At 38.3% G+C, this 72089-nt stretch overlaps 1 pseudogene; it reads left to right on the top strand.

The window, feature by feature from the left end:
- Window positions 1–32198: 32198 nt before the first annotated feature.
- Window positions 32199–33097, top strand: LOC127214861 (serine/arginine-rich splicing factor 3-like; annotated as a pseudogene).
- Window positions 33098–72089: the final 38992 nt, after the last annotated feature.

Raw genomic sequence — 72089 nt, forward strand, 5'->3', positions numbered from 1 at the left:
TTAGAGTTTTCTCTTGTCCTGCCAGGTCCCACAGCCACTTCTCAGACCCAAATAGACACACAGACACTATACTAATTATTAAACTGTTGGCTGATGGATAGGGCTTCCCATTGGCTAGCTCTGTCTTAATTATTAACCCATTTCTATTAATCTATGTATTTCCACATGGTTTTACCTTATCAGAGAAAGCCTGGCGCATCCATTCTTCATGGTCCCCACATGGTGACTATTTTGGCAGGCTCCCTCTGCCTATCTTTCCCGGAATTCTCCCCATCTCCTAGTCCCACATATCTACCTGCCTCATTGGCCAAACAGTATTTTATTCATCAAACAATATGTACCAAAGGACATCCCCCATCACTTCATAAGCAGCTTGACACAGCTAAGTTACTTCCTCAGAATTCATCTGCATCCAAACATATCAGACTTTATAAAACTAGGATTAGAAAAATCAGTTTCCAGATAGTTTAAAGCCCAACTTTAAAATGATTCAAATTTGAATCCTATTCAGAATTACTCCAAGCAGAGAAGTTATTTTCTGGATGGTAAAAATGAGGTTTTGGGTGGGACAAGTAAATGGGGATAGTCATTTTTAAAGGAAGTTTATTAATGTTCCACTTTCTTTGGCTAAAAAGAGAAACCTGAAGTGTGTATGACACCTAAGATTTCAGGGTGCTGTCTTACCACCTCTATCTTTCCCCAGGCAGAAGCCCGTTGGATAATACTGTTAGCTCAATTACTTATTGTTTTAGAGATCAGAAAATATAGACACAAAGTCTGGACTAACTTCCCAAAACTACATTCCCACACTGAGTTAAGACATCCTGAGACTTGAAATCCATCCCAGCCTGACTCCAAATCTCAGGCTTTGTCTTAATACAAGATACTTTCTGGAAACTGGAATTTAAAAACAGAAAAAAATATCAGAGATAGACTCCAGGGACCAGAGCAGAGCCATGATCAAAGGCCAGAAATACTATTCTTGAATATGAGAAACATCTGAATGCCATCCAGCAATTTTATCAGTAAGGATATACTGTTGTTGGTACCAGTAGCACAACAGCACTGTTTTACATTATATGTCTTTATGCCCAATTGTGCATCCTTCCTATGAATGTGAGACATTTGTTTTGTGTTCTTTTATGTGCATGTGGAGGGGCATTCTTAGAAAATTGCTTGAAAATCAGAATAAAACAAGGGTTTTATGTACAAGAATTCAGGATTAACCCCTTTGTAGCAGGTGTATTCTATCCATTTCTTGTCCCCATTCCACTTTCTTTATTTTTTCTTTGCTTCTGGATTGTCAGTTTTTCTATAGATTCCCCACAACACACATACACACAGGCTGAAAACAGTCAGCCTGGAACTAAAACTCATTAGAGAATTAGAGTGAGGACCCTGGAGGTGCTCTGAATTACTGTTCCTCATTACACCTCAGGCACAGTAAGAAATCATATCCAAAACCATAGACAGAACTGATCTTAGGGACTTCTCTACAGGGAACAGAGCTTTTGCACATATGACTTCACTGCCGCACTTCACAGCTGGATTTGCAGCCCTGATTTAATTCTCCCTAGAATGAGTTGTAACGACAACTTGCTGCTTTGTATGTCTAGTTCCCACTTCAGGTGCTTCTAATTAAACCCTTTCTTTATGCAACATCTTAGCTTCAAGGCTCTGAGAGGCCAGGTATCTGACGCATACAACGGGAAAAAAATAATAAATACCCACTGCTTTGTCAATGCCCACATTACAGCATAGTTCCCTAAACTAAATGCATCATTCTGTATGGGTTATGAGCAGTTCAGCAAGCAATACAGACATCCACCTTCATATGCCTAGAATACAGAATTACACTAAAGCATGTGCCAAGATTCTATAAGCATTCCTCATATGCACATCAAAAGGTTGATTCATGTTTTAGCTTGTAGTTAACCTTCAAATGCGACCACCTTTTAATTCTGTCAAACCATATGTTTTCCCTGCTGTATTTGTATATTCATGGTTCAATTTTTCTAACCCAAACACAGAACTTTATATCCATCTCTGTTACATTTCATCTTGTTACTTTTGGCCCATTTTTCAAAACTTTTTGTAATCTTCTTGAGTACCATTTCTGTCATCCAATATGGTAACTTTTCACTCCATGAATCTGTGTCAGACACAAATAGGATAAACATGCCTGTGTTTCTATTCAAATTTCTGATAAAAAAAATGTTGAAAAGAATGGTGAAGAATATAAACCATTTGTGGAATATCACAACATATTTTCATGGAGGGTGGCAGTAACCATTAATTATTATGCTAAACAGTATTCACTGAGCACATTTATCTAGACTTATATGAAACACTTGTCCACAGATTTCATTTTGCCTTGTAGTGATAATGATGATAAAAAGGAATAGGTTAAAAGTAGCTAAAAGCAAACCGTTCTTTACAGTATGAGCATAATATAATCAGGAAATGAGGTTTGAATAATAATCAAAGATAACAGATTTTCCAATGTGGAGACAACATGCTTTAAAAAAAAACAGAATAAAATACTGATTATTATCAATGGCACAGTCAAGCTAAGTCTTAACGTCATATGACTGTAATTTTAGATTTTGTTAGACTAGAAGCCTGTCAGCATTTTCCATGAAAGACCAATTAGTAAATATTTTAGATTGGGCTGGCCATATGATCTTTGTTTCAATTACTCAAGTGCTCTTGTAGAGAAAAATAAGCCATAGACAATGCACTAGTGAGTTGAAGGAATGTGTTGCAACAAAACCTTACTTGGTAAGATTTGGCTCTCCTTTGTCCAACTATTTGAAATAAACTGTTTTCCAAGAACAGCAAATTGGGTGTGTGGACTTAAATATAGATGACAGCATTGTACTGTTCTCAATAATAAGGCAAATCTAATATCCTAGAGATTTATTGTGCCAGCTTTCTAAGAGTGAGAAATACCTTCTCCCACTTTGAACTTCAGTACCCAACAATGGCTCGCATTTGTAGAAGTTGCTCCATCTCTATATTAAGAACAAAGACCTAGGATAAAGAGATGGCACAGCTGCTCAGAGTGCTTTTTCAGAAGACTCAGTTTCACTTCCCAGCACTCACAAGGAGACTCACAACCATCCTTAATTATAGTTCTAGGGAGCTCGTGACCTCTTCTGGCATCTGCTGGTACTGTGTGCATATTGTGCACAGCCATACATGGCACATGGTGACCTTGACCACACATATGAACACAAAGTTTAAAAGTAAAGAACAGAAACTGTTAAGGACCTTTTCAATCTCGGAGTCATTATTCTGATGACCAAATGATCAGTATTCACCCAGATCTGAGCATGCTATTTTGGAACAATTGCATATTCTTGGATGTAGAGTCTAATGCTTTGAGTGCTGCTGGTGGTCAACATGTGCATTCTGTAACCACAACCTGCAGTGGTGTATTGATAACTTTTAAAGGGTGAATGTCTTTGCTCAAAAATCCAGTCGTTGCCATGTTGTTAATGTTAAGGGAGACTTAGGTGATCCTTAGCCTCTTCTCAGTGTGAAAGAAAATTTGATCCTGATAAAAGTAGAGAATTTGTTCCCCTGCCTCCTGACCATGAAGGCTCAGTGCTCTCAGCTCCTGAGGAGAGAAATAAGATGCCATTGAAAGCAAGCAGTTCTCCCCAAATAGAAACCAGAAAGGTTTTATCTTTGATTTCCAAGCCTCTAGAACTACAAGTAAGAAAATGAATTTCTACTTTTTCAATATTATCATAACAACATCCAATGGACTAAAGAAATTATTTCATCCAATGCATAATACAGGTCATGCAAATGATATCCATGAAGACAGGTAACTGATTCTGCACATTGACTAGCTGTGCAATTATTTCTGTGTGTACATGGACTCCTTTTGTTTTCTCAGAGCAACAAAGCTTACCAATTGTAGTTGTTTACATTTCTAAAGAGTTTCACAACCACCTACTTGCTCATGTTGCTCTAAGACCTTACGCACCAACCAAGAAAATACTTAAATGCCACCAGAAAGGATGACAAATAAATATTCAATGAGCTTCTGCTTTAGGAAGGAATTTTGAGTAATGCTGGGGAGTAGACGAGTAAATATATGATCACACCCCTGTTCTGTCTAAGTTTAGAACTCGGTCACAGAGATGCACACAAAGGACCCGTGCTTCACAGCAAATAGGATGTACTTAAGGAACCACGAGGGAAAATCAGTACATGAAAGATAATTCTGGCCAGAAATGGCTGAAAATCCATGTGTTGAAGATGGACAAAAACAAAGCACACAATATGAAAAGTAATTAACTATATTTAGCACATTCTGTACTAAGGGGCAGGGAGACCCGGGTGTCATTCACCACACAGATTCAGCAGCAGAGGCAGAGGAAAGTGGCTTACCTTCCTTAATGGAGGGCACCTGTTCAGAGGAGGCCTGAGATGCTAATCCAGCTCATTGATTCCAGATACTGTGCTAGTTTCTACATTACAAGTAAAGTGTCAGACAGACCTAAAATAAAAGAAGCAAATATACACTATTTAACTGGATGCCTGAAGAGCTTGATCTGCACTGTAGAAAAGTTAACATCTGCCGAAGAAATTTTATAAACAGACTCCCAAGTCATTAGAATGTACTTCATGATAAAGCACTGTGTATATTTGGGTTAACTGTGAAGATTATATAACTTGTTTATACATATGCTTAAGTAACAACATTTGCATTTTGGAATCAAAATAGCCTCATGTTACAATACTCTTTAAGGAAAATAAAATAGTTCCCAACAATTAACATTTTGTAAGCTATAAGTGGTTTTGAGTTCTTAAAGAAACCTTCCTAAGTATTGATGCTATATTCAAACAAAAGTTTAAATGACAATGAAAAGGTATGAGGAGAGGAGACTGTAGACTCGATAAGTAAGGCTCTGGAAAAAGCCATTTAATACCTTGATAATAAATAAGACCCAAAGACAAATAGACAGTAGTATAATGAAGGCTGATTTCAAGGAAGTACACAGTCATAGACAGGTTACAAAACACTCAACAGTCTATGCACTCTTTCATACCTAACATATACAAGGCAGTTGAAGGACAGCGATTTGCTGATGCTTTCCTTCAGAGAGGACTGAGTTTTGCACACTGCTTTCTGTAGGTATACATGAATAGATGGCCTCCTCTTCAAGTAAAATCAAATATGACAAAATTTTGTGGAACCCCTCACAGAGATTCAAATTTCAAATTAGGTGCATTATAAATGTGATGGCAGCCAGGAGAGAAGGCAGAGGAAGCTGGCAAGTTTCTGGACAGTGGTGTGAGGGCTGTGCTTGCTGTGTTGTGGCTTGGCCATACTTTCACTTCCTGTAGACATAAAATACAGAGTGCTTCCACAGAACCAGATGTGGTACAGATTCATCAGCCATCATAGTGTGATAGGGCCATGTAGGGGGAATATGTTGTGGAAGCAGGAGTTTGGAGGGACCTTGGATCATAGGAAGTACAGTGGCAGAGAATCCTGCAGGTACAGGAGTCACTGTAGCAACTGTGGACATGCCTCATGAAAGAGGAGATGTATTTTAAATCTCTCATTCCACTCCTAATCCCATCCCAGAAGGAAATCCAAAGCAGTAGGCAGAAGGAGGTGGAGGGATAAACAAAGAAAGACAATTACACTTTATTCCACACATCTGTGTATCTATCTCTTCTTCTACTGCATATAATATCTCGAAACTGACCATGTCTGTTTGGATGACAATGACTGAATTAACATAGTATTTTAATATTCCCAGTGCTGATTGGATGGGGGTTTGGTTGTTTGCTTTGTTTTGATTTGATGTTTTGAGATGGAGGTCTCGCTATGCAGCCTGGCTAGCCTCAAACTTAAGACTCTTACTTCAAGCTTTTTGAGTGGCTTGATTACAAACATGTGCCTGGATGCCAGACCAGACACTATTGAACTTTTAATGTATACGTGTTAAAAATTGTTCAGACTGTAGGATCTACCTACAAGCTTTTTTCTTCAACAATTGTATATGTTTATGGTGGAGTTTTGGGAATTTAAATCACTATTAGCTCTCCGCTCTCCCATAAATTCTTCTTCCCAACAATTCTTCCCACTTCGATATCATTTTTAACCCAGAGAGCCTAGGTGCTGAGTGTGACCTCATGTTGAAATGTAATGAGAACAGTTTTGTTCAGGTCCAGTTCAGGTAATCACACAACCAGGAGTTCATAAGAACAATGGCTGTGACTTGTTCAGAAGATAATGGTTTATAGCACTTCCCCCAACCTATGAATCTTACTCTTTTTACCACCACTTCTGAAGTGTTCCCTGAGCATTGGGGAGGTGACACAGATACTCCATTCAGGGCCAACCATTTCAGAATCACTTGCCCATGAAATGTGACCTGTCAAGTCTCTGTATTAAGCACTGTCAAAAGAAGCCCTCTATTGAAGACTGAACTGAGCACAGCACTAATTTAAGGGTATAAAGGTAAGTAATAGATGGCATTCTGATGCCATGTGTATTAAACAAACATGTAAGGACCACGTTGGGCGCCATTTGTAAAGAGTATGGTTTTTCCTCCCACCACTTGGTCTTGTCCCACCGCTGCGCCAGCCCCAATTAACACACCAAGACTCTGTATTTGATATAATTCTGTTGGCCCATTACTAATTTCTTATCGGCTAGCTCTGTCTTAAATATTAACCCAGTTCTATGTATTTCCACATGGTCTTACTGAGAGCGGAGGAATGGCAGTTCTGTTCTCTCCAGACTCTCAATCTTGACCCCTCCTTACACTTCCTATTTCCTCCTTGTCTCCTAGTCCCTCCTATCTTCCTTTCCTATTGGCCAACAGTGCTTTATTCATTAACCAGTATGAGAAACATATACAGAATGACATCTCCCATCACAAACAAACAGAAGTAGGTGTTCCACTAGGGCCTATGGCCTCCCTAGTCATGGGATCTTGACCAGGTTCCCTCCTGTGAAGGATTCAATCTAGTAATAAAGCAGTTGATTACCCACAGTGTGCCAATGGACATATCTTTCCCAAAAGGCCATTGTTGTAGCTCATGGAGATACACAGCGGGGTAGAACCATTGTTTATTTTCTCCCTCAGAAGGTTTTATAATACCTTTTGGAACTATGAAAAGCAGGCAGCAAGGAGAAAGCCCCCAGTTCTGATCAAGTTTGGCTTTTGTAAATCTTACAAGTGTGGTATCTTCAGCAATAGGAATTGAGAATATGGTCTAGTTCTGATGGACAGCCAAGAGCAATGGGAACTGCCTGTATTGATTGTTTGGGGGTTTGGAGCCTCCCTTGCCAACAACTTCTATTTAGGTTTCAAACTAGATGATCTCCGTGCAATAACAATAATGCCAGTGAAGTAGAAAGGATTATTTTTGAGTATATCTCATTAGTTGTTTTAAAATTTTTATTACTGTCTCTGTATAGCTTTGTATGAAGATTTGAGCACACTACAGTGTAAATGTGTAGACCATAGGAAAACTTTTACTAATCAGCTCTATACCTCTATTTTTATTTACCTTCCAAGGGCATCAGGTTGCATGGCAAGCTCTTTTATCTGCTGAGTCACCCCTCCCTTGTGTTCCTGATTAGTGTGTGTCAGTGTCTATCATCTATGCTAGAATGTTAACTGGCTTGATACAGTACAGGACTTGTTCAGGCAACTACAGGTTCTGTGTGTTCGTGAAAGCATCCATCATGTCACATCTAGAAGATATTGATTCACCCCAGTCCTCCATGACCTTCAGCTGTTAGAATAGTTTCACCCCTCTTCCACAATGGTCCTTAAGACACACCAAATGGTGTCTGAACACTGCATAGATACACAGTTAAAGTGTAGACTTCAATTTATTTTGAGTTTTTTTTCTATTTGTTTATTTTAATATTTTTTTAAACTCTAATTAATTTTATAAATTTTTTACATGTCGATCCCAGCTCCCTCTCCCTCCCTCCCTCCCTCCTTCCCTCACTTTTACCCTCTCTTCCCTCTCACATGCACCCAGACCACCCTCCCCCCTTCCCTCCACCCTAATTCCATTTTTAGGGCAATGCCATCCAGGTGTGGTCATATAGATCTGACAGGTCAATTGAAGTACGGACTAGGGCTTCTCTCCTGTATCTAGGTTAAGGCAGTTATCCCTCCATTGGGGCTGTGTTCTCAAGGTTCTTTTGTGCATCAGGGATAGATACATTCTGGTTCCACTGTCTGAGGTCCTTTAGACTGCTCAGTCCTTCTGGCTGAGACCCATATTCGGGGGGGGGGGGCTGAGTCAGTCCCATGCTGGATTCCCAGCTATCAGTCTGGGGGCCATTAGCTCCTCCTTGTTCAGGCCAGCTGTCTCTATGTGTTTCTGCAACCTGGTCTTGTCCTCTCCATCTGCATCTGGGTTCTAGTTCGACTCAGTGTTTAGGCATGGGTGTTTGCTTCTGTTTCCAACAGGTATTACTATCCGGGAAGGGCATTTATGATAGCCTTTCTACAGATGGTCTTGTAGGTCTCTAGACCTTTCTTTGGGTTCAATTTTCTCTTCAAACCAATATTGGCTCCCTCTTTTATGTTCTCTCTCTCTCTCTCTCTCTCTCTCTCTCTCTCTCTCTCTCTCTCTCTCTCTCTCTCTCCCTCCTGTATTCTATTTCTACCCAGACTCAATCTTCCTAATCGCACATGTTTTCCTCTCCTTCCCCTCTCTTTCTCCTACTTCTCTCTCCATTCACTGCCCCCCCACTTCCCCTGTGCTCCGGGAGACTTGTCCCTTCCCGCTTCTGTGAGGGACTTTATATGAATCTCTTAGACTACACCTTGTATAGTATAGTTCCTCTGGTGTGAATTATAGGCTGGTGATCCTTTGCTCTAGGTCTAAAATCCATATATGAGTGAGTACATACTATGTTCCCCTTTTTGTGACTGGATTACCTCATTCAGGATGGTTTCTTCAAGTGCCATCCACTTGCCTGAGAGTTTCAAGACACCATTATTTTTTTTCTGCAGAGTAGTATTCCATTGTGTAGATGTGCCACATCTTCTTTATCCATTCTTCAATTGAGGGGCATCTAGGTTGCTTCCAGGTTCTTGATTTTACAAATAGTGCTGCTATGAACATAGTTGAGCAGATGTCTTTGCTGCATGGATGTGGATCATTTGCATATATGCCTAAGAGGGGGATTTCTGGGTCCTGTGGTAGCCCACAGACTGGGAAAAGATTTTCACCAATCCTATATCCGACAAAGGGCTGATCTCCAAAATAGTCAACAGAACACCAAACAACCCTATTAAAAAATGGTACAGAACTGAAGAAAGAATTCTCAATAGAGGAAATCAAAAAGGCTGAAAGACACTTAAGAAAGTGCTCACCATCTTTAGCTATCAGGGAAATGCAAATCAAAACAATTTTGAGATACCATCTTACTCCTGCCAGAATGGCTAAAATTAGAAACACCAATGACAACTCATGCTGGAGAGGATGTGGAGAAAGGGGAACACTCCTCCACTGCTGGTGGGAGTGAAACTCATACAGCCATTTTGGAGATCAGTATGGCGGTTACTCAGGAAAATGGGATTTTGAGTTTCTGAGTCAAATGCCTTCCACAATACAAAGTTGTGTTCTGAATATCAAAACTAATATGTAATCATTTGTGTTGTAAGTAATAATTGTACCAAGCTACCCTGATACAATACAGGAGAGTACTAGAGACAGCTATGATCCCTGGGAGTCAGAGATTGATGGGAGTCATCTACATGACACAAATCAAAGTAATGTCTGCCTGAAAGGTTACCAATAGCAGGATGAAGATATTAGAGATAACTGTGGTACATCAATAGTCTGCATGTACGTATATACAAATTATGGTTATGCAGCTATTTTCATACATGTACATAAGACCCCTGTAATTTTCTAATGTATGCTGTAGCTCACAGAAAATAATATTAAAAGTATATTGAAGTAGCCTTAAACTTCTCATGGTTTTAACCACCTCAAAATTACAATGCTCACATGTACACATGTGCACACGTGTGAATACACACACACACACAGAGAGACACAGAGAGAAAGAGAGAGAGAGGGAGAGAGGGAGGGAGAGAGAGACAGAGAGAGAGAGCTTGTGCTTTCTGCTACTTATATCTTTTTATTGTTTGTTCTCATCTGTTCTTCCTTGCATGTTAACATAAACTTCATAATGACCACAGGAAGAATCCTCCAACGGGGTGTTATTGTCATTCCAACATAGATTGTTCTTCATTTGGGGCTTTTCTGGCCCTGAGGAATAGATCCTTGGCCTGATTTAGAGGCTGGTCAGCAGGTAGTCAGGCAAGAAGTGGTTCTAAGGGTTAATCTAAAGGGGAGGCTGCAAAAAGTCCTGGGAAGGAGTGAATAACATTTGTGTACCATGTGATGTGTGTCATGACTTCTTAACTTTCCTTTTGGAAGTACGGAGGTAGTCATGAACAATATGTAAATAAATATATATGACTGTGTTCTAATAACACTTTGCTCAGAAAAAAGTAGGCAAACAAGTCAGTTATATTTGCTCATAAATCACAGCATGCCGACATTATTGTCCACATATTTCTTCATCCAGTGTTACAAACCTTTGAGGTCTTTTAAAATCTTTGGGTTTGGGGTTAGACCAGCAGTATTTCCATGCATTCTTTATTTCATTATTTGATTCTAAATTTCAATCAGTCTGTTTTACTGATGTCTGAAGACATAATCTGTGTAACCAAATAAGCATAAGAGAAAATAATTTTTAAAAGAAACATAGCATCACATAAAATAAAAACAGCATTTCCAACTCTTTGCAAATGTTATCTACAATATTTAAAAAACCCACAGTGTACATTTTGGCTTTTATAGCCTTTATGTTAATAAACATCAGCCTTGGGGTTCCCAGCTCCTCTATGGTATGCATATGGATCATGTACAGAATTACCTAGCGAAATTCAAATAAAAGAGAAGACTTTGAGTCATGCAATAATGCATCTCTTTGCCTCAAGAGAAGGCAAGCATTGAGTTTGCATTCTGTCTGGCCAGATGAGAATTCATTACAGCTTTTCTGTTTCTGTGATCATTTGGCACAAGGTTTTAACAATGTAGTGACTTTATCCAAGGTGTTGAAAAATATAAGTCCCTAGAGTTAATTATAAGCAGATTTGTCCTTGGTAAAAAAAAAATGTGTTTTATTTCAATTACAAATACAAAAAGACTGAATAATGTAATAAAGGTCTCTGGACCAGCGAGTGATGGTCTGGTGTTTTATCCTGTAACCCCAACTGAAAGTATGGCTACTGGAGTACAGGCCTGTGGGCAGGTAACCAAGCTGTGTCCCACAACTTCCCATTACTGTGAACGACTTTACCCATTCTCCTTCTATGCCAGAGGTGTTGCAAGACTAGTGTATTTCACTCTGAGATTTAAAGAGGCAACATTTATTGGGAATTTTATGTTTATTATTATTATTTTTAATTATGTGTAATTGTGTCTGCAAGTGGACATGTGCATGCCAATGCAGATGTCATAGGAGGTCAGAAGTGTTGGATCCCCAGGAACTGAAGTTACAGGCAATTGTGTGCACAGTGGCATGTGTTCTGGAACCTGAGCTCAGGTGCTCTGGAAGATCAACAACCAAGAAGGACCTATTTTTGTTTTCCAAAAAAAAAAGTTTGTGATAGTCTTTCCAAAACACATCTTTAAAATATACTAATGTAATTGTCACTTTTCTTAAGGTTTTAAAGAGGGCATATAGTTTTTATTCTATTGAATGCTTACTCAGTGACACAAAGAGGAAAAACTGGACAACACAATGACAGTTTGATTGAAAAATGAATATATTTTCCTTTAGGTACAAATAATTTTTTTCATGACTTCATGCTTTCTGGAAAATTTTAGATCCTTTTTCTTGAACTGTTTATTATTTATTTGGTCTTGATGCATGCATATATGAAATGTTAGTCTTCTTTATTTGGTCATACTTTGACTATGCACCAGGCTTCTATCTGTTCTTCAGGTATCTGAGCAATTAGAAACAACTTTGTGCCTACACCAAACACTACCATTCTAAACGTATCTCTTCTAATTGAATCACAGCTTTAAGAGTTATCTCTGTAAAAGGGAAATTCTTAATGCACATTCAAATCATATGCCATAGCTGATGGTTCCCTAAAATTGATCCAAGCTGCTCTAGTTGATATGTTCATAGATAACAACATTTACACATTTATTTTCCACCTGTCTTGACTTTGTGGATCTCACTTTAAACTTGAGACAAGTACCTGGAAATTAGGTCAGAAAACATAAGTGCCCCAGCATTCTGAGGAAAGGAGCTATGTCAATGTAAAGCACTGATTTTATTATGAAACCATTTCTTTATTAACTTCCACTTCTGTGCCAACAAATACTCTCCAAATGTTTGATTTTATCTCCAACTGTTTGGCATGTAGCCCACAGCAGTCATCTAATACCTTTGGTAATACACATCAAGCTTGCAAATATTGCATTACTAACTAAAACTTTCACTAAATAATCAAGGGAATCTTAAACATAAAAATAAACCAACAATCTCAACTATGGAAACAATTGAAGCAAAATTGAGAAATCTGAAACCAGGCTTCACAAATAAGAGTTTTCTACTTCTATCTCATAATAATATTCCATTTATTAGGAAGAAGCAGCATAATTTACATCAGATATTATTATTGGTCTAAAACATGTTACATCCCAAGTCTTATCTACAACACACGATCCACCCTACTCATGGGAAAGACATCAGAGGACAGGTAAAGTTTTTTTTCATATAATATATTTATTCTTTTAAATTTTATTTTACATTCCAACTACAGTTCTCCCTCCTACCCATCCTCCAGTGCCCCCCCCCATTTACCTCTCCCCCCCATCCCATCACACACTTCCTCATTTGTAAAGGCTCCCATGAGAAGTCAACATGTGTTGCTTGGGTACCAAGGTGATTGTTGCCTCGTAAAAAGAGTTTGGTAATGAACCTTCTGTTTCTATTGTGTGGAACAATTTGAGGAGTATTGGAATTAGCTCTTCCTTGAATTTCTGGTAGAATCCTGCACTCAAGCCATTTGGCCCTGGGCTTTTTTTTTTTTTTTTTTTTTTTTTTTTTTTTTTTTTGGTTGGTTATAGGTCTATTTAAGTTGTTTATCTGATCTGGATTTAATTTTGGTAAGTGATAGTTATCCAAAAATTTGTCCATTTCCTTTGAATTTTCAAATTTTGTGGAGTACAGGTTTTCAATGTATGACCTGAAAATTGTCTGGATTTCCATAGTGTCCATTGTTATGTCCCCCTTTTCGTTTCTGATTTTGTTAATTGTTTTTTGGTTAGCTTGGATAAAGGTTTGTCTACCTTGTTGGTTTTCTCAAAAAACCAACTCTTTGTTGCACTGATTTTTTTGTATTATTTTCACTTTCAGTGTTTCTAGTATTGGTGTTACATTTAGGAAATGGTCTCCAGTGCCAATGTTCTCAAGGCTATTTCCCACTTTCTCTTCTATAAGGTCCAATGTAGGTGGATTTATGTTGAGATCCTTGATCTACTTTGATTTGAGTTTTGTGCATCTGATAGACATGGATCTATTTGAAGTCTTCTATATGTTGACATCCAGTTTTTGCCAGCATGATTGGTTAAAGATGATTTCTTTTTTCCATTGTACCATTTTGGCTTTTTTTTTTTTCAAAAATCATATGTTCAAATGTGTGTGGATTAATGGCAGGGTCTTTGATTTAATTCCATTGATCAACCAGTCTGGTTTTATTCCAATACCAAGCTGTTTTTATTGCTATAGCTCCAGAGTAGAGTTTGAAGTTAGGGATGGTGATGCCTCCAGAAGTCCCTTTATTGTATAGGATTATTTGAGCTATCCTGGGTTTTCTGTTTTTCTATATGAAGCTGACTATTATTCTTTCCAGGTCTATTAAGAATTGTAATGTTGATTTATACATTGGGTAAAAGTAGTGGATGATCAAATCCTATCACAGGAAAAAAAAACTTGATTATCACATTATGAGAATCCTTCTGGGGGATTTATTCTCTAGCCTGTTATGTTTTCATCTTAGTGGAGGCAGCTGTACTTGTTATCGCATCCTGCCACATCATCTGTCATCTAACTACTGCAGAGAATTCCCTCTGCAGCCCAGGACATTCATGAGTTTATATTACTGCCATAAATTGTGAAACTGTAAGTTCTATACAAATAATTCCATGTCTCTTGTATATATTGCACCAATTGGTTAATCATATAATCTCTACCATGGGATTTCTGGAATGGTTCTATCTTTTAAAACAATGTTTTAGAAGACATTTTTTTTTGACAAAAGTTTTTTAAAGTGAAGTTGACCAATCTGAGGAAAGCTATATGATTAGAATGTATGGTTTTCTTTAATGTCACAATTCAACATAGTGAGTCATTTCTTCAATAGAGTGATTCAAAAGTAAATTCTTACAGCATGGATATAGTAATATTTGTCATATACAAGTTTTTTTAAGGGATCAGTCTATCAAATGAGAGTAGTTGGTTCCTGGACATAAAACTAACTTCCCAGTTCTTCTGCTTCTTTTGGAGGGTTAAATAATATCTATAAGCAAACCCCAAATTCCAAAAGATCCAGCCATTAAGGAGGTGAGTGAGTTTTTTGCAATTGGTACAATTCTCCCACAGGAAAAGTGAAGTATACACATGCTGCTTCACCAACTAAACTTTTTAATTAGTATGATCTACTTTTACCACATTAAGATGAAATGTTCCCGGTGAAATGTCTTACTAGCATGAGAAAGCCTTAGCTCAGAATACAATATTTATGAAACTTTCACCTGATAAAGGACAATTTTTCAAAGCATACACACACACACACACACACACACACACACACACACACACACACACACACACACTAGCAATTAATAGTACTTAACAGGTAGTTAACAAAATGCCCAGTACAAAATTCATCTAAAAGTCAGAGCAAATTAGATGAACTGTGAACCATTTTCTGAAACCTCACTAAAGAAGAGAGGTAGATAACAGGTAGATAAAGGAAAGAGGAGATAAAGGAAAACATTTAATTTGGGTGGCTTGCAGTTTCAGAGGTTAGTCCAGTATCATGGTGGAACATGTAGGCATCTAGGCAGGCATGGTGCTGTTGAAAGAGATGAGAGTTGTATATCTTAATCCACAGGCAACAAGAAGTGAAGTGTGACATTGGGCATAGCACAAGCCTGAAATCACACCCCCACAGACACACTTCCTCCAACAGGTAACACCTTCTAATAGAGACACTCCCTTTAGTGGTCATTTTCTTTCAAACCACCATTGCAGGTATGCATTTAAAATGATGCTTAACCTCACGTAACATTAACCAATCGATATCATTAAAACTAAAACAGGAGAACCACTACATGCCTATTAGTATAAAATCTGGATTAGCAATAACACCAAGTGCTGGAGGCAATGTGGAGGAATAGGAATGCTTATCTATATAGAGCTTGAGAAAATGCAAACTAATGTAATAAAATGGGTAAGCAAATTGCATGACTCTACAAGCTCTTACAAAGCTAAATATAAGCACTCTTTTTGAGTCAGGTGTTACAGTCCTTGGTATTTGCCCATAAGAAATACCAAGGAAAACCTTTGTCCATATAAAAGTGATATGTATTGGAATTTATGGAAAATCTATTCCTAACTACCAAAAAACTGAAGATGTCTTTCAGGGAAATGGACACTAAAATTGTAGTACATTCAGACTATAGTTTATGACTCAGTGCATTTAAAATGAGCTATAATAAACCAAAAGAAATGGAAAGTGCAGAAGTGGTGTGTGTGTGTGTGTGTGTGTGTGTGTGAGCACGTGTGTGCATAAGATGCCCCTCTGAAACCATACTTCCTATGTGAAAAGAAGGGAAGGAAAAAGTCCACAGAGGGCAGAGTTGGAGACAGTGGGGAAGTAAGGAAAAGTAGAAAGAGAACATAGGATTTTTCAGGCAGTAAAAACAACCTTTATTGATCATCATCTACATCATGTACAAAAGTTACTTTACTGTAAACTGAGTACTTTGGGTGATTATGATGTGTCATTTTTAATAAATGTGCCATTTTGATAATGTAGTTGGAGATGCTGTACATGTGTAAGGAAAGGGGGATGTGTGAAATTTTTGTACTTTGCTTTTAATTTCTCTGTGAAACTGTCATCATTAATTAATAGCAACATGTTTTATTTAAAAATAAATGCTATATTTGACATGAATTAATTACTTTAAGATTTCTTTAAGAAAACCAACACCATGTTTGTAAGTCCATTTTGCAAGAAGAGAACAAAAGTCCCCAAAAATTGTGCTCTGATCTTCACACATGAGCCACTCTCACACATGTACACAAAAACAATGAATGATATAAAACTATGCAAAACCTATACAATTGTTCATAAATCTCTATATTCAGGGGAACTAACAGGCCATGTGTCAACAGATAGTTCAATGAACTACTTTGGTGATGTCAAACAAGATAACCCACCATGTAACATAATCTGGCTATGAATAACTGGAGATTTACTATGCATTAAAGAAATTCAATTTTGAATTTATACTGTCTGTAATTTATTTCATACTCATTTATTCATAATTATAAGCAAGACGTTTGCCTGATGCCAAAGCCAACTCAATAATGAAGGGTTTTGGCAACTGGTCCACTTGAATATAGAAGATCCCATTAATACGCATGTATGAGGCAAATGACAGACAAGAAGTTAGGCTGTACCTTTTCATCATGGCTGCAATTGTTGCATGTCTGTAATACCAAGTTTCCTTAAATAATGGTATGTGTTATTAGTGTTCCCTAAATTAATGCTATGTACTCATTTTTTGATTTATGCTTTTTAGTTTGTTTTATATTTTTCTTAATTTATATATCAATCACAGTTCCCTCTCCGTCAGACATTCACATGCCTACAGACCCCCATCACAAACCATTCCCCACCCACACTACACAGGGAGGGTGAGAACTTCCAGGTGAGATCATTAAAATCTGTCAAATCATTTTGGGTAGGGCCTAAGCCCTCCCTTGTATCGCTAGGCTAAGGGAGTATCCCTCCATGGGAGATGTGCTCCCAAATTCTTTTCATGCACCAGGGACACATCCTGGTTCTACTGTCAGAGGTCCCATTGACTGTTCAGGCCTTTTTGTTTTTCTTTTTTTTTTTTTAATTTACTTTTTTATTTTACATGTTGATCCCAGTTCCCTCTCCCACCCACCCTTCCTCCCTCTTACCCTCTCCCCCACCCCCCACATGCATGCGAACACCCTCCTCTCCCACCTCCCCACCCACACTCCACATTTAGGGCTATGCCATCCAGGTGGGGTCATGTAAATCTGACAAGTCATTTGAAGTAGGGACTAGGATTTATCTCCTGTCTCTAGGTTAAGGGAGTATCCCTCCATGGAGGATGTGTCCCCTAGGTCCTTTTGTGCACCATGGGTACATCCCACTGTCTGAGGTCCCCTAGACTGCTCAGTCCTTCTGGCTGAGACCCATGTTCAGGGGGTCTGAGTCAGTCTCATGCTGGATTCCCAGCTATCAATCTGGGGGTCCGTTAGTTCCTCCTTCTTTAGGTCAGCTGTCTCTATGTGTTTCTGCAGTGTGGTCTTGTCCTCTCTCTCTGTATCTGGATTCTAGTTCAACTCAGTGTTTAGTTATGGGTGTTTGCTCCTGTTTCCCAGAGGTACTATATGAGGCTCCATGATGGTGGATAAGTTAGTTGTTGATCTCAATATCAAGAAAGGGCATTTATGGTAGCCTTTCCACTGTTGCTCAAATTGTTAGTTGGTGGCACTCTTGTAGGCCTCTAGAAATTTCTCTAGGTTCAGTTTTCTCTTCAAACCAATAATGGCTCCCTCATTTATGTTCTATCTATCTATCTATCTATCTATCTATCTATCTATCTATCTATCACCTGTCTTCTATTTCTCCCCCTGACTCAATCTTCCTAGTCCCACGTGCTTTCCTCTTTTTCCCTTCTCTTTCTCCTAGTTCCTTCTCCATTCACTGCCCCCCACACAATTCCCATATGCTCTGGGGGACTTGTGCCTCCCCCCTTCTCTGAGGACCTTATATGAATCTCTCAGAATCCTCCTTGTATCTTGATTCCTCTGGCGGTGTGAATTATAGGCTGGTGATCCTTTGCTCTATGTCTACAATACATGTATGAGGGAGTATATACCATGTTCCTCTTATTGTGACTGGGTTACCTAATTCAGGATGGTTTCTTCAAGATCCATCCACTTACTTGCGAATTTCTAGATTCCATTATGTTTTTCATTGTGTAGATGTGCCACATCTTCTTTATGCATTCTTCAGTTGAGGAGCATATAGGTTGCTTCCGGGTTCTTGCTATTACAAACAATGCCACTACAAACATACTTGAACACATGTCTTTGTTGCATGGATGTGGGTCATTTGGGTATATGCTTAAGAGGGGGATTGTCGAGTCCTGTGGTAAACTAATTCCCATTTTCCTGAGGAACCGCCATACTGATCTCTAAAATGGCTGTACCAGTTTGTACTCCCACCACCAGTGGAGGAGTGTTCCCCTTTGTCCACATCCTCTCCAGCTTAAATTTTCATTGGTATTTCTAATTTTGGCCATTCTGGCAGGAGTAAGATGGTATCTCAAAGTTGTTTTGATTTGCATTTCCCTGATAGCTAAGTATCTTGAGCACTTTCTTAAGTGTCTTGCTTTCTTTGTTATTTCCTCTATTGATAATTCTCTTTTCAGTTCTGTACCCCATTTTTAATAGGGGTTATTTGGTGGGGTTTTTTTTTTTTTTGACTAGTTTCTTGATTTCTTTGTAAATTTTGGAGATCAGCCCTTTGTCAGATGTAGGATTGGTGAAAATCTTTTCCCAGAATTAGGGCTGCCATTTTGTCATGTCTACTATGTCCTTTGCCTTACAGAAGCTTCTTAGTTTGAGGAGGTCCCATTTATTAATTTTGATCTCAGGGTCTGTGCTATAGGAATTATGTTCAGGAAGCACTCTCCTATACCAATTTGTTCAACAATACCTCCTACTTTCTATTCTAAGAGGTTCAGTGTGGCTGGATTTATTTTCAGGTCTTTGATCCATTTGGACTTGAGTTTTGTGAGTGGTGATAGACATGGGTCTATCTGCAGTCTTCTAAACACCATCATCCAATTGTGCCAGCACCATTTGTTGAAGATGCTTTCTTTTGTCCATTGTATACTTTTAGCTGCTTTGTCAAATATCAGGTGTTCGTATCAAGGTTAATATCAGGGCTTTCGATTCAATTCCATTGGTCTACCTGTCTATTTTTGTGCCAATACCAGGCTGTTTTCAGGACTATAGCTCTGTAGTAGAGCTTAAAGTCAGAAAGGGTGATGCCTCCTGAAGTTCCTTTATTGTACAGGGTTGTTTTGGCAATCCTAGATATTTTGTTTTACCATATAAAGTTTATTATTATTCTTTCAAGGTCAGTGAAGAATTGTGCTGGGATTTTAATGGGGATTTCATTGAATCTGTAGATTGCTTTTGGCAAGATTGCCATTTTTACTATATTTAGCCTACCTATCCAAGAGCATGGGAGATCTTTCCATTTTCTGGTATCTTCTTTAATTTCTTTATTTAGAGCCACAATGTTCTTATTATATATGTCTTTCACTTGTTTGGTAAGCCTTACCCCAAGATACCTTATGTTATTTGTGGCTATTGTAAAGGGTGATGTTTCTCTGATTTCTTTCTCAGCCCCTTTGTCATGGGAATAAAGTAGGGCTACTGATTTTTTTTTTTTTGAGTTTTTCTTGTATCCTGCTACTTTCTGGAGGTGTTTATCAGCTGTAGGAGTTCCCTGGTAGAGTTTTTTTGGATCACTTCTGTAAACTATCATATCATCTGCAAATAGAGACACTTTGACTTCTTTCTTTCCAATTTGGATCCTCTTGATCTCCTTTTTGTTGTCTTATAGCTTTAACTGGTACTTCAAGTACAATATTGAAGAGATATGGAAAGGGCAGCCTTGTCTTGTTCCTGATTTTAGAGGAATCGCCTTAAGCTTCTCTCCATTCAGTTTGATGTTGGCAGTTGGTTTACTGTATATTGCTCTTATTATGTTTAGACCTTTATCATGAAAGGATGTTGAATTTTGTAAAAGGCTTTTTCAGCATGTAAGGAGATGATCATGTGGTTTTATTTTTTGAGTTTGTTTATATAGTGGATCACGTTGATAGATTTTCCCATGTTACACCATTCCTACAACCCAGTTGTAGGATGAAGTAGGATGAAGCCTACTTGGTCATTGTGGATGATTTCTCTGATGTATTCTTGGATTCAGTTTTCCCAGTATTTTATTGAGTATTTTTTCATCCATGGTCATCAGGAATATTGGTCTGTAGTTTTCTTTCTTAGTTGTGTGTTTGTGTGGCTTGGATACCAAGGTTATTCTGGCTTCGTAAAAAGAATTTTGTAATGAACCTTCTGTTTGTATTGTGTGGAACAATTTGAGGAGTATTGGTATTAGCCCTTCCTTGAATTTTTGATAGAATCCTGCACTCAAACCATCTGGCTCTAAGCTTTTTTTGGTTGGAAGTCTTTCAATGACTGCTTCAATTACCTTTGGGGTTATAGGTCTATTTAAGTTGTTTGTCTGTTCTTGATTTAATTTTGGTAAGTGATAATTATCCAGAAATTTGCCCATTTCCTTTGAATTTTCAAATTTTGTGGAGTACAGATTTTAAAAGTATGACCTGAAAATTGTCTGGATTTCTTCTGTGTCTGTTGTTATGTTCCCCTTTTCGTTTCTGATTTTGTTAATTTGCATGTTCTCTCACTGCTTTTTCATTAGTTTGGATAAAGGTTTGTCTAGCTTGTTGATTTTCTTGAAAAACCAACTCTTTGTTGCTTTGATTTTTTTTTATATTGCTTTCCTGGTTTCTATTTTATTGATTTCAGCCCTCAAATTGATTATTTCCTGGTGTCTATTCCTTCGGGGTGAGTTTGCTTCTTTTTGTTCTAAGGTGTTCAGTTGTGCAGTTAATTCTCTAATGTGACTATCCTCTGTTTTCTTCATATGGGCACTTAGTGCAATGAACTTCCCTAGTAACACTGCTTTCAAGGTGTACCATAAGTTCAGGTATGTTATGTCCTCATTCTCGTTTAATTTTAGGAAGTCCTTAAATTCTTTATTTTTTCTTTGACCCAGGTATGAGGTATGCTGTAGTTTTGCATTGTTCAGTTTCTATAAGTTGGTAGAATTTCTAGATTTGTGTTGTTGATGAATTCTGATTTTAAAGCATGGCCGTCTGATAATATACAGGGGACTATTACAATTCTTTTTTATCTGTTGAGGTTTGTTATGTCACCTAGTATGTGGTCGATTTTAGAGAAGGTTACATGTGGAGCAGAGAAGAAGGTATATTCTTTTGTATTTGGATTGAATGTTCTATAGATGTCTGTTAAACCCAATTGAGACATAACTTGTTAGTTCTTTTGTTTCTTTGTTAAGTTTCTGACTGGTGATCCTGTCTAGTGGTGAGAGTGGCATGTTGAAGTCTCCCACTATAAGTGTGTGAGGTTTAATGTGAGGTTTAAGTTGTAATAGCATTCTTTTACTAATGTTGCTGCCTTTGTATTTGGGGCATAGATGTTCAGAATTGAGACTTTGTGTTGATGGATTTCTCCTTCAATGAATGCGAAATGACCATCTCCATCTCTTTTGATTAATTTTCATTTGAACTCTAACTTGTTAGATATCAGGATAGCCACACCTGCTTCTTCTTGAGCCCATATGATTGGAAGATCTTTCCCAGCCCTTTACCCTTAGGTAATGTGTATCTTTAAAACTTAGATGTGTTTCTTGTATGCAGCACAAGGATGGATTCTGTCTTCGTATCCATTCTGTTAGCCTATGTCTTTTTATAGGCGAGTTAAGATCATTAATGTTGAGGGAGAGTAAAGATCATTGATTGTTAATGCTTGTTTGTTTTAGATTTGTTGTTCGCAGTGGTATTGTGGGTATATTTGTCCTGATTTACCCTTGGGTTCTGGTGAAGTGGGATTATCTATTGCCTATGTCTTTGTGAGCATAGTTAACTTCCTTGGGTTGGAGGTTTCCTTCCAAAACTTTCTCAGGGTTGAATTTGTAGATATGTATTATGAAAATATGGATTTGTCATTAAATATCTTGTTTTCTCCATCTATAGAGATTGAGAGTTTTGCTGGGTATAGTAGCTTGGGGTGGCATCCGTGGACTCTTAGTATTTGTAGAACATCTATCAAGGACCTTCTGGCCTTCAGGGTTTCCATGGAGAAGTCAGGTGTAATTTTGATATGTCCTAGTTTATATGTTACCTGTCCTTTTTCCTTTGCTGCTCTTAATATTCTTTCTTTATTCTTATGTTTTGATTATTATGTGTCGCAGGGTCCTTTTTTTTTTTTTTTTTTTTTTAACTCCAGTTTTTGGTGTTTGGTATGCTTCTTGTACTTTCTTGGGCATGTCCTTCTTCAGATTATGAAAGTTTTCCTCAATGATTTTGTTGAATATGTTTTCTGCACCTTTGAGCTGGGCTTCCTCTCTACCTATTATTCTTAGGTTTGGCTTTTTCACAGTGTCCCACACACATTTCCTGGATGTTTTGTGTTAAGGATTTGTTGTATTTACGATTTTGTTTGGTCGATGAATCAATTTCCTCATTTATCTTCAGCACCTGAAGTTCTTTCTTCCATCTCTTGAATTCTGTTGGTTATGCTCGCATCTGTAGTTCCTGACCATTTGCTCAGTTTTTCTATTTCCAGCGTTCCTTCGGTTTTTGTTTTCTTTATTATCTCTATTTCAGTTTTCAAGTATTGAACCATGTCCTTCATTTGTTTAATTGTTTTTTATTGGCTTTCTGTATTTTCTTTAAGAAATTTGTTCATTTCTTCCAATTTTTTCTTCCATTTCTTTAAGGGATTTTGTCACATTGTCTTTGAGGACCTCTATCTTTTTTATGATGATAATTTTTAAGTCATTCTCTTCTGCTTCATTAGATTTGGGGTGTTCAGGTCTAGTTGGTGTAGATTCCCTAGATTCTGGTGGTGTTATGCTTGTCTTTCTATTGTTAGGTGTTTTCTTGTATTGCCATCTTCCCATAGCTTCTTCCAGTAAGTGTTGGTAGGGTCTCTCCCTCTCTCTATGGTACTCCCCAGGTGGGCTTATGTGGGTCAGAGGTTTGATGTCTATAACTCTGGGTGCTCCAAGTTCTCTAGGAGGTCTCTCCACAGGCAGGGGCCTGGTGATGGGGGTCAAAAATCAGGCTCCAGCAGAAGACTGGCAATGGGAGTTAAAGATCCCAAAGGCTGGGACTCAGGATGTTCCTTAAGCTGATAGGCAGATCTAGCCTGGGCCTGGCACTCTCCAGCTGAGGCCTCTTTGGCAGAGGCCCTATGATGGGGGTCAAGGATCCAGCTAGCAGGAATTCAGAGTGGCCCTGCAGGGATAGGTGGATCTCTGGGAGGGGCCCAGAGCTCCAGTAGGGGACTGGCGGTGGGGGTCAGAGACCTGGAAGGTGGAAATTACGGGTGGATAGGCAGGTCTAGTGTACTCAGAGCAGCTCCAGGAAGTTCCCTGAAAGTGGCAAGATTGTTGGCTCCACCCTCTGTCTTAGTGCTCAACCACAGAGGTGGGACAGTAGGCAGGGTACGGCACAGGGTAGGGAGAGGGCAGGCTCTTGGTGGGGGTGGGTGGGGGTGTATCAGAGCTCCAAGAGTGCTCTCCATGGGGACAGGACACAGGGGCAGTGAGATCTGGGGTCAATCCAGGGAGTTCCCAGAGAAGGGTGTGGGGAAGAGTCCACCCAAATTGGTCCCAGACTTGCCTCTAGCCAAGGCCTGGCGATGGGGGTCAAAGACAGTGGGGGGGGGGTCAAAGACTGGGACTGTTAAGGCCTTCTGACCAAGACCCAATTTCAGAGGGTCTGCTCCATTCTATGCTGGTTTCCCAGCTATCACTCTGGGGTTCATGGTCAGCTGTCTCTGGGTTTCTGCATCCTGGTCTCACCCCTTTCTCATCACTTTCTCCTCTCTGCAACTGGATTACAGGAGTTAGGCTCAATGTTTAGCTGTGGGTGTCTGCTTCTGCTTCCATCAGCTACTGGACAGCATATAAGGTATTTATCAATCTCATTATCAGGGAAGGGTATTTAAGGCAACCTCTTCACTATTGCTTAAATTGTTAGTTGGGGTCAGTCTTGTAGGTCTCTAGACATTTCCCTAGTGCCTGACTTCTCTTCAAATCTATAATGGCTCCCTCTATTATGGTATCTCTCTCTCTCTCTTTTATTTTCTGTCCTCTATTCCTCCATCGACTCAATATTCCTCATCCCTCATGTTCTCCTCTCCCCTTCTTTACCCCTTCTCTTTCTCATAACTCCCTCTCCATTCATTTCCCCTTCCTCCACTCCCAATATGTTCAGGAGATCTTGTCCCTTTCCCCTTCTGTGGGGGACCATGTATGTCTCTCTTAGGGTCCTCCAAAGCTGTCCTTTCTCTCCAGATATCTTCAGTATTGTGCTTGGAGTTCTAGATAGAGCAATAAGACAACAAAAGGAGATAAAAAGGCATACAAATTGGAAAGGAAGAAGTAAAAAAGTCACTATTTGCAGATGATATGATAGTTACACAAGTAACCTGAAAAAGTCTACCAGAGAACTCCTACAGCTGATAAACACCTTCAGCAAAGTGACAGGATGCAAGATTAACTCAAAAATAATCAGTAGCCCTACTATATACAGATGATCAAGGGGCTGATCATCACCCTTTACAATAGCCACAAACAACATAACGTATCTTGTGGTAACTCTAACCAAAGAAATGAAAGGACTATATAGCAAGAATTTTGCATCTTTAAAGACAGAAATTAAAGAAGATACCAGAAAATGAAAATATCTTCCAAGCTCTTGTATAGATAGGATCAACATAGTAAAAATGGAAATGTGGCCTAAAGCAATCTACAAATATAATGCAATCCCAATCAAAATCCCAGCACAATTCTTCACAGACCTTGAAAAGATAATCCTCAACTTAATATGGAAATCAGAAGAACCAGGATATCCAAAACAATCCTGTACAATAAATGAACTTCCGGAGGCATCACCATCCCAGCTGTCAGCTCTAGTCCTGAAAACAGCTTGGTATTGGCACAAAAATATACAGGTAGACCAATGGAATCAAATTGAAAATTCTGATATTAACCAACACACCTACAAACACCTGATTTTTGACAAAGAAGCTAAATTTATACAATTGAAAAAAGAAGACTGCAGATAAATCCATATCTATCACTATGCACAAAACTTAAGTTCAGATGGATCAAAGACATTAACATGAATCCAGCCACACTGAACCTCTTAGAAGAGAAAATGTCAGGTACCCTTGAATGAATTGGTATAGGAGACTGCTACCTGAACCAGTAGCACAGACACTGAGATAAACAATTAATAAATGGGACCTCCTGAAACTGAGAAACTTCTATAAAGCAAAGAATACAGTAAACAAGACAAAAACAGCAGCCCACAGAGTGGGAAAAGATCTTCACCAACCCCACATCTAACAGAGAGCTGATCTCCAAAATATATAAATAATTCAAGTTGCTAGTTAAGAAAACACCAAATAAACCAATTATAAAGTGGAGTACAGAACTAAACACAGAATTCTCTATAGAGGAACCCAAAATAGCCAAAAAAAAAAAAAAAAACCAGAAAACAAAAAGCAAAACAAACAAACAAACAAACAAAAAACGCTTAAGAAAGCGCTCAACATCCTTAGCCATCAGGGAAATGCAAATCAAAACAACTCTGAGAAAACATCTTACTCCTGTCAGAATTGTTAAAATCTGAACCACCAATGACAGTTTATCCTGGGGAGGATGTGAAGAGTTGGGAACACTCCTTGGCTGCTGGTGGGAAAGCAAACTTATAAAGCCATTTTGGAAAAAAGTATGCCAGTTACTCAGGAAAATGGGAATTCATCCACCACAGGACCTGGCAATCCCCCTTTTAGGCATATACCCAAATAATCCAAATCTATGCAACAAAGACATCTGTTCAACTATGTTCATAGCAGCATTATTTGTAATAGCTAGAACCTGGAAACAACCTAGATGCTCCTCAACTAAAGAATAGATGAAGAAAATATGGTACTTTACACAATGGAGTACTACATAGTAGGGAAAACGAAACAAACAAAAAACAACAATGGAATCCTGAAATTTGCTGGCAAATGAATGGAACTAGAAGAAACCATCCTAAGGTAAACCAGTCACAAAAATATGAACATGGTATGTACTCACTCATATATGAATTTTAGACATAGAGCAAAGGTTCACCAGTCTACAATTCACATTGCCAGAGAAGCTATGCACTCTTATATTGGTAACATATGTCATCAACTCAGTTTTATATGTCACTCCAGGGGCACTAGAGAAATAACACAGTAGTGGAGTCTGAATCAGAGGTTTTTTTGTTTGTTTGTTTGTTTTTTACATTTTAAATCTCCATATAAAGATAAAAGAACTGTAATATAAGCCCATATGCAAGCAGGCAATGATAATCCACTGAAAACAAAGGGCTTAGAGGTATTTACATCAACATGGAGGAGTGATAGGCTATAACACTCTGAGAGAACATATGTGGCAGCCCAAGACATGCCTATGTTGACAAGATTGAATGTATGTGAATGTTCAATCTAATGAAGCAGTCATGATGAAATTAAGGTATGTGACAAGATTGAGAACTAAGTGCCTGATACATAGATTTAAAAAATGCAAAACAGTATTTATTTGAAAATAAGTAAATGTGATCCAAGAGTTGATTGCAGCAATTGAAATAATGTGAAGGGAGACAAGTTGGTGATAACTTCACCTGTAGTTTCCACCCTACATTTGGATTCTCTGAACTATGTATATTTGTAACATTAATATACTATCTTCAATAATAAAAGTAAGAGTGAAGTAAAAGTATTATCCTAATAATCTAGATACAAGTTGAATAAAGGTTTAAGTGCACCATTTGGCTGGATTTTAATGTCATAAAAAATAAATAAATAAAACTTCTGTGAAGTCCCAGTTTCATCCAGAGAAAAGAGCACACACTTTGCCCCAGCACATTTGAATCCTGTGTATGTTCCAACATTGTATCAAACTCTTCTTCTGTTTACCAACATTGGATTTATTTTGTTTAAAGTTTTATACTTGGAATATTATTCAATATTTCAATAACTGAAAAATCCATTTGAAAACTGGTAGTGAAGAGGTACAAAATTCATTTTTAATTCCATTATCCAGGAGTAATCTTCATGTGAACAACAAATGTTCATAAAATTAAACAGAAAAAAAAAACAAGCCTTAATTCCAGATAGTCTGATACAAACTTGAGTGGCACTAGAGTTTCCAAAATAGATTTAAGAATCAAAATATACATTAAGATATTTAACTGTAACACAAGCTAATATTTTAGACTCGTGTAACTTGATTCTTTCTTGATTATCTTCATGAAGTGATGGTAGATGAGGTAGGGAAGGAAATTAAAAGCTTTTCTCTTGTGCATCACAGACATTTTCATCCTTTCCTTGCACAACATAATCTAGTTGTAATGATTATCTAAATTATACTATTATTAATAAAAACTTGAGAGTCAGATATGGAATTGTAACCTGATTGATCAATCCAAATTACCCATAAATGTTTTAACCCCTCCCTAGTACTCCTGTGCCTCTCTGTATAGCATGTGCCCTCCAAAACCACTATGGCTGATTCTGGTCAGCTAGTAGCTAGCTCCACCCTCTGATTCAAGGTAAACCTTATTGGCAGTCTTGAGCATGTCAGAGTATGAACAAAACATCCCACAACATCTACTGATCTTCCAATACTTAAATTCTATAGCTTCAAATCTTACAAGATATGAACTCATCTAATTCTCCTTCTGAGGATGATCTAAGCATTCCTCTTAGGGTCCTCCTTGTTACCTAGTTTCTCTGGAGCTGTGGATTGTAGCCTGGTTTTCCTTTGCTTTACATCTATGATATACTTCTGAGTGAATACATACCATGGTTGTGTTTGTGGCTCTGGATTACCTAACTCAGACTGATTTTTTTTTCTAGTTCCCTCCATTTGTCTGCAATTTTCATGGTGGCATTGTTTTTTTACCATTGAATAGTACTCCATTGTATATATAAACATACATTTTCTTCACCCATTCTTCAGTTGAGAGGCATTAAGGTTGTTTCCAGGTTCTGACTATTACAAAAGCTGCTGCTATGAACATAGTTGAGCAAGTGTTCTTGTCAGATGATTGAGCATGCTTTGGGTATATTCTCAAGAATGATATTACTGGATTATGAGAGAGATTGATTCCAATTTTCTGAAAAACTTCCATACTGATTTTTCCAAAAGTGGCTGTACAAGTTTGCACTCCCACCAGCAGTGGAGTCTTCCCTTTACTCCAAATCCTCTCCAACATAGGCTATCAGTGTTTTTGATCTTAGTAATTCTGACAGATGTAAGACAGTATCTCAGAGTTGTTTTGATTTGCATTTTCCTGATAATTAAGGATGTTGAGGAACTCCTTAAATGTCCTTCAGCTATTTGAGATTCTTCTCTTGTGGATTCTCTGTTTAGATCTTTACCCCATATTTTAATTGGATTATTTAGTATTTTGAAATCTAGTTTCTTTAACTACTTTCCTATTTTGGAGATCTGCCCTCTGTCAGATATGGTGTTGGTGAAGATCTTTTCTCAATCTGCAGGCTGTCAACATTGTCCTTTGCCCTACAGAAGCTTTTCAGTTTCAGGGGGTCCCATTTATTGATTATTGCTCTTAATGTCTGTGTAACTGGTATTATATTTAAGAAGTGGCTTCCTGTGCCCATGCATTCAAGGCTACTTCCCACTTTATCTTCTATCAGCTTCAGTGTAACTGGAATTATGTTGAGGTCTTTGATCCACTTGAATTTGAGTTTTATGCGTGGGAATAGATATGAATCTACTTGAATTTTTCTACATGTTGACCTCCAGTTACAACAAGACCATTTGTTGAAGATTTTTATTTGTTTGTTTGTTTCCACTGTACAATTTTGGTTTCTTTGTCAAAAGTCACGTGTTCCTAGGTGGCAATTAACATAAAGTTGTTTAACTCAATTCCATTGATCCATGCATCTGTTTTTATGTCAATAAAAAAAAGCACTGTTTTTTTGTTTTTTTTTTTGTTTGTTTGTTTTTGTTTTTTGTTTTTGTTTTTTTTACTACAGCTCTATAGTAGAGCTTGAAGCCAAGGATGACGATGCCTTCAGAAGTTCCTTTATTGAACATGATTGTTTTAGCTAACTCCTAGGTTTTTTGTTTTTTCCATATGAAGTTGAGTATTATTCTTTCCAGGTCTGTGAAGAACTGTGTTGAGATTTTGATGGGAATTGCATTGAATGTGTAGATTCATTTTGGTAAGACTACCACTTTTACTGTGTTGATCCTACCTATCTAAGACCATGGGAGATTTTTCTATTTTCTGATATCTTCTTCAGTTTCTTTCTTCAAAGACTTAAAGTTCTTGTCATACAGGTCTCTCACTTATTTGGTTACAGGTGCCCGAGATACTTTATATCATTTGTGGCTATTGTAAAGGACAATGTTTTTCTGATTTTTTTCCTCAGCCCATTTATCATTTCTATATAGGAAGAATACTAAATGTTTTTAGTTAACTTTGTATCTAGCCACATTACTGAAGGTATTTATCAGATACCGAAGTTCCCTGGTAGAACTTTTGGAGTCACTTATTGTACACTAACATATCATCTGCAAATAGCTAAATTTTGACCACTTCTACTCTAATTTGTATCCCCTTGGTTTCCTTTTGTTTTCTTCTTGCTCTAGCTAGAACTTGCAGTACTGTATTGAATAGATATGGAGAGAGTAGGAAGCCTTGTCTTGTTCCTAATTTTAGTAGGGTCGCTTTGAACTTCTCATCATTTAATTAGATATTGGCTGACAGATTTGCTGTAAATTGCCTTAATTATGTTTAGATATGTTCCTTGTGTCCCTGATGTCTCCAAGACCTTTATCATGAATGGGTGTTAGATTTAGTCAAAGGCTGTTTTTTGGCATCTAATGAGATGATCATGTGCTTTTTTTCATTCAGTTTTTTTATATGGTAGATTACACTGACAGATTTTCATATGTTGAACCATCCTTGTATCTCTAGGATGAAACCTATTTGATCAAGGTGGGTAATTTTTTCATATATTTTCGTGAGTTCCATTTGCAAATATTTTATTGAGTACTTTGCATCAATGTTCATGAGGGAGATTGGTCTGTAATCCTCTTTCTTTGTTGAATTTTTATATCGTTTGGTTATCAGGGTAATTGTAACCTGATAAAAAAAGTTTGGCCATGTCCCTTCTATTTCTATTGTGTGGAACAATTTGAGGAGTATTGGTATTATCTCTTCTTTGAATTCTGGTAGAATTCTGCACTGAAACCATGTGGCCCTGGGACTTATATGGTTGGAGTTTTAATGGCTACTTCTATTTCTTTATGGGTTATAGGTCTTTTTAAAGTCCGTACCTGGTCTTGATTTAATTTTGGTTTGTGGTACCTATCCAGAAAATTGTCTATTGAAATTTTGCCTGAAGATTCTCTGGATTTCCTCTGTGTCTGTTGTTATGTCCCCTTTTCATTTCTGATTTTGTTCAGTTGGATATGCTCTTTTTCTGCCTTTTGATGAGTTCAGATAAGGGTTTGCCTTTCTTGTTGATTTTCTCAAAGGACCAACTCTTTGTTTCCTTGATTCTTTTTATTGTTCTTTTTGTTTGTATTTTATTGATTCCAGTCCTCAATTTGATTATTTCTTGGCCTCTACTCCTGGGTTTGTTTGCTTCTTTTTGTTCTAGAGCTTTCAGGTGTGCATTTAAGTCATTAGTGTGAGATTTATCTAAATTCTTTATGTGGACACCTAGTGCTATGATCTTTCCTCTTCACTGCTTTCCCAGTGTCCCATAAATTTGGGTATATTGTATATTCATTTTTATTGAATTCTAGGAAGTCTAATTTCTTTCCTTATTTCTTTCTAGATCCAGTTGTGATTCAGTTGAGATTTATTCAATTTCAATGAGTTTGTAGGGTTTCTGTAATTTGTGTTGTTGTTGTTGTTGTTGTATTGTAACTTTAAGCCATGGTGATCTCATAAGACACAGGGTGTTATTCCAATTTTTTGTATCTATTGAAGTTTGCTTTGTAACTAAGTATGTGGATAGTTTTAAAGAAGGTTGCATGTGGTGCTAAGAAGAAGGTATTTATTTGTGTTTGGGTGGGATGTTCTATAGATATCTGTTAAGCCCATTTGAGTTTTAGCTCTCTTATTTCTCTGTTAAATTTCCATCTGGCAGCTCTGTTCACTGATGAGAGTACAGTGTTGAAGTCTTCCACTATAAGAGTGTGGGTTTTGATGTGTGGTTCACATTTCAATAATGTTTCTTTTACATATGTGAGTGCCCTTGTATTTGGGCATAAGTGTTCAGAATTGAGACTTCATCCTGATATATTTTCCTGTGATAAATATGAGATATCCTTCTCCATCTCTTTTAATTAATTTTAGTTTGAAGTCTATATTATTAGACATTAGGATAGCTACACAAGCTTGTTTCTTAGATCCATTTGATTTGGAAGTCTTTTCCAGCCCTTTTCTCTGAGGTAATGTCTGTCTTTGAAGGTGAGCCGTGTTTCTTGTATGCAAGAGAAGGACAGCTCGTGTTTTTATATCCATCCTGTTAGCCTGTGTTTTTTTATAGATGAATTGAGTTCATTGATATTAAAGTATATAAATGACAAGGGATTTTTAATTCTTGTTATTTTTTGTTTTGGTGAAAGTGTGTGTTTCCCTTCTTTGGGATCTACTAACATGGGGTTATTTATTGCCTGTGTTTTCATAGGTGCACCTAACTTCCTGGGGTTGGAGTTTTCCTTCTAGTACTTTCTATAAGACTGGATTTGTGGATAGGTATTGTTTAAATCTGCTTTTGGGCCATTTCGTGGACGCCAGGGAACGGAGAGCATCTGCTAAAGCAGATCCCAAAGTGCGAGGGTGAGCCTGTCGGAGTGTTGGGGTTTGAACCTCCGTGTTTGAACCCAGGATCTCGAAATGCATCATGATTCCTGTCCACTAGATTGTAAGGTGTATGTAGATAATCTTGGAAACAATGGGAACAAGACTGAACTAGAGCGGGCTTTTGGCTATTTCGAAGTGAGTGGGAACCCTCCTGTCTTTGCTTTTGTTGAATTTGAGGATCCCCGAGATGCAGCTGGTGCTGTCCGAGAGCTGGATGGAAGAACATTATGTTGCTGTCGTGTGAAAGTGGAACTGTCGAATGGTGAAAAAAGGAGTCGCAATCGTGGCCCCGCCCTCTTGGGGCAGTCGCCCTCGAGATGATTATAGAAGGAGGAGTCCTCCACCTCGGCGAAGAGTCACCATCATGTCTCTTCTCACCACCCTCTGAATCTGCATTAGCCAGTCAACTAGCCCTTTCAGCGTCATGTGACCAGCGCGCCCCATTCAGCTTGGCTGGTGTCGTTTCACATGACCCAGGCTGGCCAGTCGTCAGATTGCACCGCCCTTTGGTTCTCGAGCATGCTGTTTTCTCTCGGCCTTCTCTCCAACCTTAACCAAATCAGCAGCAGCCACTTCGACCGCCCACACATTCCTAGCCAATCAGCTCAGCTGTTTATTTACCAAATGTCTTCACAACAACTACAGCAGCAGCCTTTGGCTAACAAAACAGCAGGAAAAATCCACAACACCCCCTTCGCCAACCAACTAAGTCCAACGCAACATCTGGCAAAACCTTTTCAGCAAATTCTTCCTGGCCGTCAGTCCGGCAGCCTCACCTCACCATTTCTATCTTGTTGAAACCCAAAACTAATCTCCAAGAAGGAGAAGCTTCTCTCAAAGCCGGAGCAGGTTACTTTCTAGAGATAGGAGAAGAGAAAAGTCTCTGTCTCGGGAGAGAAACCACAAGCCATCTAGGTCTTTCTCTAGATCTTGTAGCCGATCTAGGTCAAATGAACGGAAATAGAAGACCAGCTTGCTAAAGAAGTGGTGTACAGGAAATAATTTCATTTGACAGGAGTATGTACAGGAAATTCAAGTTTTGTTTGAGACTTCATAATCTTGGTGCGTTTTTAAGATGTTTTAGCTGTTCAAATTTGCTTTGAACTTTAGTTTTCCATAGACTGAAATAAACCTAGATCCTGCCCAGTTAAAGTGTGATGTGCTAATGATACAGAAACCATTGGTGGAAATGGAATAAAGCTCAAGTTTTTCTAGTAGCTGGGATATGGTGTGGAGCTGTGGGTAAAATGATAGGCAGTCTTTAAAAGCTGGAGGGGAAAACCAGCTAACAGGTAAAGGATGTGAACTGCACCCTGAAGGCTTTCAGAGGTTCCTTATTGATTGCTATATTTGGACGCATAGCTGCAACATTCTTTATTTGGAAATGGAAGACTTTAAGTTACCAGTGTCCTATCAGTGTAAGGGTACATTGTAGAGCTGAACCTTTGAGTTACTGTGCAAGATTTCTTTTTCATGCTGTCATTTGTAATATGTTTGTGAGAATCCTTGGGATTAAAGTTTTGGTTACAAAAAAAATAAATAAATCTGGTTTTGTCATAGAATAATTTGTGTTCTCCATCTATCTTGATTGAAAACTTTTGTGGGTCTAATAATTTGGGATGTCATCTATGGTGTTATGAGCACTTTCCCACCAGCCTGGTCGCAGAGCCACATCAGACCCAAATAACATGCAGAGGCATTGTATTAATTATGAAACTGTTGGTCAGTTACTAGCATTTCTTATTGGCTAGCTGTCTTAAATATTAACCCATTTCTATCAATCTAAGTGTTTCCACATAGTCTATCTTACCAGAGAAATGGACTGGACCTCTTCTCTCTTGTCCTACGTCTTAACTCCTCTCTACTATATCTCCCAGAATCCTCCTTGTCTCCTAGTCCTGCCTATCTTTCTTTCCTATTGGCCAACAGAGCTTTATTCATTAACCAATAAAAGAAACATATATACAGAATGACATCTCCCATCGTCTCCTCTTTCCTGTCTAAAATAAAAAGAAGGATTTTAATTTTAACATAGTAAAATATATATAACAAACTAGTTATCAAATAAGAACTATAGTTAACAATACATAGTCCATTAACATTATCAGGAAATAAGGAAGATATTCTCTCATCTATCCTATCTTTGTGAGTCTAAAGTCTTATATGTATCTTTAATCCTAACTAAGGAAAACTATAACCATAACTATCTGTCTTCAACTCCATCAAAGATCACAGAAGGATAATATATAAACTCTAGAAATGACAGAGATAATTTACTGCCTGGTCAGTCATCCGAAATTCTTCTGTAATGTTCCATCTTCGGCCTATAGAACATAGTGTGTCTGGCAGACTCCTCAGCAAAGCAGGAAACTAAACTGTCTATCTATATTGGCAGTTTGTCAGTCACTTTTCTCTGTGTCCTGTAGACTGTCTGGCAGACTGTTGCATGAAGCGGAAGCCTGTAGCACTGTCCATCTTGCTTCAGCAGTCACTTTCCTTCAGGTCCTGCATGTCCATTTTATATAGCATAAAGTCAAACAGTCCAGACAAGAGCAATTTCTTGCCCAAATTGCTAGTCTTGACATATTGGGAGTAAATTCTGTAATCAATTTCTTTGATGTCCATCTTTCTTTGTGACACAGGTGGTATTTCCAGGAGCAGTTAGTGTCTCACTGTAAAGAAAAACCCTAAACCACTTTAAACGCCATATTCTATAGGTCTTTGAAAAGTTTGAGGAATGTCTATCCATTTGAAATATATCTCTATATATCTATAAAAACCTAACAAACCTAACTGTAGGGAGTAAGGCTTTTCTGCCCACCGCCTAGTCTTGTCCCGCCGCCACACCAGCCCCAAATAATACACCGAGACTCTGTATTAGATATAATTCTGTTGGCCAGGTATTAGTTTCATATCGGCTAGCTCTGTCTTAATTATTAACCCATTTCTATGTATTTCCATGTTGTCTTACCGGAGAGCGGGGGCCGGCGGTTCTGTTCTCTCCTGTCTCTCCATGTTGACTCTCCTTACTACTTCCTCCAATCCTCCTTGTCTCCTAGTCCCGACTATCTTGCTTTCCTATTGGCCAACAGTGCTTTATTCATTAAACCAGTATGAGAAACATATACAGAATGACACCTCTCATTACCTAACTATAAGTTTTGACTAGTATAGGTAACTATCTTCAATCTGTACTTAATTTTACAATACATTTTTAAATGAACTATGCAAACACAATACCTCATATACATATCAAAAAATTGACCTTAAATCTGTATCAATAAATGAAAATCCATTCCAAAACAAAGTATTCATTTCTATACCATAATCCCCTTTGCCTTTAAAAATAGATTGGTTGTGATAATTAACCATTTATAACCAACCCCATTTAAATGAAAACAAACATTTATAGACAATATTGGGGAATTTGGGCATCATTCTTTTCAAACTGCTTCCTGCTGGTTGGGAACGATGTAGTACCATGGGAATCCTAAGAAGACACAGAAATCCTGGCTGTAGTCTGCATGGCTGCCTTGTCCCAGCTGTTTTGAATGTTGGATAACCTGGGACACCATTTCAGGGGGTTTTGTTTGATCAAATTATGTTAGACTAGAAGGAATCCACAGCTTTTCATTTTCTGTGGAAACAAAAATAGAAATTCTTTGCCTCAGTAACCTGTCCTTAGACTTAAATTTTGAAGTCAAAGCACTTTTAAAATATGTAAGTTGAATTAATTTAGCAACATTGATAATCAAGTGTATTTTAGCAGTTGTTGTTCTTCCTTCCTTAGCAATTGAGCAATTCAAAGACAACACAATGGCATACAGTATCCAGACTCTCTGTGTACTTTCCATCTTTATGTGGCTTTTTTATTACTCTATTTCTTCTATTTTTTTTTTTTTTTTTTTGAGACAGGGTTTTTCTTTGTGTTTTTGCCTGTCCTAGAATTCACTCTGCACACCACGCTGGCCTTGCAATCATAGCAATCTGCTTGCCTCTGCCTCCATAGTGCTGGAATTAAAGGACTGTGCCACCACACCCAGCTACTCTCTTTTCTTTTTTCTTTTTTTCTTTTAACCACTTTATCCTGTTTCTTTTCGTCTCCCAAGCCTATGTATATTTTAAAAGACACTGTAAACCTATAGAGGTTCTTTATCTTAATGTGTCTTCACTGTAAATCTTTATCTTTTTGTGGCCACCAGTCTTTTATCTGCTAAACAACAACATTGCTAAAATTAAAGTGGTGGCTGTTTTAGCCAGCTGTTTGTACACACCATTCAATTGTTAGCAGGGTCTCTTAAAAGAGCCTGGTGGGTTTTTTCTGCTAATTCCAAGTCAGGAAACCTCTGTTAAAGAAGCCCTGTGAGTCTCTGCTTGTCTCTAGCAAATCAGAGCCCACCCAAGAAAAATGCTGCTACCAACAAGCCTTGCTTGTCTCTGTTCTTTTGTTTCTAAAATCCATTTTTAAGCTTTGTCAAGTTTTAAGTGAAAATTTTTAGTACCCACATTGCAGGTGCCATTTTGTTACAAGCACTTTCCTGCCAGCCTGGTCCCAGAGCTGTGTCAGCCCCAAGTAGCATGCAGAAACAGTGTATTAATTATTAAGCTATTGGCCAGTTACTAGCATTTCTTATTAGCTAGTTCTGTCTTAAATAATAACTCATTTCTATCAATCTAAGTCTTTCCACGTGGTCTATCTTACCTACATCTTGATTACACTCTACTATATCTCTTAGAATTCTCCTTGTCTCCTAGTCCTACCTATCTTGATTTGCTAGTGTCCAACAGGGCTTTATTCATTAACCAATAAGAGAAATATGTATACAGAATGACACCTCCAATCACTATGATCTCTCTCTTTTTTTAATTTATTTAAATTAGAAACAATCCTGTTTTATATATAAATCCAAATTCCTTCTCCCTCCCATTCTCCCCTCCCCCCCCCCACCAACTCTTCATCCCATCCCCTTTCTGCTCGCCAAGGAGAGTGAGGATCATCAAAGCCTGTCACATCCTTTGTGTCTAGGCTGAGAGAGTATCCCTCTATGTGGAATGGGCTCCCAAAGTCCATTTGTACACTAGGGATAAATAATGATCTATTACCAGAGGCTCTATACACTGCCCATGTCTCCTAACTGACACCCACTTTCAGGGGGCCTGAGTAGGTCCTATGCTACTATCCCAGCCACCAGACTGGGGTCCATGAGCTCCCTCTTGTTCAGGTAACCTGTTTCTGTGGGTTTCCCCAGCCTGGTATTGACCACTTTGCTCATCACTCCTCCCTCTCTGCAACTGAATTCCAGTAGTTTGGCTCAGTGATTAGCTGTGGGTGTCTGCTTCTGCTTCCCTCCACTACTATGGTCTCTTAATGTCCAGAACCTTTTGACTTTCAGAGTCTCCATTAAGAAGTCAGGTATTTTTCTGATGGGTCTGCCTTTATATGTTACTTTTCCTTTTTCCTTTCTTTATTCTGTATATGTAGTGTTTTGATTATTATGTGGCTAGGGTAATTTTTTGATGCAGTTTATTTGGTGTTCTGTAAGCCTCTTGTATATTAATAGGCATGCCCATTTTTCTGTTTTCTTGTATGATCTTGTTGAATATATTTTCTGTGCATTAGAGCTGGGATCCCTATTATTCTTAGGCTTTGTCTTTTGATGGAATCCCAGATTTCTTGAATATTTTGTGTTATGATTTTGTTGGCTTTAATGTTTTCTGTGACTAATGGATCTATTTCTTCTATCATATCTTCAATGCCTAAGATTCTCTATTCCATCTCTTGCATTCTGTTGGTTATGCTTGCATCTGTAGTTTCTATTTGTTTACCCAGATTTTCTATTTCCATAATTCCCTCAGTTTGTGTTTTATTTATTGCCTCTATTTCAATTTTCAAGTCTTGACCTGTTTACTTCATCTGTTTTATTGTGTTGTTTTATTTTCTTGGCTTTCTTGGCTTTTCTTGATGGATTTATCGATTTCTTCAAATTCTTTGTCTTTTCCTCATTTTTTTAAGATTTTGTTTTATTTCTTCTTTAAGGACCTCTATCATCTCCACAAAGTTATTTTTAAGGTTGTTTTCTTCTGCTTAATTTGGTATGCTCAGATATTGCTTTGTAGAATCATTAGGTTCTTGTGATGCCATATTGCTCTTTATGTGGTTGAATGTATTCTTGCACTACCATCTACCCATCTTTTCCTATCTTTTCCTTCAATCAGTGCAGGTGGTGTCTGTGCCTCAAAGGGGCACTTTTCCTTCAATCAGTGTAGGCAGCAACTCTGCCTCTGGAGGCCACTTATGCTGAGGGAGATGTTTGGCTTTGTGGTATGTAGTGAGACTTGTAGATTACAGGGTCGAGTGTGAGATGGGGGTGGTGGATCAGTCTGCTTGCAGGAGTCTTACCTGTTGACTGGCTATTTGGGCTTAATGAGTGGTTGTTAGTCAAGGGATGTACCTCAGGGGTTAGGGCCTAGAGACTGGGCTGTCTAGCTGGGAGGCCAGTCACTGATCTCTTCCTCCAGTCAGTGCAGGTGGTGTCTGTTGATTTGTGCTAAATCTCTTTCCAAAGCAAAGTTGTTTTCTTATAATGATTTTAAGATCTTTTGTTTTTCATTTTTATAAGTGATTTGAATATAGCAGGACTACAGTTTTTGCTGTTTTGCTAGTCTTTCAGGCATTCACAGAAATTCTGCAATCTAGAATTTGGAGTCTTTCACCAAATTTGAGGTTTTTCCAGCTTTTATTTTGCAAGTATTCTTTTTTAACTCCATATACATCTTTAATGATAGAGAGTTAAAATATTTCATTCCCTTTTTATTTGAAAAGGTATTGCCTAAGGTGCATTATTTCTTTGTTTTGTCCTGGGCACGGTCTATATAACAGCCCAAATTAGCTATCAGTTTTGCCACGACAGCATGGTCATCAGGGCTCTATTCACACATACTGGCTCTGCAGGTTTACACAAGCCAAGATAGATGGGAGCTTTCCTTATTGCTTATGTAGATGCCAGCCATCCCCTGCCCCAGGCTCTGTAGATCCCATAGGCCAGAAAGGGAACTATATTCAAATTGGTAGGCACACTCTGCTCACATGGTAGATGCTCACCAGCCACAAGACAGAGCTACTTCTTCACTGCAATGAGACATTTAAAGTTAGATGTGTGCTCCATTTCAGATTTAGTAGTTAGGCAATGCACCAGGAAGGTATGTGTGGTACCATAGGTATGATATGAGGTGTGGATAGACAGAGCTAGTGTCCTCAAAGTTTTATCCTACAGGCATGCCCCCTAAGAGCAGAAGAGATATCTCTGCCACCCACCCCCATTTGCTTGCCTACCATTTCATTGGGTTGTATCCACCAGGAATAGGGTTAGGATTAGAGTTAGGTTTAGGACTAAGGTAGAAAGATAGAATTTGTAGTCTCTGAATACCAGTCTTGTGGGGGTCCTCTTTTCCTCTCAGCCTGTTGGCTACCAGATTGAGGAAAGAGGAAGATTGGGCAACAAAATAAAAATAATGAATATTGATGTGAAAAAAAGGAAGAGGAATCCTTATACTCTACTTATGGCAACACAAAATAGCATAAACACAACAGATGTAGCAAGAATATTCCTCAAAGAATTAAAAATAGCACCCAGTTATGATTCAGCAATGGAACCTGGCCAGATAAGTGAAATCAGTATGCATTGCACTATATCTAAACAGCCATGCTTATTGTTGTGCTATTCATAATAGTGAAAACACACAATTAACCTAAGTAAGTTCAACACTAAATAAGACAATGAAAAATGTAAGTATTTGGGCTGATAAGATGACTCAGTGGGTAAAGGTGAACTTATGCACAGGTCTGCTGACCTGAGTTCAATCAATATACTCCATAAAATGGAGTCAACAAAACTGACCAACTTTTGCAAAATGAAAAAAAAAAAATTACTGTCAGTATAAAAACATTCTTGGTTATAGAACCAAAAAAATAGGAATGGAGGACTTTACAAACAGCTGCTATAGGAGTATGGAAACTAAGGTGAAGAACAGAAAGCAAAGTCTGAAAAACTCCTGGGTTTATCAGTGAAATTAAACTCAGTAGCTTTTGCTTAGGCATCTAATCATGTCTATTACAGTTCTCTTTCCCTGTGAATAGTGTTTCTTTCTGTTTTTTTTAATCAATTCTTGGGTTTTATTTAATATTCCTAATATCACTTCTGGTAAAGTTATTTATTTTGTTTGCTTGTTTGTTTGTTTTGTGTGTGTGTATGTGTCGTTTTGGAGCCTACCCTGGAACTCACTCAATAGATCAGGCTGGCCTTGAACTGCTTCCCAAGTGCTGTGATTAAAGACATGCACTACCACCACCTGGTTCTAAGGCTCTTCGTTTAGAAGTTTGATTTCAGCTGTGCTGGAACTCTGGCTCACTAACATTGCCCTGAAATATTATCCTCCTGCTTCTGCCTTCTGAACAGGACAATTGTGGGAATGAGACATTTACACTTAACTTCATGTAGTTCTTTTTCTCAGGTGCTACACCGGTGCTGACACCAACCAACAATATACAGATTGTGCCAAGGTACTGTATCCAGTGCTTCTGCTGTTCTCTTCCTAGGAAGGCATAGGTAGTAAAAGTAGCAGATGTGTGAACGTCTTCTGATGTCCTCTGTTTAAGTCTTAGTTCTGATTAACTCAGTTACATTTTTATGTACATGAGAAGGTCTTACACCCTAAGAGGAGCAACATAATAAATAAGGCTTATCAAAACACCAGTAATCGATTCTCTAAATATAACATCTAAAATATTGTATACACTTTTAGAATTCTATTGCATATCATCAACAACAAAATCCCTAAAACTAAAAGAGAAATGAAGAGAGCAACACATGAAGTAGAAATCTATAAGTAAATACTGAACAACATGACTGCCAGTCTTTGCCAGAATGGCAAATAAAAAACACTGCCTCCAAAAATATTTTAAACTGTGTTTTTAATTTAGCAAGTGTTATCATTTATTAAACTTCCAGCAATTGTTAACAATGGATTGAAATAATTTAAATGAAATCAAACTAAGATAGTCAAAAGATAACTTAATAATTACCAAAATATTTGGAAATTTAAGGACCTACTTTCTAATTTAAAGTGGAATGCACTGGAATATCCTGTAGTATCAACTATATAAATCTGTCTGTACAACTAATAAAACAAGAACTTCTTAAAAATGAACACATGTGTAACCAGCATGTAAGTCAAATGAGAATTTCCAGAAACATTACCATGACTTAGCAATACATTTCAGCATTTTAGAAAGTAGAATATAGCCTGAATTAAATAGTAAAAGTAGGATATATGATAATTTGTGAGGTGCAGATAAAACTAACTTTAGAGAAAACATGTCTTAAAACCTTGTTTTAATGAAAAACTGTCTGGAAAAAAATGTGTCTCCTAAAGTATCTGTTCCAAGAAGGTAGGAGAAAACATAACAAGGAAAACAGAAAAATACATTTCTCAAAGATTATGAAGTGATATTAGTGAAATAACAAAAAAGTGTGGATTGGAAATGGAATTAGCAAAAATATGTACTACTGTAAAATGTTTTTACTTTTACCAAATAAGACAGAGAATTGCTGTTTCCCAGTGATGTTCGAGAAAGGGCTTGAAAACATATTTGCTGGTCTGGGAAATACCAGTCAATCTGCCCTTTGTATGTTACTTTTGTGGAAGTGGCTATTCTGGGGAGGATGCAAAGAAAGTGCACATGGTTCAGAAATCAAAGTGCAATGAGAAACAAATAGAGATGGTGTTAGTATGAGACAAAGGACTGTGTGAATAAAGGGTAAGGTCTTTATTTCTATAAAGCTTCTGCAGAAATGCCTGGGCATGCAACTTTCCAGGCTTGGAGTTCTTTTGCTTCAGCTTTTTTTTTTTTTTTTTTTTTTTTAACCTTTTTTCTACCTGCCCTCCCTTCACACAGATGTGTTTTCAGTCACTGCATGGTTACCAAATGAGATTTATATTCACAACTTCAGAGGTGAGCCTGCTGTTTCATGGAATGACTCAAACAAAATCTTTTTTAGCATTGTCCGGTCTATTTAGTTTGAAAAGTAGTTGACAATGGCATGTTTTGTGTAATTTAATAGTGTGGGAAATGTGCCCTGTATCCTGGGCTATTTCAATGTTCAGGATAGTTCTCCATAACTGACAAAAACTTTAATGCATATCTGTAACTGCTTTCATGACACATTAATATAATTCCACTAAATAATTCAAGTTCTATTCTATGCTATTTACTTATCTGGTCAAATAAGAGGTTTTTTGTTTTGTTTTGTTTTGTTTTGTTTTTGTCTTTTGAGACAGGGTTTCTCTGTATTGCTTTGGAGCCTGTCCAGGAACTAGCTCTGTAGACCAGACTGGCCTCGAATTCACAGAGATTCACCTGAGTCTGCCTCCCAAGTGCTGGGATTAAAGGCATGCGCTACCAATGCCCAACTTCAAACAAGACTTCTTAAAATGAATAATGAAGATTTTACTTTAATCTGAGGGATGGAGCACATGGAAAAACATCATATCATATAAGAATATGTTTGGAGAAAATGAAAGTAAAATAGCCTCTAGAAATATTCTATAACCTGCCCAGGTCTTCAATGTTCAAATTTATTGTACCTCTTTCTTCTTTGCTTCCTGGTCAGTCATTTGAAGGGTCAGCAATTCCACAACTGTGGCAGAGACAGTAATCCTGGGATCCTACCACGATGAATACATTGTGTTTTCTATCACTACTACTCAGATGAGTAGGAAAATGGGGGTTAATAAAAGAGTGGAGAAGTAGGACCAGGCGGGGTGCCTCACGTTTCTGCATCTCTTGTCTCTCTACCAAGTCATAAAGAAAAGGCATTTATGCCCATGTTTAGGGATGGGGGATAGAAGTTCAGAACCTTGTAAAGTCAGAAAACCAGGGTTAGGGTCAGTGGACCATACACCATTGTATCTTTAAATCTCAGTGTGTGTGTGATTGTCTCATCTCTAAGTTAGAGGCCATCAGCTTAAGATCTTTCCTATTTTATAAAACTTTGTTGACTGAGATTTTACACTATCAGAATCTCACAGATCCTTCAACTCTGTGGCCCATGTCCGATGATGAATGTTGATTTCAAATTCCTCCCTAAAGACTTAAGAAAAAACTAAAGAGTGCCCAGATAGTTTTGTCAGTTTTGAAAGGCAACACTGAATAGGTATTTGGAGATAATCAAACAGATTTCAAAAATAAACACTTTCTGTCTATTGCTGTATTTTATACATAAGAATAGCCAGGAAACAGGCACCTGAGAGGTGAAGCTAGGAAGATAGGAACACTTGGAAGCCAGCAATACAGTTGACAGTAGGACTAGCCATTTGTGCAAATCTCAAATCCCCCTCTCTCTGTCTCTCTCTCTTGTGCCTGTGTGTTGTAGGATATTATGTTAAGGTGTGTTACATTTGTTGATGCTCTGGATCATTTGTTTAATGATGTAAAGGTATATTGCTTTTGTTTATGCTGCATTTGTTTAACTGTGTAGCTGTGATTCTTTGCCTGTCTAAAACATCTGATAAAGAGCTGAATGATCAATATCAAGGCAGGAGAAAGGACAGGTAGGGATGTAAGGCAGAAAGAATAAATAGGAGGAGAAATCCAGGAGAAGATTAAGAAGCAAAAAAAAAAGAGCACATCAGGGCCAGGTACCTAACCAGCCACCCAACCGCCCAGCCACCCAACTCAATATACATCCAAATAGGAAAGTGATAGGACACTAAGTCATCCCCATATCCAATACACCACAATGAGTACTGCTTTGGGGGAAATTGCAGTTCCTGCTTTGGGGTTCTTAGTTTCATTAATAAAAGAATTTAAGAGTAAACTCATGCAGAAGCTCAAAGACAATTTTATTGGAGTTTAAAGAAAAACAAAACCCAAGACAATCTGTGTGCTTCAGAAAAGTACTATGTAGTTCAGAAAGGAATGCAAGAGAGGAAATACCCATTCATCAGAAGATGGCATGGAAGGCAGACACAGGTTAGACAAGCAGCCACATATCAGGAATGGAGGCCATAGCAAAAAGAATAATGAAGATAAAAATTTTGGATAAATCACATAGCCCTGAGGCCCTTCAAGCTTCTGTACCAAGGGAAGGGATTCTGGGTGGGGGACACTACAGTATCTCATTAAAGAGCTAATTATTCCACCCAATTGTCTAGAATGGCTTAAGATGAGACTTCTTTCTAAATGGTCCTTGGCCAGATGAACAGCCTGGACTAACAGGATGTTAGATCACCACCCTGGCTGAGGTTCTATTTGTTTTTTTAACCTGGAGTTTTTACTACTCTAACAAGGAACAACTGCAGAAAGCAAAAGACCTTCACTGGGATAACTGTTGGCCTGTAAGAGACATAGGGAAAGTGCTCTGGGAAGCCTGGCATGCTTTCCCAGAGCAGTTAGGTAGGGCAGAAGCCCTGATGGACACTTACCAGGATGTTTTATTCTCTTTGATATCAAAATATTTTGTGGTAGTGTTGCTGGGCTCTGTAGTCATTATTGTGGTTACATTTCTTAAAAGTTTCATTTGAGTCACTGGTTTTCAAACTTCCTGATGTTGTGACCCTTTAATACAGTTCCTCATGTTGTGATGACCCCCCCCAACCATAAAATTATTTCCATTGATACTTCATAACTGTAATTTTGCTACTGTTATGAATCATAATGTCCATATCTGTGCTTTCCAATGGTCTTAGGTGATCTCTGTGGAAGTATCCCTTGGCCCCCAAAGGGGTTGTTACCCACAGGTTGAGAACTGCAAGTTTAACTGCTTTCCGGTGCAGGTTTCAAATCTTTAGTGTAAAATATATTTATAAAACTATGTGACTGTGTGCCTACCTAGCATGTTGGCTGTGCCTCAAGAGCACTGGAGAACCTAAATTCATGGGTTCTAGTCATCCAAGAGGCACATTGTGGAAGCCAATGGTCTTGCTTCATTTCATAACTACTGGCAGTGCTCTGAGATTCTCAAATAAACATCGAAGCCATTGCTTTTAATTTTCCTCTGTTGCTGATTTTTTTTAATCTACTTTCTTTTTGCTATAAATAAAATGTTCCTTTACAACATGGGAGTGTCCTGGCTGGTGTTGGCAATGCACAGCTTTAAAATAATAATAATAGTAACAACAATACTACTACTACTAATAATAATAATAGCAATTTAACATCAGGTAGAGGTAAATTTTAAAACAACTGTACATTCTGAGAAAGCTGCTCCTTGTTTTTCTAACCCAGACGCTGAAGTCTGCACAGAGCAAAGCCACACCCTCTGAGACAGCCTCAGGTTTACAGATGGCTCAGTGTGTGGTCAAGACCTCTAGACTCACAGTGAAAAGTTCATACCAGGTATGGGATCCATGATACAAGTGGCTCTTTGGGATTAGGTTGAAGCCCTCCTCTGGCCAGTGTCCCAGGTTGCCATTCACTGGGGCATGCGCTGGGGTAGGGACATGTAATCTCCACACATTTTTCTAGTGCTCAAAGATTCAAGCTTTAAATAAATATTAATACTTCAATTCTAGGCTATGGAAAGAGTAGGGAGGTGCTTTGGGAACCTTGCCCATAGATTTCATGGTGAGAGAGCAGTAACTACCTGACCAGCAGACAGAGAGGGCCAAAAGCACACCAAACCACACAGTGAAAGCTCAGTTTGCCAGAACCGTGGCGGGGTTGAAGTGGATTTGGCCCTAAGTATATTAATTCCAGACACCCGGTGGTCTGAAGCACAAAAAGGCAAAAGTAAGCAAACCAATTGGTAAAGAGCTAAGCTTTTTTCCTTTCCCATCCCATTTCATGTGGGTTTCCCTCACATGTGCCTCTCCTTTCCCACACAGCATTCAGTAGAGAGGGAGAGCACTGCAAGTGCAGTCGTCAGGCTCCTGCCACTGTGGCCAAAGGCGTCATGTGTCTGGCAGAGCCCTGCAACCTTTCATCGGTCCTCTGGTCACATGAGGGCCTGTGTTCTTCTAAGTGATCTGATCACCTTCCAGTTTCCATTTTTACTAAGCAAGCCTATGTGCTCCCAATAGCAAGGCAGTAAACTCCCAGAAACTCCCCTCAGGTTTTAAAGAGTCAGGCAAAGGTACCTGCTGAATCTGTACTTGGCTCTTTTCCTTTAGAAATGTTAAAGTTAACTTGGTTTGGTCTTTATGTGTTCCCCTTAGACAAAGGAACAAAAGCAAAATCTGAACTAACCCTTTAAGTCAAGAACTGTGCACCCCTGAAACATTCATAATACCTCCCAATTTTGGAGGAGAAGGGCAAAGACAAAAAAAAAAACCTGCTTTTAGGTTTTATGGGGGTTGTATAAAGTACGGATTTTCTTTAAAAGAACTGTATATAATGCAGGAGTGCGCCCTCTAGCTGTCATATTTGATAACGAACAGCATGAAAACCAAAACAAAAAAATCCCTTTCTCATGAAGGCTAATGTTTATTCAACGTTGGAAGAACGTTTAAAATATTTGTAATAAGATTTATGCAGTGTCATTGAATGCCTATTATTTGACAGTTTTTTTTTATATTTTTAGGCAAATGTAGAGGAAGTCATGATAAGGGCTAGTCTGTGATAGTAGTAATCATTCAAAACAATAAATTAGAGATGTGTCCAATGACTTGGGGGAAAACCCTACTTTATAGTCTTTAACAGAATTGACAAAACCAAAATCCAAAAATTGCATTTCAAACTTAATTCACATAAACCATAATTCTTACTGTCAAAGGTGAAGAAATGTTTGAGTTCATCCCAAAAGGGTTAGTAAAAAAATGCTGGGCTAGTGTTATAACCATAATTCTCCTTGGATACACACAGTGGAAACCAGATGCATGAAAGTTGTCCTATCACACAAACACTAAAACATATTTTTCTCTAGAATTGACATGTACTACTATTTTACACAGGCTTTCGTTTTTGCTTCTTTTGCAGTGTGATAAAATTCCCTAACTTAAGCAGCTTAAGTAATAAAGGGTTTATTTGGCTCCCAACACCAGGTTATAATCCTTTAAGTCTGCAGTCAAGAGTAAACAGCAAGGAATTAACGCAGTAATACCAGTGCACAGACAGCTTTCTCCACTCTTAAAACAACCCAGGATGCCCTTAGCAGGGTATAGCGCCACCCACAGTGGATGAGTCTTCCTTCTAATGGAAACAATCCACCGCAATGTGCCCACATGACAACTTAATCTTACAATCTGTCACTGAGACTCTGCTCAGGTGACTTTTAGATTGTGTCAAAATGACAATTAAAAGGTACCACTGCCCCACTCAGGTTAAAAGAAAATTGAAGTATTTACATAAAAAATACCCAATTTATTTAAAAATGAATCAAACATGATAGTCTGATAGGCTTTTTAAAAATCCCTTGTAAAGTGCGGCCTTTACAACTGGGTGATGGGCAAGTCTTCGATACTTCTGCCAGGTGATCTTCTATGAATAGGACTAAGGAGGTCTAAACCATGATATAAAGATATAAAGAATAAACTAATCATAGGATACATGTGCCATTGATAATGATAAACAAAAGTTATGTTGGGGGTTGCTTTTGATTGAGTATACTCATTATATACTGTCCCTTTTATTGTAATTTTATTTTTATTATTTAAAATTTTTAATTTAAATATATTTTGATCATATTCTTCCCTGTTCAAGTTATTCTAGATCCTCTCCTCCTCCCTATCCACCTAACTTTAATTTCTCTTGATAAACAAGCACAAGCAAAACCTCAGTACAGCAGAAAGGCCCCCAAAATCAAAATAAAACCACTACTCCAAAAACCCTCCAAACTGTAACCAAATAAAAGCACACAAAAAACATCTGTGAAGTCCATTCTATATTAACCAACTCTTCCTGAACATGAGGCCTGTCCTCTCTTTCACTCTGTTGGGGAAACCGACTTCCCTCCAGTAGACATAAGTGACAGTTCAGTTTTAACCTTTATCCCAGTGGCCAGATTTTCATTCATTTGTTCATCCATTCATTAATTTTTAAATTAAAATGAGATTAATAATAATAACAAATATTATATTAATAAAAATAATTATAATAAGGTAAAACAAAAACTATTGCTTCAAAATAGGTGCAGCCAAATCAACAGAAGAAAAACAGTCCAAGAGAAGGCACAAGAATCAGAGACCCACTTATTTGCATACTCAGAAATACCATAAAAATCAATAAACTGGAAGCCATGATATGTGGACAGAGGACCTGGTACAGACTGATACAGGCCCTGTGCATGCTGCTCCAGTCTCTGTGAGTTCATAGGAGCTTAGAGATTAGAAGGTCTTGTTTCTTGGTGTCCTCTAGCTCCTCTGCCTCTTACACTCTCTGCCTCCTTCCTCTTCCACAGGCTTCCCTGAGCTCCTAGGGATGGATTTTATGAGGCCATCTCATTTAGACCAGAGTGTTCCAAGTCTCTCGCTCTCTGTGTAATGTCTGGCTATAGCTCTCTATTTATCCCCATCTGCTGTGGGAGGAAGCTGCTCCAATAACGTTTGAATAAGGCACTAATCTATGACTGCAGCAGGTTATCATTAGGAGCCGTTTATCACTACACCTCTTTTCTTTGTTTAGACCAGCAATATCAAAGAGAATGTGTAAAGAAGAGTAATATTAATCATAAGTATTCTACGTGTAGTTCAACCTCATCAGGAAAATCAAAACTGAATAAACCAGTGATGTTTAATCTGTGAGTGGGAACACCATGGACAATAAAATTCTAACGTCAAGCTATCTATCCACAGAATGTCACTGAACACAGTTAGGAAAGATGCACCAATAGTGCTCTGTCACATCCATAATATAATACAACAGACATAACCTCTAATATATACAATAGTTATATGTAGTAAAAATGACTGGAAGAGATAGTCACTGTATTGTTTTGTGAATGGTATATGCATAATCACATATGTAATAAAATGTAAATAATTTTTTTAGAATAACTGTGTTGTCTTAGTTACTGTTCTACTGTTGCGATGAGACACCATGATGAAAGAAACAAAAAAAGAAATACTTTAACTTGGGGCTTGCTTTCAGTTTCAGAGGGGCAGGTCATAAATCACCATGACAGGAAACCTGGTGGCTTGCAAGCAAGCATGGTGCTGGATCAGTATCTGAGTTTGAATCTTAACCAAAAGACTGGGGCTGGTGTAGTCTTTTGAAACCTTGAAGCCCACCCCTCAGTGACACATTACTTTCAAAGGGCCACACCTCCTCCAACAAGGCCACACATCCAAATCCTTCTCAAACAGTTCCACTAACTATGACACATTCAAACATATGAGCCTATGGGAGCCATTCTCATTCAAACCATGACATTCATCTATGTTAGCTCTGAAAATCACTACAAAGTAGAGATGAACTCTTGCAAGTTAGCATGAGATACTTCTAGTAAATCAGTAGGGTTAGATTGTTCTCAAATATCAAATTGCATACATTGTTCATTTCAATGTAAGAAAATTAAATTTAAAAATATGTATGAATAAAGTTGAACATACTAATTAGCAGGTTTATAGCATGGAATGGCCAGCAGTTTTAAAATTCTCTTGTGTTCTAGACTTGAGCAAAAATGTATAAATACAACTATGAAAAGGGGAAGTGATTTACCTCAATCTTGAAGCTACAAATATTAAAGTGGAGAAATTAAAGTATTTTCATATTGGATTAGAATCTAACTATTCTAGCTAGTGCTATTGGAAGTAGGATCATTTTCTTAACTTATGATTCTTAGAATATTTCATCAGAGCTTGGGGACAAATTAGTTTTGTGTGTTGTTTTCAGTCCTACAATTTAACTGCAATGTGCCAGTTCTAACCAGTTTCTGGAACATATTATTTATTCTATTTTTTTATTTGTATGTTTCCTTAATGTTTTTATTTATCCAGTTTCATGTGTAGATACAATGTGTTGTGCTCATACTCATCAACTATTAACCTGTCTTGCCCCTTTTGTGGAGGGCAAAATTGGGGTTTGAATTCTTCCAGCTCAGTTAGAGCTTCTTTTCTTTTTTTTTTTTTTAATTAAAATGTGAAACAAAGTTGTTTTACATGTCAATCCCAGTTCCCTCACCCTCATACTCCACTCTCACCCCCACCAAACCCCAGCCCATCCCCTTTCTGCTCCCTAGGGAGGGTGAGACCTTCCATAGGGGATCTTCAAAGTCTGTCATATCACTTGGGGCAAGGCCTAGGCCCTCCCCCATATGTCTAGGCTGCAGTAGTATTCCTCTATGTGGGATGGGCTCCCAAAGCCCATTTGTATACTAGGGATAAATACTGATCCATTACTAGAGCCCCATAGACTGCCCAGTCCTCATAACTAACACCTACATTCAAGGGGTCTGGGTCAGTCATATCTGGTTTTCCAGCTATCAGACTAGAGTCCATGAGCTCCCCCTTGTTCGGGTCAGCTGATTCTGTGGGTTTCTCCAGCCTGGTCTTGACCCCTTTGCTCATCACTCCTCCCTATCTACAACTGGATTCCAGGAGTTCAGTTAAAGTTTAGCTGTGGGTATCTGCTTCTGCTTCCATCAGCTACTAGATGAAGGTTGTAGGATGACATATAAGGTAGCTGTAAATCTCATTACCGTGGAAGGGCATTAAAGGTAATCTTTCCACTATTGCTTAGATTGTTAGTTGGGTTCATCCCCATAGATCTCTGGGAATTTCCCTAGTGCCAGATTTCTCCTTAAATCTATAATGGCTCCCTCTATTATGGTATTCCTTTTCTTATTCTCCTTTATTCTTCCCCTTACTCAATCTTCCTGGTCCCTCGTGTCCTCCTTTCCCCTCCTCTTCTCCCCTTCTCTTTCTCCAAACTCCTTCTCCCCTTCCTCCATGCTCTCAATTTGCTCAGGAGATCTTGTTCCTTTCCCCTTCTCCAGGGGACCAAATAAAATATAATAAGACCTATATAATAAGAACTTTGAGTCTTTAAAGAAAGAAATTAAAGAAGATACCAGAAAATAGAAAGATCTCCCATGCTCTTGGATAAGTAGGATAAATATAGTAAAGGCTATAGGCAACCTTGCCTAAAGCAATCTACAGATTCAATGCAATCCCCATCAAAATCCCATCACAATTCTTCACAGATCTTGAAAGAACAACCTGCAACTGTATATGGAAAAACAAAAAGCCCAGGATGGCCAAAACAACCCTGTACTATAAAAGAACTTCTGGGGGGTATCACCATCCCTGACTTAAAACTCTATCATAGTGCTATAGTCCTGAAACAGCTTGCTATTGGCACAAAAATAGACAGGAAGACCAATGGAATCAAATTGAAAACCCTGATATTAACCCACACACATGCTAATACCTGATTTTTAACAAAGAAGCTAAATTTATACAATGGAAAAAAGAAAGCATTATCAACAAATGGTTCTGGCATAACTGGATGCTGGTGTGTAGAAGACTATAGATAGATCCATTTCTATTGCCATGCATAGAACTTAAGTCAAAATGGATCAAAGACCTCAACATAAACCCAGCCACACTGAACCTTTTAGAAGTGGGAGGTACCCTTGAATGAATTGGTACAGGAGACTGCTTCCTGAACATAATAGTGGTAGCACAGACACTAAAATTGACAATTAATAAATGGGACCTCCTAAAACTGAGAAGCTTCTGTAAGGCAAAGGACACAATCAACAAGACAAGACAGCAGCCCACAGAATGGGAAAAGATATCCACCAACTCCATATCTGACAGAGGGATGATTTCCAAAATATACAAAGAACCCAAGAAGCTAGTTAGCCAAACACCAACTAATCCAATTAAAAAGTGGGGTACAGAATTAAATAGAGAATTCTCAATAGAAGAATCCAAAATGGCTAAAAGACACTTAAGAAAGTGTTCAGCATCCTTATCCATCAGGGAAATGCAAATCAAAACAACTCTGAGATATCATCTTACTCCTGTCAGAATAGCTAAAATCAAAACCAACAAAGACAGTTTATGCTGGAAAGGATGTGGAGAAAGCTGCACACTCCTCCACTGCTGGTGGGAGTGCAAATTCATACAGCCACTTTGGAATTCAGTATGGTGGTTCTTCAGGAAAATGGGAATTAGTCTACCTCAAGATCTAGTAATTCCACTCTTAGGCATATACCCAAAGGATTCACATTCATACAACAAAGACATCTGTTCAAGTATGTTCACAGCAGCATTATTTGTAATAGTCAGAACCTGGAAGCAACCTAAATGTCCCTCAACTGAAGAATGGATGGAGAAAATGTGGTACATTTACACAAGGGAGTACTACTCAGTGGGGAAAAAAAACAATGGAATCTTGAAATTCTAAGGGAAGTGGATGGAACTAGAAACCATCCTGAATGAGGTAACCCAGTCACAAAAAGACAAACATGATATGTACTCACTGATATATAGCTTTTAGACATAGAGCAAAGGACTACCAGCCTACAATTCACACCGCCAGAAAAGTTAAGAAACAAGGAGGGCCTTAAGAGAGACATACATTTCTTTATACCTTCTATTCAAATGCATTGTATCTTCACAGCAGGGTCTGCAAGTCTCCTATTTAATTTTCTTGTTTAATTATTTGATGAAGACTTTTAGTGCTGTGTTATTTTTTTATGACAGGGGTTAGAGAAATACCTTTTAGCTTTCCATTGTTGGGTATGATTTGAGCTACAGTTTCATCACACATGACATTCCCTGTGTGTAGGTACCTCCCTAAATAACTAAATGTCCCCTCATGCTTTATCATAACATTGGTTCATGTGACTCTGAAGGTTTTTCTGGCATTTCCTCCTTCCCACAGCAGTCTGAGATATATTGGGACCCACTAACGTTCAAACCAGTCATTTTTCCAACTAAAGATCTCTGGATTCTTCCATCTACCACCACCATGTCTGGTAAACCTGCCCCTTCTTATCTACTTCTGCCCATGCTTCCATTAGTTAGGACTCATATTAAGACTGTGGTCTCTTGCCTTTTTGGCCAAGTGAAAAACCCTGTAATGGGTAAACACCTGTCTCTCAGGCTCTGAAAGCCCTGGTGACTGATTTTTGTTCGACGGACCATAAAATCAGCCTGTGCCTCTCATATCTGATCCTCCCTTAGTATCTGGGATGCTGGAGATTATAGGCTTAGGTTCTTCTCTACCTCACTCATGGGAACTGCCCCCCATAACAAATCATGTGCCTACTTCTTGGCACTCTACATTTTACCAGTGATCCATAGTTGGAAGAGCAGCCTCTGCTCATTTTCATTTGTCTGTTTTCCTCCTATTGTCAGCATGCTAAACCCTCCGGCCTGCCACAGTGGCATCCTGCCACCTCCCACCGTGGTCGTGGTCAAGTCTTTCTTGGGGCGGCATCCTCCCTCCGCCTGAGAAGTCTTTCACTAGACATCTTATGCTCCTGTTCAAAATGTCTCTCTCTCCTGTTTGTCCCATCATTGCCAAGCCATTCAGTCTGGGATGGCAAGGTCCTTCTTTTTACCCAACTGTGCTACTACCCTGCTTCTTCTCTGTGCAGATGCCAGCAGCTGGCAGTGAGCTGGCCTGAGGCAGCATCTGCTCGGGATGCCCTGAGAGTTTTTTATTTTTATTTTTTCCCCACAAATGAGGTGTTCAGATTTTGTACCGTAGCACTGACCATACTGACTGGTGCATTTGCTTCTCATACCCACGGGGGTCTTTTTGGATGTTGTGGCCCTTGGAATCCAGTGTCCTATGGGCTTCATGTATCTTTCCGCCTTATTCATGGGAAACAAGGCAACAAAGTTATATCTCAAAACTTTACAGGACATTTTTAACTTCTGCCAGCAGATGGGAACCTGTTTATGGCAGGTGCCACCTTGACTGAGAGTGACCATACCACCTAGCCCCATAGGTCCACCCACTCCATGGGTTACTCCCTTCACTTGGCCTAGGCCAAGAAACAGTCTAGCCAGCTTCTGCCAACAAACCCTGCTGCCATACATAATTCATTTACTTTTTGCCTTTTATTCCTTGGTCTAATTTCTTCTTTCACTGGCTTTGTTGTGCATGCCTTTCCAGCCCTGCAGGGCACCCATTTCTTGCAACAACACAACAAAAAAAAAATCTGCTGCAAATCTGCTCTCTCCACCTATAACAAATCTTTTTGTCACTGGTACCTTTAAGTCTACTATCTCTTTAAATGCTACAAGGTGCAAATCAGAGCTTATACTCTGGTTCTCCCATTCTTTTCTTTACCCAGTCCTGTTTGATATTTCTGAATGTCTCTGTACATGTGATTTAAATTTAACTTTATATACATGCATGTAAACTAACTCTCTATATGCAACTTAAATTCAACCATGCTGTCTCAAATATTTCTAAATTGTTACATATCTTTAAATAATGATACAAATTTAAGGTTATAAAGATATATTTCAAATTAACAAAATATTTATACCACCAAGTCCTTCTTGTAAGCTGTTTACAAAGGTTAAGCTTCTATTATAAAAGGGGATTTTTTTTTCTACTTCTTTGTCCTTTACAGGTATAAATCTAACCTACCAACCTCCACAGTCTCTCAGCTTGAATCCACTTCTCCAGACAGAACCTGCACTAAGTCATTGTAGCCATATTAAGTACAGACTAATTAATTACAATGATAAAGCCTTTCCTAGCCACCTATGTGCTTAACTAAAGACAAATTTTGTCTACCGAGATATACTGAACAGAAAGCTCTCAAATGCTTTGAGATCTAGGGAATATGGCATTTAAAATGTTTTATTAAAAAGCTTTTCATAGCAGAGAGACTGCTGGCACCACCCTTTTCTTCCAAGAAGACTAGTGGACACTGAAGAAACTCCACTCATAAAAGTGGCAATGCTAGCCACTAAGAACAAACCTGCCTTTCACCTGAACTTTGGCAAAGGACTCCAGACTGTGGACAAGAGAACACTAAAATCGATTTTCTCCATGTTGCTAAGGCCAATAGTAGGCAAGTCTTCCTGAAGCTCCCAACCTGCAGGCTCTGAGCTAACAGTAGAAGGCAGGGGTCCTTAAAGTCTCTGCCTTCAACAACTATGGAGGACTTTGGGAGTGGCTGTCCACTCAGCCAGCTAGTAAGTTTCTGTAATCATTAACTCAGCTAAAATTTTATCCTTCTCAAGAACTCTGATACTTTTGATGACTGGTAGGTTTGCCAGCTTAAAGCAGCAGCCAAGGCTCCAACTGTCACAAAACATTGCAGGAATAGGTGTTTTAGGGTTTATTTATGTAAAGATAGGAATAAAGTGAATACATGCAAGTTATGAAGGTCTGAGGATAGAAGGGATTAACATAAGGTGTATAGGAACAAGTTATGAAGGTGTGAGAATGGAAAGGTATAAGACAGTAATGTAAGGTGTATGTTGATGGGAGATGTCATTCTGTAAATATGTTTCTCATACTGGTTAATGAATAAAGCACTGTTGGCCAATAGGAAAGCAAGATAGGTAGGACTAGGAGACGAGGATTTCGAGGAAATAGTAAGGAGGAGTCAGCATGTAGAAACCGAAGAGAACAGAGGTCCCAGCCCGCTCTCCAGTAAGATGAGACCACGTGGAAGTACTTAGATTAATAGAAATGGGTTAATAATTAAGACAGAGCCTAGCCGATAAGAAACAAGTAACTCGCCAACAGCATTATATCAAATACAGCATCTCTTTGTGTTATTTGGGGCTGGCGCCACAGTGGATCTAGGCTGGCAGGGGAAAAAAAAAACCTTACTCCTTACATATGTATTCAAGTTATGAAGGTCTGAGGATAAAAAGGCTTAAATAATGACAGAAAAATGTGATTTGAGACATTCAAAAGAATTAAACATGTTCCAGATCTCTCACTCTCTTTCTCTCTCTCTCTCTCTCTCTTTCTCTCTCTCTGTCTGTCCCTCTCTCTCTCTCTCTGTCTCTCTCTCTCTCTCTCTCTCTCTGCAACTTTTCATACTCTTAACATTAATCAATAAAGTTCTGGTAATCCAACTCTGACAGGGTGACAGGGTACTAAACACCATACTATAACACTATACAATCAGAACTGCAAGCTCAAAATTAAGGTGCTTTTCATTATGCTAAAAACATCTGTCACAGTTTTCCAGATGAAAGAAAGAATGTTAATACCTTCAAGCAAATCATTTGTGACATGAGTATACTGCTATTTCTACAATTCAAATTTCAGTGCAGATCATAAATGGAAATGCTAATGTGTCTAAAATTTATGTTTCCACAAACTTGAAGGGTTCTTATAAGTTCCAGGGAGTCAAATTGGACCCAAACAGGTCAGATTCACTCCAGATAGATACTATTCAACCTTTTCCTAGTCTTGGGACTCCCTTACCTCATCTTGGAACCCCTTGGCAACTCCTCCCTCATCCTCTTCCCCTCACATACCAGGACATAAGAAAAAAAAAATTCCTGTAAACCTAACGTTGTCCTCTGCTCTGCCAACATCTTCTCAGGTTTAAGAAGCACCAGAAGATTTCATACAGCCTGGCCTGCTACCCTGGGATGTGGCAGCACCCCAGCTTTCTTAGGTCCCCCAAAGATGGTCAGCAGGAAGTAGCCTTGAGAACTTGATGACCTTATTCCCTAACCTGCCATGCCTAACTCCTCATCTCTTTTATAATGAAGGTGGGAATCTAAGAATTCAGGAATTATGCTGGCCTGCCTACCACCTGGCAGAATGCACTCAGGCAGTACTCTGGTCAGCCCAGGGTTCCATGGTTGCATAGTCTGCACACAGGTGCAAAGGACCCTTTAAAAGAAAGAGCCCTGCCCACTTACACTCTCTTTTCCTACTCTTCACTTTCCCCCATTCCTCTTTCCCACTCCTCTCTTTCAGCTCTCTTTCCTACTGTTCCCCTGGGGTAAACAGGCCTTTTCCTGTCTCCCTCTTCTCTTCCTTCCTCTCTCTCTGTCTCTTTACCTCTTTTCTGTTTCCTTCCCCCTATCCCCCTCCTTCTCACTTTTCTGTCTGCCTCACATGCTTGTCCCTCTGCCTCGGTCTCCTTTTCCTGCCATCGAATCCACCAAGGTTCCCCTCATGCTTTATCATAAAAGAAAGGCTACTGCATTTTTGTCAAATGTTGGTAATATATAGGGAAAAATATGAGTAGCCCAAAGGTCTAAAGATGTAAGCTATGGGAATATAGATTGGTATTAATGAATTTATCAATGTGATTATCATTTCTCTTCCTCCCTAGCACATATATATACTGTTGACTTTGAACATATAATCTTTGTCGAATATTCCAAGTAGAAATAATAGGCAAAAATTTTCAAGGTCAAAAAACCATGATGCTAAAATTTGTTGTCACTCCATATTGTACAAATAAAATATCATAACTTCATATTAAGTGAACATAAAACCATTAAAACTTTATATACTTAAAGGTAAATATGTAAAACCATATGAGAAGCTTATGTAATGAAAACTATAAAAAATATTCTAGTATAAGGAAAATATGAATTATTAACAGATTCTCAAAGAAATACAGAAATAAAGATGCTCAAAATTCTTTCTGAAAAAAGAAACTAAAATTAAAAATATAGTGTGTTATCACTATAAATCTAATAAGAGTGACACTGGGTTATCTTAAAAATTGGCCATAAGAAATGCTACCAGGATGTGGAAGAATGACAATATTCACACAGTACCAAAGAAAGTGCAAGCACCTGCCATCCAAAACTGTATGAGAACAGGAGAGGTTTCCAAAGTATGACGCTGTTCATACAAATGTTTAAAATATAAAGAAGGCTAATCAGTCCATGCTGCATGAATGCTGTCATGCCTTGAACTACACACAAAAAGGATAGTCCTGAAAACATCAGCTGAATTCTGGGTTTTGTTGAGTATACATAGTTTATTAAAATATATTAAATTGTATACTTGAGAGACGTGCATTTATCTATAAGTCTGCTATAGTTCAGTACATTTTCAGTTAAAAGTATTAGAAAAATCTGAGAATATTAGAATGCTTTAAATAAAATTCTTGTTTTTCCTTGACCTCCCAAGGAAAGGATGGATGAGAAGAGAGAGAAAGTTTGTGAATTATAATTTGTCAGCAACTAGTTTCTATTTTATCCTGGTTAAAAGAAAAATAACACAAAGCTAAGTGTACATGAATGCCTGTAACATGTGAAGAGGGTCAAAATTAAGAACACAAACATTTTTCAGCAATGCTTTTGATATTCTCTGCATGCAGGGTAATGGGCAAATCCTGATGGAACCCTTTGAAGGCTGCTGAAAGTCAGGCTCTCTGCTGGAGCACTTAGCTTCCCTGACCTTGAGCACAGGCTCTCCAGACACTCCACAAAACCCTGTGTTGTTTGCTCAAAGAGCTGCCACATGGGGTCACAAATCCAGTCAAAAGCTGAACTCTAACCTGTAAGTTCCAGTATAAGTTAAACTAGAGAATTTGTAACAAGAAAAATACAGACCTTTTGATGCCAGTGAACAATCCATATTTTTAAAAACCAAAACTAAATGGCTGTAGAAATCTATTCCACACTTCCTTTTCCTTCCCAAAACAAATAATTAAAGACATTGAAAATTCTGAATGGTGTCCACTGAGTGTTCTGCTTGAAACTATTTGCAATATAACCTCTTAATAAACATATAACAGTTTATTAATACTTAATAGCTTTAAGTCATTTCTACTTTTAACCTGCTTTCAATATGAGAATGAAATGTTTAAGTGAAAATATTTTAAAACTGAATTTTGCAATTTTATTTGAATTTTAAAATTTAAGTCTTTTAAAACTTCAGAATAAGTACACTTGAATGAATCAGTAAGTCTACAACTGATGTCAACTCGGAAGAGTTCAAACTCGTGTATTTGGAACATTGAAAGGTCAGCTGTGCAAGAAACAATAGTGAGAACTACCTCAGTAGTTCTTAGAATCTTCTTATGTGCCAGATATATACAAGAAGAGCTTAATCTATTTAGTAGTTTTCAGGCCACCCTAGTTTTAACAAGAGCTAATTTAAAAATCATATGGGCATCCAATATAAGAATGTTTAAATTCAGGGCCCTTGTTTTTCATAAGAAACCATGAGTATTTGGGTGGGTAAATTGTAAATATCTATAACATTAGATGTTATATATTAAATTTATCATAAATTAAATGCTATATGTATAAATAAATGCATGGATTCTCTGTTTTCTACATATTCTCTATATTATTGTATTTATTTTGTTTCTACTCATATTTGGGAACAGAACCAGTACATCAAGACATGTATTAAGTATTGAAATGTCAGCATTCAAACCTGACCAAATATTCACTGCAAAGAAGATACAATTAAAAGTGATATTCAATTAAGAAAATTAAACAACTAGGTATTATTTGAATAAGGAATGCATGAAACCTACATGAAGAACCCTGAAACCCTGAATTTGAAAATTCTATGAATATCATATTTTAATACCCATTTTGTCTGATTAAGATATTAAATGAATAAAAGTGAAACTATGAATAACAGGATACTCCCCGCAATTTCAAAAGTTTTTAAAACTCACTGTCTTGCAGTTTGCATGAAAAATGAATAAGTTCAGGAGTATATAGGGCTCCAGAGGAGTCAAGACCATACTGTGGTAGATGAGTAAAAGCCACTGCAAAACTTGTCACCAACAGCAAGAGCTTACAGTTCTAACTCTCAATCATTCGAGGAAAATAAAAAGGGGAGAATAATCCACCCCAGTGTGGCAAACAAACAAAAATGCTAACCACCCACAACAGTGTGACACACAGACAACAATGCTGACCACCCACAACAGTGTGTCACACAGACAAAAATGCTGACCATGCACTACAGTGTGACACACAGACAACAATGCTGACCATCCACCACAGTGTGACACACAGACGAAATGCTAACCATGCACCACTGTGTGACACACAGACGAAAATGCTAAAGTGGGGCATAAGAAAGATGAAACAGGAGGTTAACTGTAAACTGAAAAACATGAAAAGATGAAACAGGAGATGAAAACATGAAAGATGAAACAGGAGGTTAACTGTAAGCTGAAAAACATTTGATGGTTAGTTTTTAGAAAAGCCAAACTAATGTTTAAAAAGTAGATAAATAAAAGAGTAAAGAGTTCAATTGTCTGTGTAAAGATGTGTACACCTGTAAGCATGGGTGACAGGGACCAGGGTCCTGGGTCCCCTGGAGCTACAACTATAGGTGTTTGTGAGATGCTTGTGTCATATTTCTGGGACAGAGCTCAGTGAAAGCAAAGCCTGCTCTTAACGGTCTCCTCTTTGTATGTTAAACAGGAAACCATTCCCTCTTGAAAAGAGTGCTCTAGTGTGGACCTGACATTTGATGTTGTTTCCCCTAGGAGATTCCGAGGCTGTTTTTTAGTTTAAGAATGGTGCTTGTATTCCTTAGATTTACAATATGAACTAAAATAAAAACAAATTGCCCTTGTCTATCAATGCTTAAAGCAAGAATTTTGACTCTGGCATTTACTAAAATCTGCACCATTAAAAAGTTCATGATGACTCAAATGTACCCTATATGGATTTGCAATAGTTGCTGAATTTTATCTTTGAAACAATCTTCTAGCACAAGGGCAGTGGCCCATGAAACTTCCGACCTTCACATTTCTCTTACTGGATGAAAAAGACAAAGCTTGTTTCCTTCTTAAATGCCTTTGGCTTCTCCTAGAGATAAATCACGGTGAACACACAAACTACCTTTCTATAGGGTAGAATTTATTTGCGTTTTATTATTTATCAAGCAGTAACTGTGGAATTTATGAATAATAAAACGGTTCTCAAAATAAATGAGGGATTCCTTTCACTCAGTAATTATAGATCCTAAACTGGGCTCTTTGGCCAGGAGCAGAGCTGCTCAGAACAGAGGTACAAAGTGAAGACCCTGCTGTGTGGGTAAACTGATGACTCACTTTTAATATTAGGTTGAGCCCAGTAGGCAAATTCTGCCAAGTCGGCTCCACAGGGAGCCCCACTTCAGCCCACTCACGTTTCCTAACAACGCTCTTGGCTTCAATGGTGCTCAAGCCGACCCTGCTTTGCCATGGCATTTTGATGTGAAGATGAGGACTGCAAGTACAATAATGAATTGTGGTGATTTTCAGGATAAGGTTTTTAAAGCAGCAAGTTGAAAGGCCATGTATATTATGACAATGGCATGCAGTTGTGACCTAATGAAAATTAGAAATGATTCATCGTTAGTATCCTTTTTACCCCGAGTTTTGTTGCGAAATGACTCCACCTGCCATCAACAGGAAGATAAATTTGCCGTTATTCTGAGTAGGAGGAAGATGCTGGCAAGGAGTAGGGACATTTGTACATGCATCCTTATAAAACTGGGAGTTTGAAGCAGGTTTAATTTATAAACCTGAGGCCAAAGAAGTTTCATGTGATGCTGGCCATGCGTTGCTGTGTTTTGACGTTAGGGATTTAAGCTATCAGGCTGGTTGAGATTTTTATGACTCCCTTAGACATGTTTATTTGAAATCTCTCTGGCTTTTCTTGGTGAACTTTAGACATGCAAAAGAACCCCAGGGCACACACTAACCTCTGGCAGATTTGTTTCTGCTCTCAGAACTCCTGCTCAACCAGCATTGCCACACAGATCAAAAGACCCGTGTTTATTGTCCAGACCACGTGGTGGAAAATAGATCTCAGCAGAAGGCCTGCATTAGGTTTCCTTCCTGAGAAGACAAAAATCCTCTCTGTTTAGAAACAAAGATGGTTGTTAGAGAGCCCCAGGCTTGCCTGTGAGCTGTCCTGCCTAGCTGCTGGCAAATTCATCACCTTTTCTAAACAGAAAGAAATCATCGCTTTGGTTTTGTGTCTTTAATATCCTCCTCCTCCTCTCTGTGCATGAAAGGCTTGGGGTCCTTTTCAAAAGTCAGTCAGACTTCAGTGCACATTGCCCTTCCTCAGACTGAAAGAGGCAGGAGTGCAGAATCGAGCTGACGTGAATGTTTTAGCTTCTTTGCACATCAGTTCCATCACTTTCTAGCTTGCTCCTTCATGATTTTTCTGCAGGTGCTTGTTCAGGGGATGAAAGAAACGGTCCTTTAATTGACCAGACCCTGAACTAGCACAACACTATGGGGCACACGGTATAACTCAACAGCAGGAATTCAATTACCAAGGTCAACACAGATGTATCTATGAACCAATCTGTTTGTTAAAAAAAAAAAAAAAAAAAAAAAAATCCACATGGAGCCACTGTAGATTTTTCTCACTAGAAAAGCTCTTCTCTTTGCTAAAAGAATGGGCTAATTCTGCCAAGAGCTTGACATACTTTAAGAATTTGTATAATAAGCCTTAAAAATCAGAAGGGACAATATATGGACTAGAAAAATGATCTGTATACCATGTATGTGATAAAGAATTCATAGCCAAAATATTTTAGATCCACACAATGCAATCACGATAAATGGCATGGCGTTAAAAAGGCAAAAGGCTCTCACAGACATTTTTTCCAAGGAAGACAAACAACTCAGAAGGTGCATAAAAGGATGTTCAATGTCATTAATCATCAGGGAAATACAGATCAAAACTACAATGAGAGCTTACTTTTGTCTGCTAATCTAGATATGACTCAAAAGACTAGATAAGAATTGATAAAGGCTCAGGGAAAAGGGAGTCTGTATAGTGTTGAGAGAAATGTAAATTAGAATTTCCATTGCAAGAGACCATATGTGTGTTCCTCATGGAACTGGTAATAGAAATGCCTTACGACCAGAAATCTTGCTTACTACTACCTCTTCAAGGAAACTGAAATCAGAATGTTGAAAAGATATCTCCATCCTGATCCCTGTTCACTACAGAATTATCCACAAGAGCCAAGATATGGAATCAACCCAAAAATCCCTCAGCAGATGGAATGGATTAAGGAAATGTGCTATTTTGGGGATGATGCAATGTTAATCAACTTAAATAAAAAACTCCTGACATTTTCAACAATTTAGATGAAACTGGGGGACATTATGCTTCATAAAATAAGCCAGGCAAATATTTCATGACCTCAATTCTATATATAATTTTAAATAATTGAAGTAAAGAATTGAAAGTTTATGTTTTAGCTTCATGTGTCTATTCCAGGATGCACAACCTGGAAGCAGAGAGTAGAATGATGGTTAGTAAAGGCTGTCTTGGAATGAGCATGGCATATATTGGCCAAAGGGTAGACTTTCAGTTAGACAGGATAGTTTCATATAAAATACATCCACTAGAAATTCAGATTTTAAGAGAGTAAATATTAAATGTTAACCCATCCACACCACTAGCTGGATCTGCTTTGACCTTGGTAATTGAATCCCTAGTAGCCTCATGAGTTGAGAGAATCTCTGTGAGATGATAACTATGCAATGTGCAATGTACACTCATCCTAACACAACAGTGTATGCTCCAAATGTTCACAATTTTTCTTTCTTAGTTGACAAAGCTAGAGGGAAATGAGACTCAACCCATTAACTATGATTTCTGGGCAAGAGCATTGCTTTTAGAGTCCTATGTAAATAAATTCCATAATAGAATGACCTACATTTTGCTTCATTCCCCTCTCCTCTCTAGGTCCTTTCCTTTCCTTCCTCCTATCAGCAAACTTTTTATTTTCTCTCACAAAATAAACCACTGTTGTGGTAGTAATAGCCTAAAAGTAAAGTAGAGCTTTATAAAATATGTAAATGCAATATGCAAGTCCTAGTTTTGTGTACATTTTACAATATTATAATCTAATTCACCATTCATTAAGGGCTAAATGGCATTGTTCTCCATCACTTTAATTTCTTCTGATGGAATCTCACTTACCTTTCCCATGGTAAATTGACCCACCACTGAGGTAGTAATGACTAGTCATTTTTTTCCCTTTTTTTATTATTCATTTTTTTCTTATTTTACATATCAATCTTAGATCCCTCTCCCTCCCATCATCCCATGCCCCCAACACCCCCCTCCCATCCCCCATCCACTCTCCAGGGAGGGTGAGGCCTTCCATGAGAGATCATCAAAATCTGTTAACCCATTTGGAGTAGGGCCTAGGCCCTCCCCATGTCTCTAGGCTAAGGGAGTATCACTATAAGGGAAATGAGCTCCTGAAGTCCATTCATGCACTAAGGATATATCCTGGTTCCACTACTAGAAGTCCCATAGACTGCCAGTCCTCCTTGCTGACACCCACATTCAGGGGGCCTGGCTTGGTCCTATATTGATTCCCCAGCTGTCAGACTGAGGTCCATGAGTGCCCCCTTGCTCAGGTCAGCTATTTCTGTGGGTTTCCCCAGCATAGTCTTGACCCCTTTGTTCATCACTCCTCCCTCTCTGTAACTGGATTTCACGAATTTGGCTCAGTGCTTAGCTATTGATATGTCTCTTTTCTTGCTCTTTTCTATTCATCTCCACATTCAATCTTCCTTATCCCTCATGTTCTCTTCTCCATCCTTTTCTTTTCTCTTCTTTCTCCTCCTCCCTCTATCCTCCCCCATGCTCCCAATTTGGTTAGGGGCTCTTGTCCCTTTCCCCTTCACTGGGGGGAACATGTATATTTCTCTTAGGGTCCTCCTTGTTTCTTAGCTTCTCTGGAGATGTGGATTGTATTCTGGTAATTGTTTGCTCTATGTCTAATATCCATATATGAGTGAGTATATACCATGTTTGTCTTTCTGTGACTGGATCACCTTATTTAAGATGGTTTCTTCTAGTTCCATCCATTTGCCTTTCAAGATTTCATTGTTTTTTTAACATTGAGTAGTACTCCATTGTGTAAATGTACCACATTTTCCTTATCCATTCTTTGGTTGAGGGGCATCTAGGTTGTTTCCAGGTTCTGGCTATTACAAATAATGCTGCTATGAATACAGTTGAACAAATGTCCTTGTTGTATGAATGTGCATCCTTTGGGTACATGCCTAAGAGTGGAATTGCTGAATCTTGAGGTAGACTGGTTCCCATTTTCCAGAAAAACCACCATACTGATTTCCAAAGTGGCTGTATGAGTTTGCACTCCCACCAGCAACATAGGAGCTTTCCCCTTTCTCCGCATCCTCTCCAGCATAAACTGTCATTGGTGTTATTCATTTTAGCCATTCTGACGGATGTAAGAATGTAGCTAAGAGTTATTTTGATTTGTATTTCCCTGATGGCTAAGGATGTTGAGCAATTTCTTAAGTGTTTTTTCAGCCATTTTAGATTCCTCAATTGAAAATTCTTTGTTCAGTTCTGTACCCCACTTTTAATTGAATTGTCTGGTGTTTTTGGTGACTAGATTCTTGAGTTCTTTGTATATTTTGGAAATCAGCCCTCTGTCAGGGGTTGGTGAAGATCTTTTCCCATTCTGTGGGCTGCTGTTTTGTCTTGTTCACTGTGTCCTTTGCCTTACAGAAGCTTTTCAGTTTCAGGAGGTCGTACTTATTAATTGTCAACCTCAGTGTCTATATTACTGGCATTATGCTCAGGAAGTGGTGTCCTGTGACAATTCCTTCAAGGGTACTTCCAACTTTCTCTTCTATGAGGTTTAGTGTGGATGAATTTATATTGAAGTCTTTGATCCATTTGGACTTAAGTTTTGTGCATGGCAATACATGTGGATCTATCTGTAATCTTCTACATCCAATTATGCCAGCCCCATTTGTTTAAGATGCTTTCTTTTTTCCATTGTATAGTTTTAGCTTCTTTGTCAAAAATCAGGTATACATAGGTGTGTGGGTTAATATCAGGGTCTTCAATTCGATTCCATTGGTCTACCTGTCTGTTTTTGTGCCAATACCAAGCTGTGTTCAGTACTATAGCTCTATAGTAGAGATTTAAGTCAGAGATGATGATGCCTCTGGAAGTTACTTTATTTTACAGAGTTGTTTTGCTTTCCCGGGTTTGTGTGTGTGTGTGTGTGTGTGTGTGTGTGTGTGTGTGTGTGTGTGTGTGTGTTTGCTTGATTGTTTGTTTTTCCATATAAAGTTGAGTATTGTCCTTTCAAAGTCTGTGAAGAATTCTTTTTCTCTGTGTCCTTGGGAGCATGTGTTATTTGATTAATGATTTCTTTCTGTCTTATTTTTATCATTTTAATAATATATACTCTACTTGGAATGCAATAGTGTCTCAAAGTTCACTAGATTTGTATTTCAGTGGTGACCAGTGAAATAGCATTTCTGGTGAATTTGCTGGCTGTTTGTGTTCCTTTGAGAAGTATCTATTTAGTTTCCTAGCCAATCTTTCAATTATGTTTGTTGTTTGTAGAAGTTCAGCTTGGTAAGCTCCTTTATGCTGTGGTCATTTTTTTGTCAGAGGGGTATTTGCCTTTGTCTTAGTTACTGTTCAATTGTTGCTGCAAAGAGACTCCATGACCAAGGCAACTCACAAAAGAAACCATTTAACTGAAGGCCTCCTTGCAGTTTTAGAAAGTTAGTCAAAGATCATAGCAGGAGGCAGATATGCATGATGCTAGAGCAGTGACTGGGAGCACTACACTCTGATCCACAGGTAGAAAATGTTGGGGGGCCCTGGAATGGGCTTTGAAACCTCACAGCACACTCCCAGCACTCCACCTCCTAATCCTTCCTAAAAAGTCCACAAACAGGAGAGTAAGCATGTAAATATGAGGCCATGGGACCATTTTCATTCCAACCATCACACATATACTCTCTATTTCTAGAGATTTGGTCCCTCTGCCCTGCTGGCTGTTTGTTTCTTTGCTGATGCAGAAGCTTCTTTGTTTGATGAACTCTCATTTAGTATGAACATTTGTTTCTATGTCTTTGGAATCCTTAGCATAGAAAAATGGCTCAGTTCAGGACCTGCCTGATATCTTGAGATTTGTTTTCTTGTGATTATGTTTTGTTTTGTTTTTTGAGTGAAGGAAGGAGAAGGGAAGGGTGGAGAAAGATGAAGACAGACAGGGAAGAAGGAAGAAGGAAGGAAAGTGGTATAACATTATTATTGTTATTAATGAGCCGTGATTAAAACACAGTTGTATACATGCACATATAAATTAACTTTGTCAGTGAGTTTTTTCCCCTTGATCTGTTTTCAGATCCTGTATTAAAATATCTCATATTAAGTAACTTAAGAAAAATAGAGAATTATTTTATTGCACAGTTGTGGAAGTAGAAACTCCTTGAGTATGGGACTGGCAGTCACTAGGCATCTGAGGAGGAGTATTTATATTACACTGTAGTAGAGGTCATCACTGAAAAGAAAGTAGGTATACCAATGATATTGTGTCCTCTTATAAACCAGTAAGCCATCATAGAGACTCCTCACTAATAACAGCAATTCAACTGTTATTTCCTGAGGCTGAACCTTCAAATGTAGTTATTTTTTAAGGATCACCTCATGTGAACATGAGATGACTTGGTCAACCACAGCACCTCAAATGTGAGAAATATTTTTGTTTTAATTTGAGGTCACATAATTGATCAAAAAAGAATATTCAAAAGTAAAGTCGAAGTAAAATGACTCTTTAGCAGGGAAGATGGCTCAGGAACTAGAGTACTTGCAGTACATATATGGACTTGAGCCCAAATTCTCAGTACCCTATTCTGAATAACAGTGAGCAAACCCAGATATCCAAAGCTGTCCTCTGAATTCTACACATGGAACTTGGCATCCACAAACCTCCCCCATACATGCTTGCATGCTTTCACACATATCACACATATGCACATACACACAAAGAGAAAGTATGTGAGTTAAGGCCACACTTCTGCTTGTTAGGTACTTACATAAAGAAGATGTTGTTATTGCTTGATGCAATATCTGGAAGTTTTACATGTGGACATTTAAATGGATACCTGTATGAACAAAGGTAAGCCAAAGCTAGAAGTTTTGGTGAAAAGGAGACTTTACTATTTATTTCTATGTATTCTACAGCCTTGCAAAAGCAACAGGTCGAAACCATGACCAGTGAGCCACAGGTAACCAAGATAGCTATGGATATAGCCCAACACAAAATTTAAAACTAACATAAAACATTATAAAATTTGTACGTGTTTTAGAAAAAAAGCACATTTATAATTCCTGAGTGTGAACTTTGTAGATAATAACTTTGTAACAAAATGTCAAAAATTTGGGCACTCTTGCCTGTATTGCCTGCTAACTTTATTCTTTGTTCCTATCTGAGAAGTATATATCATATGTTTTACCCTTTTACTCAAATTTCATGGTTCTGTGTCTTTTTTTTACCTAGTTACGTATTAGTAAGAAAATTCCTATGGCTGGTTTGTTTGGATCAGTTTTACAGAAAGATACATAAAAATCACAACTCCAAGGAAAATTACATTTTGCAGTGCATATTTTGCAATGTCATTCTTGGTATGATTTGGTTTAGAAATAAACTTGACCCCAAATTTACCTGTGTTGATATTATAGGTTTGAGTTCCAATTTCTTGTGTTCCAAATTGCTTGATTGCTCTTCATTGATATACCTACCTTTGAATCACTAAAGTCAAGTAAATCCCCATAGTACAGAGGTACCATGAATGATGAGGCTTGAAGTTGTCTTAATTTGACAACTGAGTCAGCAAAAGTGATGAGTGCTCACAATGTATCTTCTTAATGGCTTGGACTCATCAGAGAACAAAATAGCCAAGTTTTCTGTCTGGATCTTTTCTCCAACGCTATAGTAGTAACTGTGGTGGCAAAGTATCCCCCTGATTATTTTCTGGTATCTTTTACCAGGTGTTCGAATCTATTAAAATAACTGACTCAGCTCTAACATATCATATGTTATACTTAGTAAGTAGCTGATCTTGGTGTTCATGTGAATTCTGAGCTGAGAATTACTCAATACCACATAAGATAGAGATATCACACATGATTGGTCTGAATATTTACATAAAATTACATGCACACTCAAGTAGGAAGTGTGTCTGCTCCCCAGGGAGGATGAAGCCTTCCATGGGGAATTTTCAAAGTCTGCCATGTCATTTGGAGCAGGGCCCAGGCTCCTCCATGTGTCTAGGCTGATGGATTATCCTTCTATGTGGAATGGGCTCCCAAAGTCCATTCCTATACTAGGGATAAATACTGATCCACTACCAGAGGCCCCAGAGACTGCCCCGTCCTCCCAACTAAGACCACATTCACAGAATCTAGATCAGTCCTTTGCTGGCTTCCCTGCTATCAAGCTGGAGTCCATGAGCTTCCTCTTATTCAGGTCAGCAGTTTCTGTGGGTTTCTCCAGCCTAGTCTTGACCCCTTTGCTCATCACTCCTCCCTATCTACAACTGGATTCCAAGAGTGCTGTTCAGTGTTTAGCTGAGGTTGTCTGCTTCTGCTTCCATCAGCTACTGGATGAATGCTCTAGGATGGCAGATAAGGTAATCATCAATCCCATTATCAGGAAAGGGCATTTAAGGTAGTCTTTCCACTATTGCTTAGATTGTTAGTTGGGGGTCATCTCTGGAAATTTCCCTAGTGCCAGATTTCTTTTTAAACCTATAATGGCTCCCTCTATTATGGTATCTCTTTTCTTGCTCTCCTCTATTCTTTCCCTGACTCAATCTTCCTGCTCCATCATGCCCACCTCTCCCCTTTTCTTCCTCCTAACTGCCTCTCCCTCCCCCCCATGCTCCCAATTTGCTTGGTCCCTTTCCCATTCTCCAGAGGACTACATATGTCTCTCTTATGGTCTTCCTTGTTTCCTAGCCTTTCTGGTGGTATGGATTATAGGCTGATAATCTTTTGCTCTGTGTCTAAAAACCATATATGAGTCAGTACATACAGTGTTTGTCTTTTTGTGACTGGGTTACCTCATTTAAGATGGTTTCTTTCAGTTCCATCCATTTGCCTTCGAATTTCGAGATTCCATTGTTTTATTTTCCGATGAGTAGTACTCCATGTGTAAATGTACCATGTTTTCTTCATCCGTTCTTCAGTTGAGGGGCATTTAGGTTGCTTCCACATTCTTGCAATTACAAATAATGCTGCTATGAACATAGTTGAGCAGATGTCCTTGTTGTATGAATGTGCATCTTTTTGGGTATATGCCTAAGAGTGGAATTACTGGATCTCGAGGCAGACTGGTTCCCATTTTCTTGAGGAACGGCCATACTGATTTCCAAGGTGGCTGTACAAGTTTGCATTCCCGTCAACAGCAGAGGACTGTCCTGCTGTCTCCACATCATCTCCAGCATAAACTGGTTTTGGTAGTTTTTATTTTAACCATTCTGACAGGAATAGGATGGTGTCTCAGAGTTGTTTCAATTTGCATTTCCCTAATGACTAAGGATGTTAAGCACTTTCTTACGTGTTTTTTCAGCAATTTTGGATTCCTCAATTGAGAATTCTCTATTTAGTTCTGTACCCCACTTTTAATTGGATTAGTTGGTGTTTTGGTAACTAGCTTCTTGAGTACTTTATATATTTTGGAAATCAGCCTTCTGTCAGATGAGGGGTTGGTGGATATCTTTTCCCACTCTGTGGGCTGCTGTTTTGTCTTGTTCACTGTGTCCTTGTCTTACAGAAGCTTCTCAGTATCAGGAAATTCCATTTATTAATTGTCGATCTCAGTGTCAGTGCTACTGGTGTTATGTTCAGGAAGCAGTCTCCTACACCAATTCATTCAAGGGTACTTCCCATTTTCTCTTCTAAGAGGTTCAGTGTGCCTGGGTTTATGTTGAGGTCTTTGATCCATTTGGACTTAAGTTTTGTGCATGGCAATAGATATGGATCTATCTGCAGTCTTCTACACGACAGCATCCAGTTATTCCAGAGCACCATTTGTTGAAGATGCTTTCTTTTTTCCATTTTTCAATTTAGCTTCTTTGTCAAAAATCATGTGTCTGGAGGTATGTTGGTTAATATCAGGGTTTTCAATTCGATTCCATTGATCTATTTTTGTGCTAATACCAAGCTGTTTTCAGGACTATAACTCTACAATAGAGCTTGAAGTCAGGACTGATGATGCCTCCTGAAGTTCCTTTATTATACAGAGTTGGTTTGGCTATCCTGTGTCTTTTTTCCCCATATAACATTGAGAATTGTTCTTTCAAGGTCTGTGGAAAATTGTGATGGGATTTTGATGGGGATTGCATTGAATCTGTACATTGCTTTTGGCAAAATTGCCATTATTACTATGTTTATCCTACCTATCCAAGAGCATGGGAGATCTTTCCATTTTCTGGCATCTTCTTTAATTTTTTTCTTTAAAGACTCAAAGTTCTTATTATATAGGTCTTTCACTTGTTTGGTTAGCATTATTCCGAGATATTTTATGTTGTTTGTGGCTATTGTAAAAGGTGATGTTTCTCTGATTTCTTTCTCAACCACTCATCATCTGTATATAGTAGAACTACTGATGGTTTTTTGTTTGTTTGTTTGAGTTAATCTTGTATCCTGCCACTTTGCTGAAGGTGTTTATCAGCTGTAGGAGTTCCCTGGTAGAGTTTTTCAGGTCACTTATGTAAACTATCATATCATCTTATCATCTGCAAATTCTGTTCCTACACATTCTGAATCACTATCTCTTTGTAACCTCTCCTTGTCATCTCTACGTGTACATCTGGAAAAGTGTTGTCAAATTAGTCATCCATTTTAATAAGATAATTTCTTTAAAATAGCATAACTTTTCTGCAAAGAAGATGAAAAGACAATCTTTTAATAAGTAAAGGTATAATTTTTACAGACAGATAAAACTTCCTATAGCTAAGGAGTGTTCTATGCATTCATCTAGGCCTGTAACATGTTCTATTCATGCACGCATGCATGCATGTAATTTTCTATGCAGGCACCCAGGTCTGTAATAGGTTCTATACACACATGCAGACCTGTAATGAGTTCTATGCAGGTATCCAGGCCTATAACATGTACTGTACCTGTGTCTTAAATGGTCTCAGCACAATTTCCATCAAAGTATCCTAGGTCAGACCTCCCCCTGAGCACTGATATCAGCTACTTGCTAATTATATTATGTA

Source organism: Phodopus roborovskii, unplaced genomic scaffold (genome assembly GCF_943737965.1).
Source record: "Phodopus roborovskii unplaced genomic scaffold, PHOROB, whole genome shotgun sequence".
Lineage (NCBI taxonomy): Eukaryota > Metazoa > Chordata > Mammalia > Rodentia > Cricetidae > Phodopus > Phodopus roborovskii.